Genomic DNA, 72,089 nt, shown 5'->3' on the forward strand with positions numbered 1-72,089 from the left:
ACAAAGATACCACACAGAGACACAAAATTAGGTTGATAGGACACACAATTACCTTTTAGGTGACACAAAATTACCCCAGTAATGCACAAAATTATCCAAAAGGGACACAAAATTACCTTAACATGACACAAAAATACCTCAATAAGATGCAAAGACTACAAAGAGACACAAAATGACCTCAGTAAGACCCAAAGTCATCTCAAAGAGGCACATAACTGCCTCAAAGAGATATTACATTGGCTAGAGACGCAGTTACCCCAAAGAGACACATGATTACCTCAATAAGACACAAAGTTACTTCAAAGAGACACACAATTAGCCCAAAGAGAGACAGAAGACACGCAAAACAACCACAAGGAAAAACAAAATGACCAACAAGAGACACAAAACAACCAAAAAAGACACAGATTTGCCCCAAAGAGACACAAAACCACCACAAAGCCTGTGTGTCTTCCTCTGAAGCGCCCAGGCTCCCACTGTCTCCTCATCCTCCCATGGCTAATGCCACAGACATCTGGTTACATAGTGTAACTTATGTGTGTGTCCCTGCTTGCGCATGTCCAAGCTCTGTGGCAGGGATGTGCACACACTTCCATAAGTACCCACACACCAGTGAAGTGTCATTTTGATACACATGCACACACTTTAATCCTCGACTCACTCACACCAGACACACACACACACACATTGCAGCCATTGACCTGGCTGTGCGATCAATTCTGCACACAAATGCTACACATGCAGCATGCACACACACTTACAAAGACACACACACACACACACACATACACACGCAGTGTTTGGGTCAAAGTTCTGATTAATCCCTGCTCTGGGACTAATTGCAGACCCAGCAGTATTTCCTGCTGATTTGTTATCTCTTTATTGTGCAAAGTCTGTTCTTTTACTCTGAAACAAGACTTCCCATGCCGAGAGAGGGAGAGAGCGATACAGTGAGAGTAATACCAATCAGGGGAAATCAGTTTGGAGTACATCCTCCCATCTTTCACTTCTGTCCCCTCCACTCCTGTCCTCTTATCTCTCCTTTTATTATCTTCACCCTGCACTCTCAAACTCTTTCTCATCCTGACTCCACTTTACCTGCAATTTCCTCTCCTTTCTCTCTTCCCCTGCCCAGCCCTGCCCTTTTCTCCTCTTGTCTCTTAACAGCAAGTGTGTTTCAAAGAGTTAAGTGTGTTCATGAATCCTCCTCGATTCAAATGTTGCTGTCTGTTTGGTTTCTGTTCGAGTTTTTGAGGAGTCACCTGACATGGTGTGATACAAAGATGAATGGTTCACATAAACTACACGTGTTTGTTGCAACTGTTGAACGCCTCATTCTAAGAGTATGGGCATTGAGACCTTGTCACACTGGGCTATTTTCTCATGCAATTACTCAGCATGCATATAAACTTTATATACTACTTATACATAAATATCTCTTGAAAACTGTTGCTTTTATCATGATTACTTTAACACAGAACCTGATTATTATGCAGCAAAAACAATACATAATTTTCTGAGCTTTTGCAACACAAATAAAGGCATCAACCAGTTATGCTGCATCTTTAGCTATGAGAATTATGAAACAAAAGAACAACATGGAGGCTCTGTAGTCCAAATCAGGAGGGCAGACGTTTTTACTCCTTTGAGCTTTGACAAGGGCAGCATATATCAGATCTGCTCCTTCCCTTCCTACCTTTCACTGTAAAAGGGCTAGACATAAACACTGCGTAACTGTTTGCTGGAGGGGACTCAAATTTACTTGGAGGATTTCAACAAAAAGGAAACTCAATAAAAAGGCTTACAGTAGCTTAGGCTGAACAACAACCAGACAGAATGCCAGATGCTGCTGTTGGTCAGTAGGATCCCGAAAGTTGCCCAAAATTTGCAACACTGCCGCCAAATCTTTCTGCATCAAATATTTTACTGAAGTGTTGAAACTGTTGCAAATTTGCATCCCTGCTGATATGAATAGTTTTGATGCAAAATATTGGCAGGCAAGTTATTTGCATTCTCATGTCGTTCATTCATTGCACCCCGGGTGTCTAAAGGTTCTTAGTCTGTAGCCCTTTTTAAACAGGTGTTGTGCAAATTTGCAGGAAAGCCCAATCAGTCTTTTTTTCAGCATTGGCAGTATAAAAACAAAATCAGGGAGTGCAGCAAAATGCCGCCTGTCTACTTTTGTTTATACAGAATGCGCCTTTTTCGGGGCAATGTTTGGTGTGAGCAAGTAACAAAACGTGTAGCTCAGCGTGTGACATAAACAGTGACGTGGGAGGGAAGCCACGGCTGGTCAGTCCTTCTGCGATTCTCTTGTAAGTCGGCCCGTTCTTCACCGTCCCCGTCATCTGACGGTTAATGGCCTCTTCGTTTGCGAGGACAAGGAGGGCGCGCAATTCCTTGTCTCCCCAGTTGCTCATCTTTACAGTGTCTGTCAGGTTTGCGTTTCCCTCTTGCTACTAGCTGCTCGCTAATTCCTGCTATCAGCTGTTTCCTGTTTATCCACCGCCAGTGGCTCGCACGTGCGGCGTCATCAACAGCTCCTCCCACAAGTCTTCAACAGCCCCTCCCGTGGCGGAAGAGCGTCTCATTCTTTTTAAACCAAAAAGGTTCCGCCAATATGTCTACCCTACGAGGCGGAAAATTGGGCTCCTCGGATCAACTCGGCAATCCGGCTCTGTGTGTCTAAACGCTCACAGCTTGCCGGCAAAACAGTCCAACATTTGCCGAAAATCTGGCAGTGTAAAAGGGGCCTGTAACACCCTCTGCTGCACTGTGAAGGCCAATCATCACATCAGCCTTGCTTCTGAGTGGTCAGTCCAGTGATATGGTAGTCAGTAACAATGAAGTGTTGTTGTTGTGAACGGACAACCAGGAAGTGCACCAGGCTTTAAAGCCAGTTCTCATACTGGCCAAACAGTGTTATTACAACACACGATGACCTGCAGCCCAAAAAAGAAAAGAGAGACATCTGTAAACATCACAGCTCATCAAAGAGTCATCAAAGTGAGTCATTTCACTATCGGGATTTTATCCATTTGGTCCGATAACAATTGGAAAGTCTAGAAGAGCTGCACATTTGAATCATTTTGTCCCCACTCAAGTTAATGAGGCACTGAATTGGAATTACCCGTCTCTGCTGGCACAAGTCTCTAGTGCGCCTGCTCTAGTGTGGAAGCAGTGTCGCTGATAATTTTGTAGGTGGAAGTTTGACCATTTTGGCTTAGCGTGCCACTGAGCAACTTTCAGAGGATTGTATCACTGTATCGAGCTCTCTGTATACATGTGAGGCTGATGAAGTGTGGAGAACAGCAGGGTGAGGCTTAAGAAAGTTATTCGTCTCCATCCTGTTATTTCTTGAATTCAGTCATATGGAGGATACATAGGTTAACTAGTCTAGCTTAGCATATTAGCAGTCACCACTTTCATCCTCCGCCTCTACAACACACAACCACAAAGACAACAAGACAAAATAGCTCTCTGTTGCACAGGATCCCTGGCCAGCCTAGAAAGTTAACTTTTTTCTTTCATCTTCAAAGTTTCTGTACTTTCAGTGCTCTGCTTTTCTAAGGCAGCATAGATTTTACATGGATCCTTCTAATTGATCTGTTGTGCTTAGTCTAGACGTAAATGCGGTCGGGTATTGAGTTATTTGCATGCTGAGGTACAAGGCAGGATTTATGCCACTGCACTTTTTAAGGTGCAAGTTTATTTTATTTTCCTCTGACATTTTAGATGCCCCAGTTCAGAATATGATCAAAATAGCTCTGGGACAAAGGCCAAAAGAGACCGGAAAATAACACATCCGGGATGTCTCTTCAGCCGTTTGTGCTGACAAAGAAAACTCCTGGCATGTTTCAAAACTTGGACAAGCTGGAAGTTTCCTCAAGTCTCGCTGCTAGAAAAGGAAGCCTTTGTTTAGAGACAAGTCAGGGGAGTATTCTGCTCTGGGATGTTTTGGTTTCAATTTTCAAAAAAAAAATACACTGGGACATACAAACAGTAAGTCTGACAAAGACAAAGTTCCTCATGCCCCAAATGTACACCTGCTTTGACTTCTTTTCATCTGCAAGGTGCTGTCATTGTTAAAATGTTCATATCGTCAGGAAATATTCACTCAATTCTGAAGTAGCTGTATTTGTGGATTGAAAATGCATCTTTAATTATCAATAAATTTTCTCAAGCAAGTGATATTACAAGTTAATGAAAATAGGACTTGCTGGTGACAGCTGCAATCTGTTGAAGACAGATTGGAAAATCACACAGGAGCAGTTCTGAAGTTGTTTCCTGTTGTATCTCACGCAGATTGCACAGTTTCAACTACACAGTTATAGATTGCTCAACACCTAGTTAGAATTAGTTATCCATAAACGTAACACTTATTGAGTGGAAAAAGTTGCACTTTGTGTCCCTGTTAAAAAGAAGAGTCCAACTTTTTTCTGTCAATAGTTTTCAAGGCCAGCAGGAATCCTGTATAACTTTTTCCTGCAACACTGGAACTCCTTAAGCGAGAGCCAACCTGACACCTGCCTCTTTTTTTTTTTAGCATCAAACGCTCTCCCACCTGTACACTTGAAAGGTGGCTGTTTAAAATGAAGTTGTTTCATCCTTCATAGAAAAAAGAAACTGTGGACAGCTGGACTTCGTGTCACAATAGATATCAATAGTGACAAGTTTTCAAAAAGTTTAAAGAAGTATCAAAAACTTCCTCAGAAACCTTTCAAACCAAACTTGCAGCTCAATCCACTTGTTTTGTGCATCATTATGTGTATTACAGTCACATGGGGTCAATATGGAACACATGGACAATCCAGTACAGGGCCAATTTTTCCACCCTATTTACTACCCACATGGCCCCACATGCACATGTTGGCTGGGTTGACATCATACTGTTACTTGCTTGCTTGCATCGAGGCCGATGATGATGCCCACTTCTGTCTTTAATGGTGGGTTTTTTGGTGGCTGTATAGTCCTATCCTGGATCCACAGGTCCTGTTGCAGGTGGGGCAGGTGTGTGTAGTAGTGGTGTTACTGGCAATCATTGGTGTGTTGTTTCTCCTGTGTCTTCTTTGCTACTTGGGTCCCGTCTAGGCACAGCTGCCACCAGGTGTTTCGGTCAGCAACCATGCTCTCCAAAACCCCAGGCTTGATGTTGCACTTGTTAAGTGCTGTTTTCAGCTGGTCTTTATACCGCTTCTTCTGCTCTCCCGCAGAGCATTGGCCTTGGTGTAGCTGGCCATAGAGCACTCTGTGCGGCAGTCAGTTGTGGGGCATCCTTAGAATATGCCCCAGCCATCGTAGCTGGCGATGAGTGATGGTGGCTTCAATGCTTTTGCAGCCTGTTCTCCTGAGGATCTCAGTGTGAGGCACTCTGTTACACCAGGTGACCCCCGAGATGCGCTGAAGGCAGCGGATGTTAAACTGCTCCTGGGACTTCACGTGGCGACTGTAGGTGACCCGCGCTTCACAACTGTAGAGAAGGGTAGTGATACAAACAGCTTGATAGACAGATACTTTTGTGTGGAGATGTAGATTCTTGTTTTGAAAGACCGAGCGCCTGAGTCTTCCAAAGGCAACAGATGCAGGTTGGATTCTGTTCTGGACCTCACTGTCAATGCTACTGTCTTCACAAAAGATGCTTCCCAGGTATCTGAATGATGGTACGACAGACAGTGAAAGCAAAATTATTATCGACTCTGCAGTGGTTCCAAAAAACAGGAGCAGCTTCAGTAGTGTGGAATAAACTGTGGCGTCCTGAATGTTTTACGAACAGCTCCAGACTTCTCAGACTCTTTTAGTGGGTTACCTCTCTGAGGGAACTCAGTCAGCGGCTCCTCTGGCAGCAGCACAGCATCTCTTCCTCTCCTTTCTTGCCATACGCACACAAGAGCCGATGTCATCAAGTGATTTTGTTATAAAGCTTTGGTAATGTATCCCCACATGATGCTTGGGGCTCAACAAAAACTACTAAAAAACTAAATGTGCAATAGCTATCAAAGCATAACAGCTTGTCAAAGGTTATCGCCCACCCCTATGTGGTAACATCCGAAAGAACACGTCACAAACATTGCATGCATGATGCTATAGTGATGTACGCAATCTGGAAATCTATCGATAAAAAATAAATGAATAAATAAATAAAAAAATTTTTTCTTCCTTTACCTCTGGAGGCACTGCTGCTAGTTTTTCGAAAGTGCAGGGGCCTCGGAGATCGCTCAACCCCTTCACTTCCGGCGGTGCCCCCAGGGAATCGCCTTGTTGTTTACAAATACTACCAGGTAGAAAACCAGCACAGTTTAGCTATATATATATGTGTGTATATATATATATATATATATATATATATATATCACATTTTTCACGTCACTATATCACTGTTTAGACTAATCTGATGTTTGTAAAGTCTGGGCTAACCGTTAGCTGTTAGTTAGCGGTGTCTGTAGTAACTCAGTAACTCAAACGGTCCGTGAAAAAAAATTTTTTTCCAGCGGATATCTTGGTTACAACATGATTGAGCTAGCAAAGCAGTTTTGTGTTGCTATGTGTGGTATTTATTCAGTTTTGGGAAATCACGATGTCAAGAAAGCATCAGTGGCTGCAGCTGACAGGGACAGCTAACAGCCTAACAGCAGCAGCAAAACTAACATCAGGACGTCATCTGTTAAAAGCCTCCTGTTGTCGGATACGTCCACTTGTACTTTAAATATATTTGAATGTTAAATTTCACACTCGGCATCGACACTACATTAATGGCATCTGATGAAAGAAAGTTTGAATGAAACACCTTCACTCACCTTAAGCAAATCATGTAGATTATGCACCAGCTTCACCTTGTACGATGAGAAGAGTTGCAATTACATGTCATTTACAATCAAATGATTATTTGGTTGCAGGACGAGGAAACAGAAATCAAATCCTACATTTGCATCACTGAGAAAGTAAACGTTCTCCATCATGTAAATATGGTTCACACTATTTAACACTCATTCATTATACAAACATATTTTAGGCTGGGAATGTAAATTATTAAAAAAAGGGGGGAGGGAAGTGATGTCATGACAGAAACAGTCACCTATAAACCAAAACCTCACCCTTACCTTCTCCTCTTCTTTACTCCCACCTTAAACCTCCTCCGTTTTTGGTCCCCACTTGTAACTTTCATCCATTGTCTCCTCCTCTCTCTGTCTCTTTCTCTCTGGGTCAGACAAAGCCTAATTGGTGTTCGGCTGTATCAGCAACTCAGCAGCAGACTGTTCGACCCGCCCTGAGCCCCGCTGGAACCAACCTACCAATTAACTTCTTATTATCCTGACAAAGGGATGCTTCTTCTTCAGATCTGTGTGTATGTGTATGAATGGGACCGAGAAACAGAGAGGAAGAGGGAGAGGCATTAGGGGAGAATGTGTGTGTTTTTATGTCTGGGAACAAATGGATAGCTTTGTGTGTGTGTGTGTGTGTATATGGGTTTGTGTAGAAGATGGAAAAACGGATTATTACTGCTTACTACCTTATGTGAATACACATATGTGTGTATATATAGGTTGCAGTGGAAATGTCTGTCTGATAAATATGAAGAATACACACATACAGTGGATTTCTTAGTCACTGTTATCATCACTGATCATCTAAAAGACAAACAGAAGAAGAAGCAGGGGGCAGAGTCGGCTCCATTCACAGCAGGAAAAAAAATGGGATGAAATTGGGAAAAAAAAAATGATATTCCTGTTTTTGCCACGTCTATGAAGGTAAATTTCCTCTCTGATGGAAGCAGGAGGTTGGTGATAATGTTTATCCGTGTGTGTATGTCACTGAGAGAGCGTGTATTTCCATGGAAGGATGGATAAGAGAGTATTTATGCAGACATGAGAAGGTATATGTCATGTATGAGCCTTGCGGCGGGGTTTCTGTGTGTGTGTGTGTGTGTGTGTGTGTGTGTGTGTGTGTGTGTGTTTATAACCCAGCCTGTCCACAGAAGCTGTCAGATCTTCTCTCTGAGGTCAGACCCTTTTATCTCTATTTTCTTCTCTCTCCTCCCTCCCACTCCCCCCCCCTCCCTTGTTCCTCTGAAGGAAGCAATGCAGTTTAATTAGCGTTTTCCAGTGTAGGTAACGTGATTGTAATGTTAATCAGTTCTACAAGTTATATTTATTATCCACTGTGCGTGTGATGTCCACTTTCCACCACAGTAATGTTTTTATTATTTTTTTTCCCATTATATTTCAATGACGCTGGCTTAAGAACAGAAGCACCTCTCCGTGCAGTGCGATACAGCGCCGCAAATTCCATCCACAAATGATCATAAAGTTAAATCAACACCTCTCCAGAGCAGTTAAAAAACTGAACACTAAGCTTAATGAATATTGCAAGACTGCATTAGTTGTAGGTGAACCTCATAAAGCGGCAACTAAGAGCATACTGAAGAATAAATCAGGTAAACTAATTTAGTTTAAGTGCCAGTTAAGTTCGAATTACAGCAAATTTGGATCCATATATCCATCATGCGGGACCAGCGGTGGCCAAAGTGCCGAAAATGTCCGCTGGTGTGGACTGCAGAGATACTGCCTCTGCAGTTTGTTCCAACTTGTTTCATCTAGTGTCAACTCCACCACCAATACAGATTTCTTGCCATGTTCTTGGGACACTATTGGAGCACGGCCCCAGCTGGCACTAGACATCAGTAAGACATAAAAAAGACAGATTCTTACGTAGAACAGACATTACATCAGATTTTAGGATATTTTGAATTGAAATTGAATTTCAGGTTGTGTGGACATTAACATTATGATGTTTTGCGGATGTTGGGTTCTGGTCTCCATGGTCTTACAATAAATGTTGTTATTCAACATCAAGATGACGTTTGCATGAGACATTTGGAAGATGGTGGATTATGGTTACTTCACAAGACAACTTAAAACCAACAAAATATCAATGTCATCAGTCCTCAGTTTTCTACATTAGGGCTGCACAATTAATCATACAGTTATAATCACAATATGTCATAAGTGCAATATCCAGATCACAGGAGCTGCATTTCTTGATAAAGATAAAATATGTCACAACATACTAAATGAAGCACTGAGGCACTACGCCCCTGCCTACAAATCATTTTGCACACGTAAGGGAACATGCCTTTTTTTTTTTTTTTTTTTTTTTTTTATACCCTGGCAAAAATCACATTATCATCTTTTTTTGGTGTGTGAAAATAAAATTCAAAAATTACCATTCCCATTGTGACTCATATCGCAATCGCAATATCTGTCGAAATGATCGCGATGTGATTTTTTTGCATATTGTGCAGCGTGCAGCACGGCAGTGTGGTGGTTAGCACTGTCGCCTCACAGCAAGAGGGTTCATGGTTCAGTCCCAGGAGGGAGTCCTTCTGTGCAGAGTTTGCATGTTCTCCCTGTGTCAGCGTGGGTTTCCTCCAGGTACTCCAGCTTCCTCCCACAGTCCAAAGACATGCAGGTTAATTGGTGACTCTAAATTGTCCGTAGGTGTGAATGTGAGTGTGTTAGCTTCAAAATTGATTTTAAGATTCTTTTATTAGTTTTTAAAGTTCTTAATGGTCTTGGTCCTTCTTATTTACCAGATTTGCTTTTAACCTATCAGCCCTCTAGGACCCCAAGGTCCTCTGGTAGTAGACTGTTAATTATTCCAGAAGTTAGAACTAAAACCCACAGTGAGGTGTCCTTTTCTTATTACAGCCCACGTCTGCGGAACAGCCTGCCAGAGGATCTGAGGGCAGCCGAGAGTGTGGATATTTTTAAAGACAAACTCAACACCTACCTATTTAGTGATTTTTACTGATCTATTTATTCTTATTTATTTACTTATTTCTCATCTATTTATTGAACTTTTTTAGACATTTTATCATTGTCATATATTTTAAATCCTCTATTTATTTCTTATTGATAACTTTTAGTCATATCTTATATGCTTTAAAGTTATGTATTTAGCAGTTTATTCCGGTTTATCTATATACTTTTATTTATGTATTTTTATATATATTCATTTATTTTATTTTCATTTTTTATTGATATTTATATATTTTATTGCTATTTCTGTTTATTCTTATTTTATCTATATTTTTAAACACTTATTTTAAGGTTTTGTCTTTTTATTCTGTGAAGCACTTTGTGTTACAATTTCTTGTATGAAAATGTGCTATATAAATAAAGTCTGATTGATTGTTTGTTTGTTTGATTGATTGATTGATTGATTGATTGATTGTTTGAGCGTGAATGGTTGTCTGTCTCTATGTGTCAGCCCTGTGATAGTCTGGTGACCTGTCCAGGGTGTACCCTGCCTCTCACCCAGTGTCACCTGAGATCCAGCCTGCCACGACCCTCAAGAGGATAAGCAGTTACGAGAATGGATGGATGGATATTGTGCAGACCGATTCTATGTCAAATTGATGTTGGCATGAGACATGAAATTCTGCTAACCAAACATCAACGTCTAACACAGGCTGTTCTCACATTTTTTTAATGTTTTCCTATGAAAAGCAATGCACGTAAACTTGTACATATCCCATATAGGCTGCAATCACGTGACCAATGCCAGTAAACAAGGAAGCTATCCCGAGCGCTTGTAAGGAAGCAGGTTGGGGTGCTGGATGGGTCACAAAAAAATGGACTTTCACCCGGAACCATGTGAACTTTCAGTTGTTTTAAGGGGGAACTGCCCATTGGTTCGACAGCCCATTGTTCCGACCATATTAAACCCATTGTTCCGAAGTCCTGTTGTTCCGAAATCATCATGATGCCCTGTGGTTAAGGTCTGGTTAGGTTTAGGCACAAAAACCACTTGGTTAGGGTCAGGAAAAGATCATGGTGTGGGTTAAAATCAAAAAGAAAGTGACAAACACATAAGCTGTGAGCCTGCTTCGCCTCAAGCCTTTCCCAGCTGACCCAGAGCCGGTCGCGACGCACCATCAAGGCAGAAATACGCCCGCCGGGAGCCGTTCAGCACCGCGGACCGTCGGACTAATGGGATGTCGGACCAATGGGATGTCGGACCAATGGGTTGTCGGACCAATGACATGGACCCATTTTAAGGTACGTCCTCACTATGTTTCTTTTCCTAAACCTTACTTCAGTAACTTTACATTAATGTGTAACTGTATGTTAAGAACGTACCATCATTTGTGGGGCACAAATTTGTAGGATATCATACAAACTACTCTATGAGAATATGTTGTGTAACGATGTTGGTTGCCAGTTGTGTCCAGACCATACTCTTTTAATTTACAGAGACCGTACAACTGAAACAAAGTCCCACCAAGAGAAAGTACATTATGTGACAGTGAAAGAGAAACCTTGAGCAGAGCCAGACTCCATAGTGGGCAGCTATCTGCTTTGGCCAGTTGGAATATTTGGGATTCTGATAATTTGCTTCAGTTTTGAACACCACTTTCTGACATGCTGTCATTGAATTGATGGGCCCTATGTCAAAAACTAACCTGCCTGTGTAGAAGCATTGAACAAACCTGAACCTGACCACATCTGCTGTATCTACACCTCTGGGCTACTCATTAAAAACCCAGCAGCCTGTGTGCATCCTCTGTCAATTAAACATCTAGCAGACTTTGCAAACTTGCTCAGAGTATTGAACATCTAGTAGACTTATAGTATCTTTGATTAATTTTTCAACATCCTGGAGATTCTGTATTCCTTGTTACAGCAGCCCAGAGCATCGAGGCCTTCAGTAAATAAAGCAATGACAGTGGCTGATATTCTTAGTATTTGCCGCTGAAATGATTTTTAATGCTGTCTGGATGAGGTACACGTCTCTTTGGTGGCTTCTGCTGTGTCCATCAGTTCTCCAAGTTTTGCTCCTTCTCAATTTTTGTGGCGTCTTTATGCTCAATTTCTTTTTTATACCCCCTTATTTCCCTCTCTTCTCCTCTTGCGTCATCTGTCCTGTTTCAGTCTGCCATTCTCTTTACCTTGATGAACTCTTCTTTGCTGTCTATCCATCTTCTTTGGTCTTTATTCTCCCATTTCTTCTTTCTCATTTTTGCCGTCTCTGCTTTATTGTCTTTTCTGCTCTATCCTACGTCTTCTCCCGTTTTTCCTTCCGCACCGCGTCTCCCTCTTTCCGTCTTTCCTTTCACATTTCTGTCTCTCTATTCGTCTCTGACCTCAGCATGTCCATCTCCATTAGTTTTCTTCCAGCCCTTCCTTCTCCATCTCATACACTTCGCCTCATCTTTTTGTTTCCTTCGGAGCCGACCTGACAGCTTAGTTCTTCAGTGCCTCAATCTTTACCCTCTCAGCTCATATCAGACTCTCTTCGCTCTTTCTTGCCTTGTTTTTTCCTTTCTTTTCAATCCTCTGTCCTCAGTGCTCCTCTATCATACCACCTTCTTCAATTTATCAGAAAGTGCTTGGTTCAAACAGTCTATCTATACAAATAACACCTCTTTGCTACAACTTTGGCTTTCAAGTGTTTAACAGTACACATCCAGGATGGCCTTTGTAAGTTGATTGATGTGGCATTCCCTGTTATCACGAAGTATTCTGTGATCACTCGTTCTTAGATTATCTTCTGAAAAGGCCATAACAAAGCAACATGACACTGATGGATTTTCTGACATGTTTGCAGCCTTTATTAATGCTGCCAGAGCGCTGAGAGGAGCACTTAAATAGACAAAAAAGTAGGATAAAGGTGATGTTAGGATGGGATGACTGGAGGCCAGATGCCTCTTCTTGTCACAAACAAATTTAAAAGCCTTTATTGAATGGCTCATCTCTGCGGACAAACCTTTTTGGCAATTATTATCGTGCAGAGTTGAATTGGGCTGTGAGCCAGGCAGCACCAGCAGCCCGAGCCTCTGACTTCTCTCTTAATTGTATTTGCTAAACAGCTGATTCTGGCTAATAGCGTTCTGCTCTGAAGTAATCTATAATGTCCTCTGCATATATAGGAAGATGTTTTGCTGATCTAAATGCAGTTCTCAACTCCAGCAGGAGACAGAAGAGTTGTGGTGATGCCCTCAGGCAGACAGGAGAGTACTAATCTCAGCCATGGGTTTCCTCTCTGAAGATTTTCCTTGATGTATTGGTATCTGAGTGTGTGAGCAGATGCTGGATGTAAAGAATGCTACAGCAGGTATTGTGAAAATGACAGACATGCTGCACTGCATGTCAAATGCGTTAAAGTGAGGTTGATGCATATTTATCCAGCAAAGCAGTTTTTGATGCTAGTGGGCAAAAACATCAAACCACACAACAAAAGGCGTCATATAATACCAAGGCTTTGCTTCATATCAGAGATCTGTATCTTTAATCTTAAAGGAAGCAGACCTGAGTTGCTGAACATCTGGATCTGGGTGTATTTTTATTCTAAACTCCTTTAGAGCTTATGTTTATCTATTCGTATAAGCAAATCAAAATAATTCTTTCACCCTGCCTCATTACGAAGGTGTCGGCCACAGCGTGAAATTGAATATCTATTAGGGGTGTAACAATCCATTGATCTAGATTGATACATCGATTCAACGATCAACAGTATCATCGATACAGGGTGAAAACATGGATTTATATCATCATCTTTAGATTACGCTTTTATTTTGAAAGCCTGTCACCATCAAACACCGACAGACAGATGTCAAGCAGCCAAGAGAAAGATGATGAGGATCATGCTATTTTCTCAACAGTGTTGAAATACTGTCTATTTCGGAGAAGAGGTTCAACAGACAGAGCACATGCCTTATATAAACAATGCTGTTATGAGATAAGACATGATGTAACGCACTTGAAAAGACACAACGCATGTAGCAAGCGTAAAATGACATGCAGCCCCGTTGTGTTCAAAACTGATGCTGAGAGGAATCCTGGAGCGTCATATATTTTGGCGTATAGGGCAACTGACCAGCTGTCTGTATCTGACAAGCTGTGACTGAGAATGTGTCAGTCATTTGCAGCATTTTCGGACAGAGGATCAGTTTGAAATACCGAAAGTAGTAATGAAACATTCAGGAGCAGCCACAGTGAGCTGTTAGATGGAGAGCTGCAGGCGACAGGCTGCACACCCCCAACTTAGCAAGGTAACCAACTCCTCTCACTGTGCCCTGCTGTGTGCACGGTGTGCAGTGTAAAACCACATCACGGTTGCTTGCAGAATGCTGGCGAAAGGCCAAGTTTGCCTGGCTTCTTCATTGAAATGACATTAGTTTGTTTTGCTTCTCCCAGAACTCTACAGAAACTCGTGTCACCAAATCAACAAGGACTGAAATTTAAAGATTGCCCCTTTATAACTGAAGTAGGCTGTAATTGTTACATGCTGCCCACCTATTGATTTTGATGTGTATTTCATGTGCTGTTGACTGATGTATGTGTCTTGATGAATCTGGTCGGCCTGATTGAGGAGAAAGCCCAATGAGGAGGAGGCAGGGCTTTCTTTGGCTCACGCAGCAGTGTGATGGTGACTGATGTGATTTAGACTTTTACCTTTGTTATGTTCCTGTTTTGCGGTGGGTCTTAAAGTCCTATTACCATGGCTTATTTCTGTTAGGTTTGGTTGTTATGGTGGTTTAGGGTATGGGACAGACCCCAGATCCTGAACGTCTTCCTTTGGCCCTTTTGTTTGAGAACTTTGGTTATTTTGGTTTGTTTGGTGGTCACCCTTATTGTTTATTGTTGTGTCAATCTATCACTTTCATGTTGACATCAGCTCACGTGACTATTTGTATGTGAAAGGGACAGCCTGTGGTGACAAACCCACAGGAAATTCTTGCACGACTCCACAGTTTCAGCCTCGGCTCATGGAGATTTATAATTGGAACTTTCAGCTCATTAATTTGGTTCTCCAGCCTGCAATTTTACTGTTTTGATTCACTGTCAACACTTTATTCAGCAACAGCGGGCAGCTGTTTTCAGCAAAAAAAAAAAAAAAACCCAAAAAACCCTTTATGCTACCTGCCCAGCACCAAACATCACACAGACAAAGTTAGCATTTCGTGAGTAAGGAGCCATATATTTCCCTCAGGAGTTTAAAGCAAGAAAAGTGCAGTGACTGCATTTGCCGAGTGGCCTGAAATGACTCGGAGTGAATACTAATGTTGCTTCATGTGCTCTTAATCATGGATGAATTACTGAATGGGCCAGGCACTTGCCCAGGAGTCCAAAGTATCAGAGGCCCTTCTGGCCTTCATCTGCAAAATGTCACTGCAGGAAGAGACTGTAAATTACCACAAAAAGACACAAAAGGACTAAGGATGGGTATTTAAGATTAAGCTTTTATCGATACTACTATTTTAATTGATTCTCCTTAACTGTTCAGTACTTTATCGATACTCTTATTGATTGTTTTTCATTTCTAAGTAACTGCTTCTTAGAGAATAAATTAACTTAAAAAGAATAAATTCAGAACAGGATTATTAGATATTTTAAATACAACTAGTTGTTGTTTCTAGAGCAGCAACAGTAATTTTTACAACCATAAAGTCATTATATAAATAATATTCCTGATATCACAATACTGAGTTAAGTCTATAGTTTCTTTTCAGTCACTGCAGGTCATTCGTCCTGCTCCCTCTCTGCTTGTGTGATTTCCTGAGTGCAGGTAACATTAGAGCTGACAGAAAAAGAAGGGGCTGCTTTTTTTGTCAGCCAGCATCTTAGTTTAAAAGGAATTTACCCAATTTTAAGGTGAGTGGCAAACTGAGCTTAACGCTTAGACTACACACAGACAGTTTTTTGTAACAATTCGTTACTAGCTGAACTAGCGTGCTGTCTTTGTGTAAAACATATAGCGCTGTTTTCGTGTTTTTGCTTGCAGAACACATGTATTGATGAAGTACTGGCTTTTTACCCCTGAAGGTTTCATTGCACTTACAGTCATGAGCATAGATTCGTAACGTCAGGATGATTCCCTAGCTGGTCATCATTATAGTTTAACGGTGCTCGGAGGGGTCAGGGCGAAACGCAGTGGGACAAGAACAACAATAAAGGCAGTGAAAGTCCGAGTAGGGTGGGTGTGATTGGTGGTGGATGGGTCCAACAAACAATCTTTCATATGGGAGTGGTGTGTGTGTGTGTGTGTGTGTGTGTGTGTGTGTGTGTGTGTGTGTGTGTGTGTGTGAGTGTGTGTGTATGTGGAGGAGGTTAGCTCCAACACAGAGTGCAGGTGAGAGGCTGCAGGATGATAATGAATTAAACCAAAATGTTAAAAAGTAACGCTAAAAGAACGGATAACATCGACTCTATCAATACTACCGTCTTTAATAATTTGGCCCTGGGGCTCTTTTTAATACCAAGTTTGGGTACCAATCCCTAAAAAAAGACCCAAAAAGCTGAAAAGGATCTGCAGAGGGAAACAAAGTAACTACAAAAATGGGCAAAACAATCACAAAGACCCAGGAAACCAAAAAAGGAGAGATACATAATGACTGAAGAGGGACACAGAACAACAAAGAATAAAGAGGCAAAGGCCCCAACCACACAGAAATTGTTTTAGCAGCTGGAGGCACTTTTTGTAAATGTTTTTAATGAGAATGAATGAATGCTGGCGGTTTTTGCGTTGCTACGGGCCTCGTGTTTCTGCACTCAAGGCGCCTGTTGTTTTTGCCAGAGCACTCTGAACTCCTCGAGTTGAAAAAACTTCGACTCAGAGCGGAAAGTGCTTCAAGCTACCTGTTTTTACGTCATCTTTTTTCCCATTGTCCAATTTGATTTGAAAGGCGGGCCTTCTGTGGTGGTGACAACAAGTTTACAATTGGTAAACAATGGAGGAGAAACTGGTGGTAGCTGTTGCTGGATACCCAGAGCTATACAGCCCAACAGCAGGTTGTCAAACTGCCCCCGAGTCATCCTAAAATATGCCTGAAGCTCCTGGACCAACTGGTGGTACTCCCTGTGATCCACTCAGTAGTGGCGTTCAATTAAAAAAAAGCAGTGCAACGCGTCTAATTGTTTGCAACCTGCAAAATGCTTTCTGTGTGATCGGGGCCTCAATCACCACAAAGCCTGTGTGTCTTGCTCCTTTGTAGGAAAGGTGGTGGGGCCCACTGCATATCAGCGCCCAGGGGCCTGGGGACAGGGTATTAAATAAAAGTAGAAAGTCAAAAAGTCAAAAAAAATAAGGTAGGTTTAAAAATAGCACACCCTGACCCACAAACATTTTTGCAGTAGACAGAAAAGTCTGGAGCAGTTTCACAACAAACTGTTCTATGAGGAAACGGATGTCCTTGTGCAGGTGGCACAGAGGTGAGCCGAATACAAACACCCATAATCCTCAACATAAAACTTGGTGATGTGAGGTTCAAAGTGACCCACCAAACTCAGCCACATGCATTCATTTCACTTCGACAATACTTTCACTGCTACGTGTGGATACTATGAAAATAACCAATAGAAAAGTTAGTCTGGCAAAAGCAAATGACATACAATGAAACTCCAATGTACAAACAGTCTTAGCATGATGATAATGTTTTAATCTAAAGATATGATAAATATAATCTCATTATCATATAACACTGACGCTTGAATGAAAGGAAGCTTGAGGAGGAGGATGGACTGTCACCTCTTAGCAAAGAGGTTCTGGTTCTTTTTGTGTGGAGTCTGCATGAATCTCTCCACGTCTGCGTGGGTTTCCTCCAAGTGCTCCAGTTTCAAACAGTTCAAAGAAATGCAACTTTGGTGGACTGGAGACTGCCTGAAGGTGTGAATGTGAATGTGATTGGTTGTCTGGATGTATTAGCTCTGTGATGCACTGGCAACCCGCCGAAAAATAGGCTCCAGCCACTCATAACCCTCGAGCACATGTGGGTTGGAAAACAGATTTTTTTTTTTTTTGCGAATTAAAATTCCTACAAACATGATTCATACAACGTTTTACAACACCATCTTTCCAAGCAGGGATGAGTTACAGGAATGTTAACTGTCCCACAATTGAGAACAGGAAGATGTTTGACAGGTGCTCCCTTTTGTGTATTTCAAAACACAGTCAGGCTTATTGGCCAAGGAATGAGGCCCATGTACAAGGAATTTGAATCAAACTCAATATATGAACACAGTTTACAGTGTGTATCATACAAAGCAGTATGTAGGATTCACAGAGGCATTTAGCAGTACAAATTGCAGATTGCAACCAGGTGAAACTTCCCCCATGTGCTAAGCATAAACTCCAAGTTAGAATTCCTTGTGTGTTCATTATCCAGGAGGTTTTTACCAGAGGGGAAAAGGTCTTTTCCTCTCCGGAGTGGACCCTGTGATTTAAACCAGCGAAAACACTTCACCAGCCAGAGTATTATTTTTAGGTTGCCAGCCACCGCAGGCATTTTTTTAAAATCCATATTGTGTGACCTTTCAAGACCCACAGCATAATTTGTTCTATGAATATGTAAACAGTATATGCATGTAACTAAAGAAGAGACCTTCTGTTTTTACACACAAAATATTTTTCTCCTATTTCATTTATTTTTTTATTAACACTTGTTGCATTTTACGTTTACATTTTTGTTTTCTTCTAATTTCCTTACGTCAGTTTCTTTCATTCATTCATTCATTCATTCATCTAACTGCTTCATCCTCTTGAGGGTCGCGGGGGGGGGGCTGGAGCCTATCCCAGCTGACATCGGGCGAGAGGCAGGGTACACCCTGGACAGGTCGCCAGACTATCACAGGGCTGACACATAGAGACAAACAACCATTCACGCTCACATTCACACCTACGGACAATTTAGAGTTATCAATTAACCTAGTCCCCAATCTGCATGTCTTTGGACTGTGGGAGGAAGCCAGAGTGCCCGGAGAGAACCCACGCTGACATGGGGAGAACATGCAAACTCCGCACAGAAGGGCTCCCACGCCCGGGATCGAACCGGCAACCCTCTTGCTGTGAGGCGAGAGTGCTAACCACCACACCACCGTGCCGCCCCCTTACGTCAGTTTGAATTGTATAAATCGGATTCAGAATGTTGATCAAAACAGAAATTGTCAGAAATTTGTCATTAGCCCCTTTTCCACCACAGGAACTTTTATCAGTTACCCAGAATTTTGGAAAACCTCCGTGCGTTTCCACTGAAATTACCCAGGTTTCCCACAACCCCAGGTTTACCCTGGAAAAAGTACCTAGTAGGGGGGTAGGACTTTTCAGATTACCCGGAATTCTTGTGGGGCACGGCGGTGTGCCAAAGAACACAGATCAGTGGAACACACACTTGTAGCGTTCCGCACTTCCTGGTACGGGCAAACGCTGCAAGCTTTATTTCATTTCTACAAGCTTCACTTTGTTTCTGTTTTGATTAAGGATGGGTACTGAAACCCAGTACTAAATTAGCCCCGGAGCTAAATTATTAAAGACTGTAGTATTGATCAGCGCTAACGGTATCGGTTCTTATATTCCAGCGCTGATCTCCTCTACACACATCTACACACACGCCGACGCGACACGGTAACCGGTGAACAGCCATGCAGCCGTGGTGGAAACAAAGTGAAGACAACTTGAAAATGACTCGAGTTGACGGCAGCTACACTCGTTACTGTAAGTGACATTAAACCTTAGCGAATAAGAAGCCAGTACTTTATCAACACATGTGTTCAGTAAGCATGAACATGTAAACATGTAGACAGCGATATTCAATATGCTCCGTCCACAGTCTCTCATCCACCGTCACTAATGTTATGTCTTACACAAGGACAGCACGCTAGTTCACCTGATCGTGAATTGTTACTAATAAGCTCAAATGACAGCTGTCTGCATGTAGACTAACTTAGTTTGACACTTATCTTAAAATACTTTTAAACTTAGCTGCTGGCTGAGACAAACAGCCTCAGCTCTCTCCACCAGCATGTAAATAAAATGATCACAACACTAAGACATCTGGAAAAGTGTAAAACCACATCAGTGGAGCAGTGATTACTTCTTGTTCTGTCTCAGCCTTCCATCAGCAGAGTGATCATACCAACAACGACAACACTTTCACAGTCAGCAGTTGAGTTCATCTCCACTGGTTGTCCGCACCTTGCAGGCTCACAAAAGGGGCGTGTCTGTGACAACCAATCACATCTGTTAAAAGAGTGTGTTACACCTAGCAGAGTTGCTTTGAGGACGTCCCTAAATCACTCCTAAGCTAGGACTCCTTACTAAAAACTTTTAGGCTAAGTTAGAAGCTCTCCAAGAGTGTTCTCAGAATCTTTGTGAATACAGCCCCAGATGTTCAGGAGGTTTTTACAGGGAGCTAAATTATCTGAAAAGATCTTTTTCTCTCCAAAACAAACACACTGGGTGATTTAAACTGGTAAAAACACTGAATAAAGCTGTCTCACATTACAAATCAGTGTTTCTCCAACGCTGCTAGGCCAGCACCTGCTAATGTGTGCTTACCTTTTCTCTCTAATAGCTTAAGGGGATAGTGCACCCAAAAATGAAAATTCAGCCATTATCTACTCACCCATATGCCGACGGAGGCCCTGGTGAAGTTTTAGAGTCCTCACATACCTTGCGGAGATCGGCGGGGGGAGCGGACAGTACACCTAATGGCAGACGGCGCCCCAGACTAACGTCCAAGAACACAAAATTGAATCCACAGAGTATCTCCATACTGCTCATCTGTAGTGATCCAAGTGTGCTGCAGCCCCGACATAAAAAGTTGTTTCGAAAAACGTCATATGAACTCTGTTTTTAGCCTCACTGTAGCCTGTAGCTCTGACTGCTTCTCTGTGCTTCGTGCTCACGTGTGCGTGCCTGCGCGAGACCAGCGAAAGTATGAGCTTTGCTCACCTGTGTTTACATCACGTGACACGTGCACCGCAGGGAGGGACAACGGTAACCACAGAGCTAAAAGATAATTTGCACTTCGGTCTTTTAGCAAAGGACAGCCCAACATGTCTGAAGACTTTGAAATTGAGGAGGAACAGCATTTCTTTGTTGAGCCGTATTTGTTTGAGCCCGAGTATACAGACGGAACTCAGGCTACTGGACGAAGCAGCCGCCGCAGCTCATGAGCCTACGCCAGGGCCACACCGCCTGCGGAAGCGCCGCGAATAGCCTCAAAGCGCCGAGAAGAGAAGGCAGTTTCCTTTCGGCGCCCATGTTAACCGACTGTGTCGTCCACACTGGCCGCGCCGCACTGGGAAGCTCCGCGGCAGGCTCACGATTTGCAGCGATCAGTTTGCCGTCTGGTCTATTTTCTGTGCGAGCCGTGAGCGAATCTGACAAGCCAGGCAGTGAAAAACAAGAGCTGGGAGCAGAATCGCTTGTCGACAGCATGGAGAAATGCGTGTCTGATGTGAACGGAGGTGCTCCGGCGCGCGCGAGAATTTCGGTGCGCTGCGCTTCCGCGGGCAGTGTGGCCCTGGCGTAAAACCCTCAGCCAGCCGCAGAATATCGGAGTTGAGCACTGGAAACCTGGTGGTGTAGTTGTTTCAAATGCAAAGCAATGCCAACGGATGAGGAAAGTCTTTGCTGCTCAGACTGGGAATTGGTGATGCCTGCACTTGAGAATCTGGACATCAGTACTGACGAGACTGCTGCTCTTCAGAGATCACTGATCACCCTGAGCGCGCACACACGCTGAGCACGGAGCACAGAGAAGCAGTCAGAGCTACAGGCTACAGTGAGGCTAAAAAAAAAAAAGTTCATATGACGTTTTTCCAAACAACTTTTTATGTCGGGGCTGCAGCACACTTGGATCTCTACGGATGAGCATGTTGGAGATAATTTGTGGATTCAATTTTGTGTTCTTGGATGTTAGTCTGGGGCGCCGTCTGCCATTAGGTGTGCTAGCCGCTCCCCCCGCCAATCTCCGCAAGGGATGTGAGGACTCTAAAACTTCAAAAGGACCTCCGTTGGCATATGGGTGAGTAGATAATGGCTGAATTTTCATTTTTGGGTGCGCTATCCCTTTAAGACCAAGACATTCAGCAGGTCTTTACAGGGAGCTAAATTATAGGTAGAGATATCTTCCTCTCCAAAACAAACACACTGGGTGATTTAAACTGGTAAAAACACAGAATAAAGCAGTGCCATGTTAAATAAACCAGTTTTGCTCATTGTGGAGGAGTTGTTTAAAGCAGTGGCTGACACGTAACCCCAAAAAGGCCTCAACTAGAGCTAGTTTATTCATTCAGGGCTACTGTAGAAACATGGGGGAGCAACATGTGGGTCTCCATGGAAGAGGACCTGCTTCCTGTGTAGATATAAAAACCAGACAGCTCTTATTTTCAGGTGATTATAAACTAAAGAAAACATACTTATTATATTATTTTCATTTCTTCCAATATATCCCCCTAAATCCTACAAACTGGACCTTTAAACTATTAAAACACATCATTTAGTGGTAAGGTGGATGTCAGGTGTTACAGGGTTATACTGCATGGATTGTTCCTGACATTTATCAAGGAGGAGGGGGCGTGGTGTTTGAGGATGACAGTATATCTACTGATTACTGGGTGTCTGGTAGGCTAATAATGGGAGTGGTCACCTGAGTGAGCATCCACTGTGGCTAAATAGTGATGGATGAATAGGTAATAAAATCCTGAATCAATTATTAATGGGCTCCCTCGTTATAAATCACCTATGACGCCGTGTGTGTGTGTGTGTGTGTGTGTGTGTGTGTGTGTGCGGGTGTGTGTGTGTGCGGGTGTGTGTGTGTGTGTGTGTGTGTGTGTGTGTGCGCGCAGACTACGGGAGGGTTCTCTTCATCAATAATGAACATTCAATTCTCACCTCGACCGGGATTTCACATCTTTCAAACACAAGGGAGGTGTGTGTGTGTGTGTGTGTGTGTGTGTGTGCAATAGAGAAGGAATGGGATAGAGAAAATGTGTTAAAATGAAATCAGTCTTGGTCAGGGTTATTATCCATTTATGCATGCGCGTGCATGTGCAGATCGTGCACGAGGCTCTAACTATGCGTCACTCTGAGTACTGCATTATTCAGACAGCAGCTAAGAGGCGGGCTGAGCTGTTACCTACATCGAGCACTTACGATTATGTTTGGATTTGCGTCAGAATGATGGATTCCCGAATGAAGAAGCGTCTTCTCCTCGTTTCAACTTGTTTCCCCTGCCTGCGGAGGGAAACGAACACCGCTGCCTGCCACGCTGGGAGCCCATTATGGAATCAACCACTGCTGTTTACAGCCTGCCAGGGGATCCAAGAACATATCTATTATGTCATTTTCTTACATAAAAATGTCTCTTTTCCTCTTTCTTTGTGCATTACTGTTTGATCCTTCCTTTCCTCCTACCTGCTACTTTCTATTATCATCTTTCTTTGTCTTTTGTTGTCTCTGTCTTGTTATTGTCTTGGCAGTCTGTCTCCATGTCTGTCAAGAGCAGTGTAGTTTACTGCTGCTATGTTTCTGCTGACTTGTTAATATATATTATGTACTGTAGCTAAAACAATTAGTGGATTAATTGATTAGTTGTTTATCTTAATTTATTAAGTACAGATATGTGGGTTCAGCTCACTTAAATGGAGGATGAGATCCTGTTTTGTTTTTTGTTTCTTTTTTTATTTAATATCTTTGTTTAGGAATGTTTAAAGGTATACAATGCAGGATTTTGTATATGTTTAGACTCCTACAGAGGAAATCCCTCTCAATCATCATCATCATCATCATCATCATCATCACTCTGCCGCACCTCTGACCTCTGCCTGTATTTTCTTATTTTCTGTTTTCGGGCAATGCATAAGGGTTTGTATGATATCCTTTGAGTTAGTGTCCAACAAATGAGGTTAAGTTAAACTTTGAATGGGCATATCTCATGCCCCGTATGTTGTAGAGACATGAAATTTTGCACAGAGATGCCTCTCCTCATGAGGAACAAGTTTGCCTCAAGAACCCATAACTTCCGCTTATATAGATTTTCCGCCATTTTGAATTTTTTGAAAAACACTTCAAATGGATCTCTTCCTAGGAAGTTTGAGCGATCTGCATGAAACTGGGTGAACATAATCTAGGGACCAATATCTAAAGTTCCCTCTTGGCAAAAGTTGGAAAACTTCCTAAAACTGAGCTTCTATAAGGCAATGAATATTGCGGAGGGCGTGGCTCATCACATAAAGGTGTAGAACATCTCAAGGGTTTCACCCATCACCACGCAACTTTGTAGGCATATGACCACACATAATCTGAGGGGACCCCTCCATTATTGACCCCATCAAACAAAATGGGGGCGCTAGAGAGCTCATTTCTTATCTAGGCCTAACCACCATATGGATTTTTACTAAACTTGGTAGATATGTAGAACAGGACGCCTCAAGGTGACTGGAGAAATTTAACTCTAATTGGCAACTGGGTGGCGCTATAACAACAGAAAAATGCTTCAAAATGGCTAAAATGCGACCGATCGCTGTGGCTCCCCCTGTGGACCAATGTTGTTGGTTTTTTTTTTTTTAATTTTTGGTATGACTAAGTCATGGTATGGTATGCTGTACATAATCACGGAAACTGTCAGTGTGTCATTCTGTCAGTCAGTCATTCTGTCTGTCCCACGTTTTTCTACTCACTGACGTGGTCAATCTATGTGAAACTGCACATAGGCATTGAGGATTGGCATAGGTAGAAGGTGACAAAGCTACCAATGGGTATGGACTAGTATCTAGTTAATGATAACGTGAGATATGTATGAATTCGGGTGCATTACTTTTCGTAACAATTCATTAGGACAGCCTGGTTCACAGTGCTTATGGGCGTGTACCTCCACAAAGCTTGGGTGAGATTGAGGCTTTATCAAAAGGTAGCCAGCAGCTGCCAGACCGTAAGCAGCAGGCATCCAACAGACACAGCGCTGAAAACAGTGCAAATATATTCCAATCAGGAGAGACTTGTTTTTTATAGTGAAAAGAATAGTTATTTACATAAAAATGAAAAATGTGAAGTCTTTGGTGATTAGACCCCGAAGAGATGGTAATACTGAAGGAGGGTGATGAATCCATTGTCAAATAGGGGACCCCCTGGGGTCTAGACGCTGATGATGGTAGAGGTGGTGAAGACGAGATGAGAGGAAGATAAAGAAGTGCTGATGATCTGGATGAGTAGAGGGATGAGCCATTGTTGAGCTTTTCCTGGACTCTGGATATGGAGGCTAGAGGTGAACGGGGTGGATGAGGGCGCGACAATACAGCCTAAAATGACAGCTGACAGCAGCAGAGGAGAGAGCAGATTTAAAAATTTGCAGTCGCATCCTAGACTCACAAGTCAGTCTTTAGACGCTTTGCTTAACTAAAGACTGATGTCTTTCTCCCTGATTTTGTGTTTAGATGGCAGATACAATTTCACAGTTTGAAAAAACTCCCACGTTGCAGAACCAATAGTAAATCCACAGGGCGGTCCTTCGGTGACTCGCTGAACTCTTGTGCTCGTAAACACAGTCGGACCAAGTTTTAAACAAAGTCGCTGTAAGTCCTTCATTTCCACAATCTTGTGGACTGAGCACACGTTTGATAAAACAGAGTTAAATCTCTCGGCATCCATTTTCAAGCTCTCTGTGTGTTTGTGTCCTTGCAGACGAGAAAAGGGGGAGCGCACATTTCCGAGAAGGCGTGTCCTTTTCAAAAATGCAAGAGGCGTTGCTTTGTTGCCGGCCGTTTTCTCCGGTGTGTTAAACACACTTTAGAAAGGAGTGTCCCCAGACTATCAGAAGGCGGAGATCTCTGATTGTCTGGTGGTGAGACTAGTAGAATCCTGATTGGCTGATAGGGGTGGCGAAGTTTGATTGGATAATTAGAAGAGTGATTATCCATAATCAGCTGATTAGAGGAAACAGTGGCAGTTGGAGGGAGAGGATTGTAAATGGATGAGCACAAAGAAAGTCTTCCTGATTGAACTTAAGCTGACCTTCATTAAGGAGAAACACTGAACGAGCGTGAATCTGGGGTCGGCTTTTACTTTGCTTTTGCAGCATGTTTACAAAACAGTATCAACAGTATTGCAAACAAACAATTTTAATATTTCTGTTGTTTCTGTTAAAGAAACATGGTGATGGCATACCTTCAAATAACTCAGTTCACTTGGTTTCACACGGTTCCAAAACTGCCTCCCAACAAAGACTTTTGGTCTTTATACTACTTCCTTCTTCACTCCCATCAGCCCATTGGTCAGTGATTGCAACCTTCCCGATTACATGGGATATACATGAAGTACTGGTACATGATTGCGTGGGTTATATGAATTGTGGTGCATTTGTTTTCATTGGTATACATAGGAATGGTGTGTGAGAACAGCCTGTCTTTTTTCACCACAGCCAACTGTCCAGTCAGTCCTTTTCACCATGAATCCTGCTCCACATCACCATCCAGATCTTAGTGTCTTTTTCATTCTACCAACGCCAGTGTCTAGACTCTATCAGAAAGATATGACTGTGTGTTTCATTGTCTGACTGCCACTTAAAAATGATGACGATCATTTCAAGATGTAATTGCCAAAAACTCACCGTATCTCTTCAACGTTACCTTCACACAATATCAAATAAATGAATGAATTTCTTAACTGGTTTTGTAACTCTCTCCCAACAATCTCAATAGTCTCTGATAAAAATGTAGCCAAACAGTGTTTTCTTGACAATAATAGCACTTTCAGCTGACAATACTCGTCATATTTTAAGTTGGATCTGACATGCCAGGGTCATTTTAATCTCCTCCAGGCTGAGACTTGGTGTTTTGCACCTCTCCTGACTTTTGCACTGGGAAGCAGCATCATGATATATTACAACAGATGATTGATGATCTCTGTGGGGAAACTAGATTCTTGCAGCAGTAAAAGCAAAGTGATTCAGTGTGGGACACAAAATAAGCACACAAATGAAATAAGTCATAAAAATGGAACATGGTGCCAAGAAAAATAGGAATGAGAGAAAATAATGGAAAACAGTCAAGAAGATGTTGCAACTGGTGTAACAATATTACAAAAGTTTTTATCAGTGTCCTTTTATTATTATTTTTTTTTTTTTTTGAGATGCTGTTTGGTACCCTGTCAGGTGTTGGGATTACTGTTTTCCTCAAGTATACATTCAATATCTGTAACCGCTTATCCTCTTGAGGGTCGCGCGGGGTGGGGGGGGGGGTGGGGGCTGACACATAAGCCCCTTTTACACTGCCAGACTTTCCACGAATGTTGGGCCGTTTTGCCAGCAAGCTGCGAGCATTTAGATATCCAGAGCTGGATTGGCGAGTTGATCCAATTTTCCGCCTCGTAGGGTAGACATATTGGTGGAACCCTTTTAGTATAAACAGACCTTCCGCAACAGGAGGGGCTGTTGATGACTTGTGGGAGGAGCTGTTGATGACGCCGCACGTGCGAGCCACTGGTGGTGGATAAAGAGAAAACAGCTGATAGCAGGAATTAGCGAGCAGCTAGTAGCAAGAGGGAAACACAAACCTGACAGACACTGTAAAGATGAGCAACTAAGGAGACAAGGAATTGCGTGCCCTCCTTGTCCTCGCAAACGAAGAGGCCATTAACTGTCAGATGACGGGGACGGTGAAGAACGGGCCGACTTACGAGAGAATCGCCGAAGGACTGACCAACCACGGCTTCCCTCCACGTCACTGTTTACGTCACACGCTGAGCTACTTGTTTTGTTACTTGCTCACGCCCCCCCATTGCCCCGAAAAAGGCACATTCTGTATCAACAAAAGTAGCTAAGCGGCATTTTGCCGCACTCCCTGATTTTGTTTTTATACTGCCAATGCTGAAAAAAGACTGATGGGGCTTTCCTGCAAATTTGCACAACTCCTGTTTAAAAAGGGCTACAGAGAGACAGACAACCATTCACACCTACAGCCAATTTCAAGTCACCAGTTAACCTGCATGTCTTTGGACTGTGGGAGGAAGCTGGAGTGCCCGGAGAGAACCCACGCTGACATGGGAAGAACATGCAAACTCTGCACAGGGATCGAACCAGGAACCCTCTTGCTGTAAGGCGGCAGTGCTAACCACTACATCACTGTGCCGCCCCTGTACTCAATTGAATTATTTTAAAACATCTTCAGAAGTGTTCTGTGTATGCCATCACTGCCCTGCATTATAATAGACGTGACAAACATTGGCTACATTTACGTGCACACTAATATTCCACTATTATTCTGAATATAACAGTATTCTGAATTTGATACAGGTCATGTAAACAGATTTTTCCATTTGAATATTCTGAACTGAGTATTTTCCCAACAAGACATGGAATAGGCTGATGTTATTCAGGTTTTAGGAGCATTCTGTGGACACGTACACAGCGCATTCAGGATATACATCTAAATTGTGTTTTTTACAGCAATTTGAGACACACGCCTCTTGCCGCTTTGTGGGTAGATGTTAGCCCACAAAAAAAGCCAAAATTTCTGGTGAGAAGGAGAAACACACCTACTGTTACACATTATGAAAGACTCGGATATCAACAAGGTTTTGGATATGCGCAAATATTGGAGGTGGATAAAGGAATGAAAGTAGGAGGCTGTGTTCAAGTTGACAACCAGTGGAAAACTTAATCCTATTTTGATGCATAGAAACAAAGAGGCACAATCAGCTTCAGCCCTTCCACTCCTTAGTGTCCCGTTTGTTTTCGGTCTGTCTCTGTGTGTTTGCTGGGTGTGGCCTCCTGGTTCCCTTCTCCTGCCAATCTTGAGTGCCAGCAACTGCTGAACCGACACACCTGAACCTCATCGACAATCAAGCCACTGCAGCATAAAACCTCAGCTCAGACATCCAGACTCTGCCAGATCGTTCAGTCTCCTCTGCAGTACAGATGTCAGGGTCACAGTTTTTGACACTTTAGGTTTTTGTCCTTTTTGGACCTCAGTTTGCACTTTGATCCATGTCTTAGGTTCACCACACGAGCCTCTACTATAACCAGCCATGTCCAGCTTCGGCCTCGTCCTCTGCCTTCAGGTTTGGACTGCTCTGTCTTCAGCCCCTCAACCTGCTCTGCTTCACCATTCCCAGACCACCTCAGCCATCATTTCACTCAAGCCGTCAACCCCTGATTTTCAGTCTAGAATAAACTGCCTTTAACCATTCCCAGTTTTCCTCTTGTGTTTGCATTTGGGCCATATGTTCAAAGGCTACAACAGATCATGTAATGTTAGGACACATTAATCTGAGTTTGCACGGCTGCATGTAAATGGGAATATGATTGTAGTATTCATTTTCATGACCCATGTCAACAGCTAAGAAGGAATATTGTCTTTTTTGGAATAGGCGCAAAAAACAGAATATTTTGTGCCTGTAAACATGTCAATGTACAGACACAAAACAGACATACAGATAAAGATAACAAAGCTGTAAACAAAGGTGCAAAGAGCGCCGGAATAATTATAGAATGATTAATGTAACAGGTTGCTTACAACATGAAGTAGGTGGATATGACAGTATAGTGCATGCTTGGATTATGTTATGACAGATATTAATATGTTTACAGTGAAACTCTTGAAATCTATAATTTACTGGTAAGGTGGTGTTCGATGTTACAGGGTTACTCTGCAGAGATTGTTCCAGCTGAGCATTTATCAAAGAGAAGGGGGCGTTGTGCATGAGGATGACAGTGTATCTACTGATTACTGGGTGTGTGGTACATTAATAACGGGACTGGCCAGGAAGTTGGTTGAAGGAATAAAAGAGGGTGTCTGTGTTTGCATGTTTGAACAAGCCTGCCACCAGCAGGAAACTATTTTGATGCTAAGTAGCAAAATGACATGCGGATCTAGTCGCTCCACTTTTCCACAGAATGTGTTAGGGTTTCAGCTTTGACTCTCCCTTGTGTTTCCTGTTTCCTCTTCCTAGTGTGTCATGTCTGTTTTCAGTCAGTAGCTGAATCCAAATGTCTGCACTTCACCACACTTGCAGACTAGCAGACTTTGAGGGTGCATTCCCAGGAAGTCTGGGGGTGCTTAGGGCTGTCCAAAGCTAAAATTCATCCAGCCCACAAGGGGCCTCAAGCGGACTTCCAGAGAGTCAGCTTGGGGTGCAGACTTCACTGATTTAATAACCCACAATTCATTGTCACACAGACATGATATTGTTTATTTCATTCATTCATTCATCTTCTAACCGCTTCATCCTCTTGAGGGTCGTGGGGGGGCTGGAGCCTATCCCAGCTAACATTGGGCGAGGGGCAGGGTACACCCTGGACAGGTCGCCAGACTATCACAGGGCTGACACATAGAGACAAACAACCATTCACACTCACATTCACACCTACGGACAATTTAGAGTTATCAATTAGCCTAGTCCCCAATCTGCAAAAAAAAAATTGATAGTTAAGCCTTTTAAAATGTTACTTGAATTGTGTAGGTCAGAAATAATATTGAACCACATCATAATACAGAGATATGTCTAAGTCTATTCTGTAGAAGGAATAGAAATGCATTTTATTATCCGGCCTGTCAGGCTGTGCAGAGAAAAAAAATTGGCTGAAAAACAACAAAAGAAGGTCTTTTTATGTAAGTAATGCCCAGTTTATTGAGTTATAACCCGGTCCTTATTTACAAACATTTCTGCTTTTGAACATGTGTAGCCTTTATGTTATATAGATATGTGTTAATACATTTTTGTTCAGTCACAGAAAAGGCCATCCATGGGATTTCTATCTTGTTATCTGCAGGAACTGATATGTAGGCACTGTTCATAAACTTACATGACAATTATGAATATGACAGCAGCGATTGTTGAAGCTGTCTATCAGCCGTTTGCAGCCTGCCCTCGCAGACTTTATGTGATGACAATAAATACGTCACACAACATACTACTGAAGTCCACGAGGGCTCAGTCTGCAAGGCCAGAGGGTGGACATTTGGATTAAGCCTTCCTCTATGAGCCTGTTTACACGTACACGGTGATTTTGATAAACGCAGACATCTTCCCTCGTTTTGTGCCCTTCGTTTACACGCAAATGGAGAATTCTCCTCTGAAAACGAGTCTTTCTAAAAACTCCGGCCAGAGTGGAGATTTTGGAAAACTCCGGTTGCGCGTTTGCATGTAAACTGAGATAAACGGAGATGAATGGAGTTATAGGCAGCCGCCGTCACAGTATGTGCCGGAACTTGCGCCTGTGTCAAAAGTGCGACCTATGTTGCTATGGTGACAATGGATACATGGAAGGCTTGAGCTTCTCGTTACACTGCCACCTACAGGTTTGGCATGCTTTTGTGTATATATACACGGGTAAGTGTAAACGAAGATCTTTTTGAAAACGGAGACGGTGAAATGTCCGTTTATAAAAATAGCCGGCAACGTGTAAACGGCCTCTGAGTGTTTGCTGGGTGTGGCCTTCTGGTTCCCTCCTCCTGCCAATCCTCCTGAGTGCTAGCAGCTGCTGAACCTGCACACCTGAACCTCATCAACAATCAAGCCACTGCAGTATAAAACTCCAGCTCAGATATCCTCACTTTGTACCACAGAGGAGACTGAGCGATCTGGCAGAGAACTTGGCAAACTTCTATTTTTTTTTTTTTTTGTACCTTTAGACATCAATTCACACTCTGTTGTGTGTCTCCATAACCCACCATGTTCAGCCTCATTCTTGTCTTCTGCCTCCAGATTCCGACTGCTCTGCCTTGAGCTAAACTGCATTTAAACAGGAATATTACGGGAGTATTTTTTTCATCAGCCATGTAAACAGCTTAGTAGGAATATTATCTTTTTCAGAATAAGAGCAAAAACCAGAATATTTTGCGCATGTAAACACAGCCAGTGGAGGAGGAGGAGGAGGAGGAGGAGGAGGAGGAGGAGATATGATATATGATTTTGAGCATTGTATTTAAACCACTGATAGTGTGGCTGAAAGATTTGCATTTCCTGATTGATGCAGTGTGGCTCCCTGCGCTATCTGGCCCCCTTTCCTGCTGATGCTCACCTAATTGTGCTGTTGCACTCCTGTGTCTAAGATAAGGAACATTTGCTATATGCAACTTGAAAGATCAAGTTCAGTTCACACACGGCTCAGACTATCAGAAGACCTCTGTCTTTGCTTTTTTTGATTCATGTTTAATGCAGATTCCCTTGATCATATGTCACATGCAAAATGTGTTTTTTTTATCTCCAAATTGCTCCCCCTCTTTCTTTTTACTTCAATAAACACCACACACATATACTGGATTAATAAATACAGGGGACCATGTTTTTAGAACCAGTCCTTTATGGCACCTAAATATTTCCACCTCATTAAAACAACCCAATTAAGCAGCGTTTACAGTGGCAGCATGTGGTACCAGCATCTCATGCTTTGCACCCTATAGTCACTGGAGAAAGCTAACATACCCTAACCTCATAGCATCCACCATTAGCCAGCACATTAGCCATTAACCCCATGCTGATGTAAATAGCTGAAGGATTACAGCCTGCAGAATTCAGTGGCAATAATGGCGCTTGAAAAATAATCAAGAGATAAACTTTATCTGCTGAATGTAGTTTGATTCAGTAGACAACACTGCTCTAATAAACGCGGAGATATGACTGCTCAGAACATGCCACTGTATAGGCGCAGCTGCAGTGTGGAATATTAAACAGCATGCTCATTTATTAATGGATTTCAGCACGTCTGCAGAACATACAAAGGCATCCCAAGATGCCACCATGACAGGAAGGAAGAACAGTTTGTTTGTATTTTTCAGATGGAATATTGCAAGATTGCATCAGTGTTGCGAGAGCTGTTTTAAAGGAAATCCAGTGTTTCCTCACAAAGACGCTGTGTGTGTGACGGCTGCACTTCTTTTAAGAGGAGAGGGAAAAAAAATGACGGCAGAAGGGGCAATTTCAGTCAGTCACTAAAATGATCAGCCCAACAGTTTTCGTTATCCTGTGATATAAAGCTTTACAGGTCTGATTTGCTGGTAAGCAAACTCTGATGGTAATGAGGAAGTTCCTGCAATACTCACACTGATTTACCTATGCATTGAAAATAATCCTTGAGGACTTTCTCAACTGTATATATTATATTACTCGGTGGTGTAACAGTATTTGGCTAATGAAGAGGAGAACAATCCCTCTGAGACACCTTTTTTTTTTTTTTTTTTAAACACACAAGCCTAATTGGCCATTTATCCAAAGTTCAGAGCCCTTTGTGTTGTCTTATAAACTTTCTTTAGAGCTCAGTCACCTAAAAAAAAAATCCACAAGGAATGTTCTTCCAATATAATATTGACTGATATCAAATTCTATGTTTTGGTAAATAATTCATAATTTTACAAGAGAATAAGTAGGATCATCTATTCACGGGCTGAACTTTTCTAAAACTGTGAGAATGATTCACTTGATGCTTGAAATCATTAATTTCCAGGTATATATAACTGTTTTCAATGAAACAGGGATTTAACGGCACCAATGAAGTTAAATTCAGAACTCTTAATAGCATAGAAAAGACATTTCTTGCACTCCACCCCCACTGTGTAGCAAAAATGCCTAAAATGACAAACCCAAATTAAAATGACAGTAGCTTCTGAACTGCTCTGACTACATGCATGCATGAGGTGTTGCCTGAAAGAAAACTCTCTGAGGTTTCTTGTGAAAGTGTCAGAAACACTCTAGGTGATACAGAGACAGAGTAATGGGTCTCTGAAGTCAGTAAAAAGTTAAAGATTTTGTCTAAAATAAAATAAAAAATGTTTTTCAGGATGAATAACTGTCTGTGGCTTCATCTGAGCAGGTAAATGACACTATGGGGTTGTAGGCACACTATCAATGAACATTTGTTTCAAATTTGAAGAAGACTGCTCAAAGTATGACCATTCTACAGTGTTTTTTTTCCATGAAAAGATCCAGGTGGAGCTCCAAAAGACAAGTCGGTCACTTGGCCTCAAAACAGTACTGTCAGTGATCAAACAACACTCAGCCATCTTCTGACATTGTACCTTATTGAAATCAGGCGTGACTGTGATAGCTGATGTTGTTTTTGACACGGAAACACCATAAAATATCACCAAATAAAGCCATATGAAACGTGAAAGTTATGATCCCACTTCCTAGACAGTGTATCTCAGCCAAAAATAGTGGTAGGAGTGAGACTCTTTATAAACCAGCTACGTGCCTGCTAACAGCTCCACATAAGATCACAAGTAATCCTGTAACTTTTCCCGTTGAGAAATGGCATGACATGACTTGGCGATTTTGGACTACGTGTGTTTGGGCTGCTCTGGTGCGAAATCCACAAGAAAAACTGTCATTTTTGAAAAGTCGAGAGCTTCCTGAATCCAGCAATACCAAACATCACATCGTTTGATTATGTAGTGCGCCTGGGAGATACCATTTAACAGAAGAGGAGGGGAGCAAGGATGTTGGTGTCCTGGCGGAGTTAGAGAGGTTACTTCTGATTTCATAAAGTTAGATGATGGCGTAATATCATCCACAACATCAACATCAATAAACTAACTGAGCTCAATAATTGTCTTCACAGCGCTCAACCAGCATTATGTCTCCTCATCTTGGCCCATTGGCCCCCTCGGTTACATCATGTTATAAATCTTAAATCTTGGAATTGAAGTTTGACAAACAAAATAATCAAGTAGTAAAATTAAGTTTCACACAGCTGCGTACCATCCCTAAACTCAGATCCATTCTCTGTACTTCTGAACTGGAGAAAATCATCCACGCCTTCACTTCCTCCCGCCTCGACTATTGCAACTCATTATATTTCGGTATTACTCAGTCTTGTTTATCCCATTTTCAACTAGTCCAAAATGTAGCAGCAAGAGTTTTAACAAGGTCAAAAAAGAAGGAGCACATTATACCCATTCTGGCCTCCCTACACTGTCTGCTTGTTAGCTACAGAATACATTTCAAGACTCTGATGTTTGTCTATAAAGTGTTAAATGGCCCAGCTCCGTCTTTCATCATAGAGCTCCTTTTCCTCATGTCACACTGTGAGAGAACTGAGATCGTCTGACCAAAGTCTGTCTGTCCAGAGATCCAAGACTAAGTGTTGTGGGGACAGGGCTTTCTGTATCGCTGCCCCAAAACTCGAATTCTCTTCCTCCCATGGTCTGATTGTCTCCCACCACTGCATTCTTCAAGATTCCTCTTAAAACACACTTTTGATCATTAGTCTTTCATTGTGCATAATGTGATTGTCTTTGTTGCTTTGTGTGTGTGACTGTTCCACATTTTTCTCCTCACTGACTTGGTCAATCCATGTGAAATTTGGCACAGTGGTAGAGGGTCATGGGAGGATGCCAATGAAGCAATATTACATCAATTGGCCAAAGGGGGGCGCTATAGCAACTGATAGAAATTGCAATCTTTGAACAGGCATATCTCATGCCCCGTATGTCGTAGAGACATGAAACTTTGCACAGAGATGCCTCTCCTCATGAGGAACACATTTGCTTCAAGAATCCATAACTTCCGCTTATATAGATTTTCCACCATTTTGAATTTTTGGAAAAACACCTCAAATCGATCTCTTCCTAGGAAGTTTGAGCAATCTGCATGAAACTGGGTGAACATAATCTAGGGACCAATATCTAAAGTTCCCTCTTGGCAAAAGTTGGAAAACTTATTAAAACTGAGCTTCTATAAGGCAATGACTTTAACTATCTGCCTTTCAACATGCTACCTCAACTACTCAACTATGTACAGTTTTAGCCCACTTACTATCCCACTATTGGCAATGGTACTACTGTACTTTCAATAAAGCAATCGTAGTATCTAATTCACAAACACTCTGTCTGAATACATTGCTCTTCTTAATGGGTTCAGTTGACTATTTAATCTGCAATTTTCTATGACCTGTATCCCAAACACACACCATGTGAAACTGTACGTGGGCAACTGTGCACTCAATGGGTATGGACTAGTTATAATTATTTTATTGCTATTATTTGATTTTTGTGTTTCTCTTCTTTCTTTAGCTTTTGTTTTTCTCAGTGTTTGTTGTAAGAGTACTTTGGATCAACTCTGTTTGTGTTTAAAGTTTGTGTTCATTTTATTTAATAGGTAGTTTACAAGAAAACCCAAACCCTGGATTTCTGTGTTTCTTCACTGTGTATGTGCGTAGTGCAGACCTGCTGAGAAGTGCACACACCTCTCTGGGGTGTGTTATACAAAAAAAGAGAGCGTTAGACATTTTAATTATTTCTGAGGAGAACTGCTGTCAGTGATAGATGTTAACCTTCACTATCCGGCTCACCAGTGATGATAGACGACCTATACTTCTTATTAAATAAAGCTAAGACTTTACAATTTGTGAGTAGGTGCTGACGAAGGAGTGAGGAACAACCTGATAATTAATAAATCCCTTATGAGAAGTGCCTGGAAAAACTCAGAATGGAGGCATATGTCATAGATAACGATGAGTTACAGAACAGACTGGGACATACTATATTAATGAATCACAGGTACTGATTAATTCATAAATATCTGTGAATATGAATAACACTTTCATTTCTGATTTACTACGAAGCAGCCACTCAGCAGGACAAACATGACAATTCATTAATTAAACATTACTTAATCATTAGTTAACCTTTTTGTGCCCTCTAAAGTAAAGTGGTACGTCATACTGAGTAGCTATATAGTAGTCTATCAATATTTATGAGTATCTGCCCTTTGCTTACCTCTTTGTGCCCCTACAATGAAGGATTTAGCTCATTTATGCTGGCATATTGTAATACTTATTATTATTATTATTATTTATGATCAGTTTTTAAACAATCACTAAAGCGTATAGTGATACCAGTAGGATCAGCAACTGTCTTCATCCTTGATTTCACCAACCTCAAATCCTACGTGGCATCAGCTCAGCAACGCCAGTGGCTCACAATTGGAAACTAATGATGAAACCTACATTTTACCAAAATGCACATTTTTTTTTTAATTTAAGAACAATTTGGATATACTCACACCTTCTATGCTGCTGCTGTCGGAGCTGTAGCTGGGCAGCAGCTGCAGCAGTCTGCTGTCAGTCATTCTGAAAGCACCTCCGCCTGAAATAGTAACAGCTTTCGTTTTTTGAAAAAGTTCCACATCACATTTTCTCTGGAGGAGAAGAGAGTTTTTCCTTGTGTGCAGCCTATGCGTGATGTCTGTATGTGACATGGTGACATTTACTGTAGTAATATTTCCACTAGCTTGCACCATATTGCTCTATTCCCAGAAGACTTCTTAAAAATAATACACAGGCAGGTATTACATATTGTCAGAGGAGCTCTATACTATATTCAGAGTGTATCTATAGCACTTTTAGATAGGAATTGTGCAAATTTGCAGGAAAGCCCAATCAGTCTTCTTTCAGCATTGGCAGTATAAAAACAAAATCGGGGAGTGCAGCAAAATGCCGCCTGCCTACTTTTGTTTATACAGAATGCGCCTTTTTCGGGGCAATGGGGGGCGTGAGCAAGTAACAAAACATGTAGCTCAGCGTGTGACGTAAACAGTGACGTGGGAGGGAAGCCACAGCTGGTCTGTCCTTCGGCGATTCTCTTGAAAGTCGGCCCGTCCTTCACCGTCCCCGTCATCTGACGGTTGATGGCGTGGAGGAGGGCGTGCTATTCCTCGTCTCCTTAGTTGCTCATCTTTACAGTGTCTGTCAGGTTTGTGTTTCCCTCTTGCTACTAGTTGCTAATTCCTGCTATCAGCTGTTTCCTGTTTATCCAGTGGCTCGCACGTGCGGCGTCATCAACAGCTCCTCCCACAAGTCATCAACAGCCCCTCCTGTAGCAGAAGGCCACCTCCGTCTTTTTAAACTAAGATAAGGTAAGATACACCTTTTATTGATCCCATAAGGGTACTAACTACTAGGGTGTTAATGTGCACATTTTTGGCCAAGACACAGGCAAGGTGAGGTGACGCAACAGTCAGCTTTCATTGCTGCCAGAAGCTGACATGGTGTCTCAGAACGACAACAACCAACACACCTGTGGTACCTTGCACGTCATATCTGGACATGGAAAGTCCTTGACTAAATGTAGATAACAAGGTTAAAGTGTGAATGTGTTGCCTTGACAGAGTATTTTATACTCCTGTTTAAAAGGGGCTTTTGTAAATTTCATGAAAAACAAGCCTAGACCTCTCTACCTCACTAACTCAGACTTGTCTCGGAGCCCTGTTTCTGATGCGTTGTCTCGTCCTCACATCTGTATTTGAGATGGGTCCATGTCATTGGTTCGACAGCCCATTGGTTCGACATCCCATTAGTCCGACTGTCTGCGGTGCTGAACGGCTCGTGGCGGGCGTATGGTGCGCCGCGACCGGCTTGATGCAGAGCAGGCTCACGGCTTATGTGTTTGTCACTTTCTTTTTCATTTTAACCCACACCATGATCTTTTCCTAACCTAACCAAGTGGTTTTTGTGCCTAAACCTAACCAGACCTTAACCACAGGGCATCATGATGATTTCGGAACGGACTTCAGAACAATGAGTTTAATATGGGTGGAACAATGGGATGTCGAACCAATGGGCAGTTCCCTTTGAGATCATTGTCTCTGTATGAAGAGTCTATCGATCTCTCTGTGAAGAAAGAGAGTCGTGTGATAGGAGGCCATGAAAGTGTCTCTCGATTCACTCTTGTAAAGTAATGAGACACACATAGCAGAGAAGGACGCACACATTACATGGAAACTAATCAGGGTACAAGTCTGAGATGCGTGGGCAGTGTTTGTGCGTGTGTTTGGGTGTGTCTAAACGACAGCTCCTGGCTACTGCAGAGGCTTAAGTATAATCTATGCTGAAAAAAGAATTGGTCATGTGGAGATAATGGGCTTTCCACCTGGCCATTGCGCGGTAACGGTTACTAAAGGTATACCTTTGTGTTGGTTGGCCTGCTGTTTTTAATTGCATGCATGTAAGGTTCGGATGAGAGTGTGTTAGTGTTTTTATGTACGTGGCTCAGAGTGTGGGACGTCAGCCAGCTTTTCTGAGTCTCTGTACATACCGGATTGCAGGAATGAATGCATGCATATGTTTAAACGTGCAAATGTGTGATTTTTCTGTGTGTGGGCACCAACGTGTGTATGTGTGATCATATGTGAGTAGGCGTGTACATGCGGAAGAAAGGTAATTGCTTCTTGCTTAATTCCTCCCTCCATCCATCCATATAGGACTCAATCCAACAAAGGAAGAAGGGCAGCTGGTGCGAAGAGTCGTTTGTCAGCCATGTTGAAACGTTCCTAATTGGATTTCCTTGGCAGCAGTCTTGGATGGCAGGGAGGGGAGCTGGAGAGAGTGAAAGAAAAATGAGTAAATGTAGTCTCCTTGAGATGGACTTTTTCCACCCCTAGTTTGATTTAGCTCCACTTAAATTTATAAAGGCCACAAACAAAAAGTCATTGTGTGATATATTTCATCTGTGTGAACATCATATGTAGGCTGTTCATGTTTGTCGATGATTGAGCGTTCTTTTTTTTCTTTTTGTATTTAAAACTTGATTGAGCATGTTCTTTTGGATGATACTTGCTCGTCACGTTCACCACAAATGATTCTCCATCATGGTCATCAGGACCCAGAGCTTTCATTCCACCCATCTAATCAGAGACTGATTGCACTTTGGACACCAGGTGAATGCGGTTAAGTATCTCGTATTACAGAATAACAGCTGTTATCTAGCCTTTGATGACCTGAATGTGGAATCACTGCTAAAAAGCCAGTTTGTGTGACCTTTTTCTTTTACTGCAGCAGTTTGTATCACCATTTGAGCTTCATGGCTTTGGGCACTTGGGACTATTTTGAGCCTGGGCCGTAAAATTTAATTGACACATCTTTATTAAGGGATTAACAGTGGTTACATGTGCATGGTCCGTTGAACGTACACTGAAGGCCATGGTGTGGCTGGTGCCATTATAGCTAACAAAGGCATCTGCTTAAGGCATCGCCTACTGTGGGGGCGCCAGAATGCCCACCATCCCAACCAAATGGTGGAGTGGAGTGTATATGGAGAGTATCAGAGTAACAGAATATTTAAAGATAAAAGCCTTACAAAGAAAGTAGAAAAAGAAAAAAAGAAGACAAAATTTGCACATATTAACACATTCTCACTCTGACCTTGTCACATATCAACATTTGGTCATGTACTTCACACATCCAGGCATGACGTACCCTAGGTGCGTTGGTTGTTGATGTTCTGGGATGTCGTGTCAAGTTCTGCCTGTTACATGCATTGTCAAAACACACGTCGTTTTCACAGGAAATTTACCAGCTACATGCAGACTCTTTACTACGTCGATACAACACCATGAATCAACATTTTCTTTCCTTCAACAACTAACCCAGGTGGTCAGATTTCGGCAACAAAAGCACGAGGTTGGGTTTAGAAAATAGAACAGGGTTTGGCTTTATTATCTTCAGGGACGCAAACACCCCTCTCCTGGGTGAAAGTCCATGTTTGTTGGACCAGTCCACCACTTCTCCCGCCCGCCCCACTTGGACCTTCGGCTTCTTAATTTTCGTCTTGTCCTGCTGTATTTCCACCTGACGCCGCCGAGTGCCGTTAAACTATAACTGCGACCAGCCCCATATCATGCCGACATGAAAGGACGGCTTTGCTCATCGGTGTCTGAGGCTGCGTGTCATTGCCCAAGCATCAAATTTCCATGACTTCGGAGTGAGATTGGGTTGCACAAATGGTTATATTTCATTGTTTTTTAGCTAAGCTTGTTTAGATTTCTCATGTTTTGGCTAAACTTTTGGTGAGCTGTCATGCAATCATCTTGCTTGTAAAACTCAGAATGTTGCCATTGTCTCCTCAGCGTCCTTGTACATGTGTTTGACAATCTTGTGTTGTATTTTGTCAGCATTAAAATCTAAGTTAGTGGTGTAGTGAGAAGGAATCTCAAAAATAAGATTTACCAATGTAAATCGGTTGTGTGTTTAATTTTTTTTTCTTGAAGTATTCATAATTAAATAAAATTTCTGATTCAAAGTTTCAACTAAAATCCACTAAGTAGTTATTTTAGCCTGCTCGAGATAAATTTAGGTTTTAATGCATTGTGTGAGGTTATTTTTTGTTCAGAAGCAATTGTTATGATAAATGAATATTGTCTATCACATTTCGAGTAAAATAAATAAATAAATAAAACTAAACATTCCACAGAAATCCGCAGATTTTAATTGTGATCACCACTGAAAACAATTAAAAAATCCGCAGATTCCATTTGGGTCTGGTGTTAGTATGTATTTTTACATCTTCACTGACCAGTGGATACTAGGTCAAGGCCCCTGAGGATCATGTTCTGCTATGACAGCTGTCATGGCATCAGAAGTGCGAGGCACTGAGGAATGGACAAGTTAGACTAATTTTAGTTGGCCCAAGGCCAAGTTAAATTAGGCAGAGCACCATTTTAGGTAACAGTATACTTGCCACCAGCATCCTATATAAGCTGTGTCTCTCTCTGTACACTTCATCACATAGCTTCTGCATGTAGCCATTGTTGAGATCCAAGCTTGTAATAAAACATGCATTAAGAAAGAAGTCCATGATTGGCCTCATCCTTGAGTTCTCCAGATCATCACAGAGACACCTACTCTCAGTCTGGTTATAAGTCTAAAGCCCACTGTAGCCATGCTAGCAGCTCAGTAAGGCTCTACTCAAGTACAATGATGCTTTGAGCTAACTTCAGTTTGCTAACATACAAGAAAGACAATGTTAACATGCTGATGTTCTGCAGGTTCAATGCTTACCATGTTCACCAACTTAGTTTACTTTGTTAGAATGCTAACATTTGCTAATTTGCCCTAAACTGAAAGAATAACTAAGGCTAATGGTACTGTCATCATTAGCATATGTTTGGTTCAAAGCAAAGTACTGGACACATTAGAAGGTGATGATAATGATGGCGATGAATAAAAAACTCACCAAAGTTATCACAGATCTTCTCGAAGGTGACATGTATAAAACTCAAAATCCCATTCTGAATTTGATGTGGTCATTTTTTTTTATAACAACCATGCAGCTGAATGTTGGTTTGCTTTTCCCCCTCTCTTCGCCTCTTTTCTGTCCCTCTTCTTTTCCTTCTTGGCCTTTTTATGCCACCTCTCTGTGACTCTTTTTTTCCTCCTTTCTTTTACATTCTTTTTTTTATGGCTTCTTTTTCCGGTCCATCTCAGATTCGTCTTTCTCCATTCCATTTATTCCTCTCTCCCGCTGGACTCATGTCACAGGAGGAAACCTTTGGCCTTCCCTCTGGCTTTTACTTGTTCACATCTCATTTTTTTCCTTTCTGATCCTGAATGTCCTCGGCTTGTCACTCCCTGTGTACATGTTTCTTTTTCCCCTTCTCCCAAAAGGCTTCTCTGTCCGTCTCCCTTTTTGATATCCTAAACTCTTTTCCTTGTGTCATTCTTGTTGTCTTTTATTTGTTTGTATTTCTGTCTTCTTTTCTATCCTTCTTTTCTATCCTCATCTACAAAACACACCCTCCCAATTTGTCCATCTGTTTAAGCTGCACAATCTTCCCAGCTATCCCTTTGCATTGTCTATGCTGCTGCCCTGCATCAGTACTGCTGCCTGCTCTTTCAGCCCCACCTCCACCCCAGCATCCACCTGCAGGCTCGGGCTGAGGGGGAATGTTTAACCTTATGGGCCCTAGGCGTTTTTGGGGTATTTTTACTGCCTTTACTTTTAAGCTCATATCACAGTCATTATAAAGGCTACATACACATGCTATATCTTGTTTTTGTCAGGACAATCTGGGCTAACCAGATTTGCCATCATTTCATGTCCTCCTATGTGCCTGTATTTTATATTAATTTTTATATCAATGAAAAAAACAAATCCGTGTTACTAAATTCTTACATTTTTACATGTATCTCACCATAGCAAGTTGTAAGTTGACATATTCTGCCATATATGAAGAGGGGAGACTGTCTGGAATCTGGCAATATAAGAACCATGATGGTGGGACATTCTGTCACTTCACAGCTGTCCAAAACATGTGGTTTGTGCCAGGCGGACATGATTGCCAGTATTTTTTCATTATTGCAAGAAATTGCATTGATTCATTCAAAAGTCAAAAATGTGTTTGTCTGATAGAAACATGCAATATTTACATCTAAGATCATAGAAAAATAGTCAACCAAGTGCAGTGATGTCCTCCAAGATAATATTTGCCACTTTGTTTGCAGTAAACAAAGTTTGTTGTTGTTTTTCAGTTTCAGTTATATATTGGGGGGGCATTTTGGGCATTGGTGGGGGGGGACACATGTCCCCCTCAATGTATATGGTGACTACGGCCCTGTCATGCATGCATAATTAGGCTACAGTTGTCTGGGTGCGCAAAGGTGAAGTGACTGGTCTTGTCATACAAAGTTTGATGGAGTGTCAACTGGACAATATGATTAGAGGAGTATTACCCAAAGAGTTTGGTAGAAGGCTCTGCCTGTGCAAATAGGACTAAGGTTACAATACTGTAACCTTCGTTCTTGCATTTTCAGATTGGGTTTTGGAGTTTTCCTGTTGCCCTGTAGGACTGCATGGCAATGAACAACAAGTACCAAAGAAACCCATTGTTTTCGCCACAGTATGATCTCTTGCTCTTTCTCTCTCTCAGTAGGCCTCATAAAATCCTCAAATGTTTTATTTATCTATTTATTTATTTTCCTTTTGCGATTCCGATCAATGCCAAGGCCAAAGCCAAAGGGCAGACAGCACAAGTCCAAACAAACAAGACAATCCAAAACAGACAGGCAGCCAGACAGATTAACAGCGTCGGCATAATTAGCTCCTAGAGCTGTGTGCGTTGTTTTATTATGCCTGCCAGTGGTCAGGAATGCACACAGTGAGCTGCAGAGAGAAAGGTATTCCGGTAAAATGGCTCGGCTTGGCACTCATCTGCCTTCTCTGGGTATTACCGTTATTGCTGTCTGAGCGGCTGTTGAGAATCACTGAGTTTCTTTGGTTGCAGGGAAGATTCTCATGATCTCTCTGGGTGGTTTCACGGCTGAAGTTTCACAGAACAGACAGAATACTTGAAATGTCAATTTAATAATACAAATAAAATCTGAATACTGTTTTAATGTCTTTGTAATATGTTTGAGAGTGTTCTAAAATAGAGGATTCTACAGTAATCTCTCTTTAAAACTTAATACAAACAGGTTATAACTAAAGTTGGCCATCTTCAGGCAACCATACCACCTACATTAAGATAACAGTGAATTAATTTTAACAAAATATTGATTACTATAAGACATGATTTACCAATAACTCTGATTTTTTTTTTTTTCTAAATGAAGTCTGATAATTAAATGTGATTCACACAGCTCACTTTGGTGTTACTGCTTAGTAATGATTTGTGGCATGCATACATGATATGACTCTGTATTCATGCTGTATGTGACTTTTTTTAGGCAAGCGTTTTCTCCTGACAGAGCTTGAAGAACCTGCTGGAAACCCTAAAAAATCTACGGCATTAATATGCGGTGTCTTTGTGTGTGTGTGTGTGTGTGTGTGTGTGCACTCATGACAACACCAATTTCCCACTGGCTTCATTTTTTCCATTTGTTTAACCCTGTTGATGTGTTTTGAAGAGCTCCAAATACAGGAAATAACAAAGAGAATATCACATCCTTGAGGGAAACAAAAACACTTTTGTGTGTGTGTGTGTGTGTGTGTGTGTGTGTATGTGAAGTATATGGCTTTTAGAGTAAAAGCTATCATGAAATATTAAATATTGAAATATTGTTTCAAATAGAAAATGCTCTTGTCATCTGTGTGATTAATGCTTCTCTTTATAAAATAAGTACATGATAATGCAACACGCTGCTCTGTTTAGCATCGTGCTCTTTGCTCACAATATCACACAGTCCTTTGTTGCAGTAATAAGTGGCTCACTGCACACTTATTACTGCACATAAATCACCGGACACAAGGTAAACTAATTGAAATATTCCACATGAATGGTCCAACATGTCTGTAGTAATTAATTTTTGAGGAAACGATAAAGTTTGTTCTAAATCACCATGTCAGTTAAACACAGTTCAAACTGCTTTACCAGCCCACAGAAAAAAAGTTGACATTATACGTTTTTGCAAACCACAAATACATTATGTTTGCACATTTCATACATATAATATCAACATGAATGGCATGCCACCCAGGCCAGACACCTGCCAAGCTGTAGACCACTGCAGACTGCTGTTTGAGAGTAACAAACAACAAAACTGGTGACTTTTTAGGCACCAAATGTGGGTGTTTTGTAGCGACTTGTCACTGTTTTTCCAGCGACTTTTTAGGTACCAAACATGTGTTTTGTAGAGACCTCTTGTTGTTTTTCCAGTAGCTTTTTATGCATCAAATGTATGTTTTGTAGCAATCCATTGCTGTTTTCCCGCTGTTTTTCAGGCACTAAGTGTGGGCATTTAGTAGCAACTCACTACTGTCTTTCCAGCAACTTTTCAGGTGCTAGATGTGGATTTTTTGTAGTGACATGTCACTTTTTTTCCAGTGGCTTTTTAGGTGCCAAACCTAAGTGTTTTGTAGAGACCTCTTGTTGTTTTTCCAGTAGCTTTTTATGCATCAAATTTATGTTTTGTAGCAATCCATTTCTGTTTTTCCAGCTGTTTTTCATGCACTAAATGTGGGTGTTTTGTAGTGACCAGTTGTTGTTTTTCCAGTGTTTTTCCAGGCACTAAGTGTGGGCATTTAGTAGCAACTCATTACTGTCTTTCCAGCTGCTTTTTAGGCATCAAATGTGGGTGTTTGTAGTGACCACTCATTGTTTTTCCAGCAACTTTTCAGGTGCTAAATGTGGGTGTTTTGTAGCGACTTGTCACTGTTTTTCCAGTGGCTTTTTAGGCACCAAACATGTGTTTTGTAGCAACCCATTTCTGTTTTTCCAGCTGCTTTTCAGGGACCAAATGTGGGTGTTTGTAGTGACCATTTGTTGTTTTTCCAGCGGCTTTCTAGGCACTAAATGTAGGCATTTTGTAGCAACTCATCATCATCATCATCATCATCCATCACAGTTCACAGACTGACTTCTTTTTTGAGTAGATAGACAGCACAAATCTTTTAGCTTGAGATAAAACAATACCCTCATAAGAAGCTCCAAGGCCAACAGTCCAGTTTGTCCTACAACTGTCCATGGACCTTTCCTGTTATTGTTGCTATTGTTCCATGTTCATGGTCTGCAAGGTAATGTTTTATCCATGCTGACAGTGGTGGTGCCTTCCATGTTGTAGCAGTAGCTGACTATCCTGACAGACAAATGAACATAGACAGGTACAGTCCAGGGGAAAGGATGAAAGATGAAAACAAAGCATAGAGACAGAGCCAATAAATGTGTTTTTTTGTGTCGAATAAAATCACTATGTTGCTGGACGCAGCTCGAACAAATGTGAATGAAGTGTCTGAGATATAGAGGTTATTAGAATTGCAGTGTAAGGAATTAACATAAAAAGGCGTGCGGTGTGAATACAGATGAAACTCTCAGGAGATCTGCGCGCCATGCAAAGCTCCCACTCATATAAATAATCACAGTCTGAAATCAAAAGCCCAGCTCTGAAACAGATTATTTATTTGACTGTCAGGTCTCATGTGGGTGGATGGAGTTTATGGAAATATGCAATGCCAAAGTTAACATTGTCAGTGAGATACATATATTAATACTAAAACATAAAATAGCTGATGTAGTCGACTTCCATGGAAAATAATGCCAAAAGCTCCATTGCACATGATTGCATGTGACTCCTTTGCTCTCTCTACTACAGATATTTTGGAAAAATACAGACTTTTGCATGTTACAATCAAATACAGTTTTTTATTTATTTATTTTCTAAAATCAAAAACAATATTTTTCTTTCCAGTCTTCGTACATAGTCTATGAGCTAACCTTTGACAGCAAAGTTGTTTTGAATTTAAGAGGGGTCGATCACTAAAGTAACAACAGGCTGCATACATTCTTAATCTACTTTGTTGTTGAGGTCTTTTGGAACTAACAAACACAAAGAATGATTTAAGAAGTTTAAGGCAAACTGCTCTCGCCGACTATAGAAGGCAGCTCTTTTATTATTTGACTGTAAAAGTCAATAGTAAATGAAATTTACACATTGAGTGCAGTCAAGTTGCAGAAAGAGAATGGTGCAATAGATTGCACTCATATTGCCACCACCACACCCTGGGAACACGAAGCTTGAGACCTTTTTAATTAGCAGTCTCAGTGTGACAGAAATATTGTCAGTGCATCTCATATCAACTTTCTTACCCTTAGTCGCAGAAAATATTTCTCACTGCTGTCTGTCTGAATCCGTCATGTGTGTTAAAAAATGTGTTATTAAAAATTTTCAGCAGCTAATTTATTAATCCCAACACTGAATTTTATTGGATATCATCCTATCAGAGCATGGTAATATCATACTTCATGAAACATTTACAGGTACAATCTTTGATAGCTGGACTGTACACGGATAAGACAGATAGACTTTATTGTCCCAAAGAAAATTTGTCCTGGACACATGCAGTATCTGCTGTTAAAAGACACAAAAGTTGACACATACAGTTCCTCCATACAATCCACAAACAGAGCTGTCACTATTCACAGTCTCACACACTCAGTATCTAGTTAAGCTAGAGTTAGCTTCCCATTTAAGGCTTTAATGGACAGGGGGACAAAAGAGTTCTTAAAGCGGTTTAGCCTGCACTGGGGAACTCTAAAGCGTCTGCCTGAGGGGAGAAGTTGGTACTCATGATGGAGGACATGGGTGGGGTCTGTGATAATTTTCAGCGCCTGTCTGATTATGGTTTGCTCAAAGATAGACTGGAGTGTGGCATGCTGCCTGACTCCCATGATCTTCATGGCTCTCTGGATAAGCCTGGTAATCTGGGCCTTCACTTGTGCGCTGAGGTTGCCAAACCAGGCTGATATGCTATACTGCAGGATGCTCTCAACAACGGCATTGCAGGAGAGGAGCAACACTTTCTGGTTTACTCCAAAGACCCTCAGCCTGCGAAGGAAGTGTAGGCGCTGTTGAACCCTAGCGCACACATTATCAACCTGAACACTCCAAGTTAGTTTATGGTCAGTGTGTGTGCCCAGGTATTTATATGATTCACCCCGGGCTATGTTTTGGTCATGGATAACCACTGGTGAATGGTCTTCAATAGATTTGGGGTCGACTATCATCATCTCTGTTTTATTGATGTTTATAATGAGGAAATGTTCATCGCACCACCGGACAAAATTCTGGGTCTCATGTCTGTACACAGCTGTGTCACGTGTCAGACATGAGACCCAGGATGGCTGTATCATCAGAAAATTTTACAATGTAATTGTCAGTGGTGCTGCTTGTGCGTTTATCGGTGTACAAGGTGAACAGGACTGGTTAACTAACACACCCCTGGGGTGCACCAGGATCTCTGTTTACAGAGGAAATGTGCTTTCAAAGACCTGAACCAAAGAGAATAGCAGCCTCTTTGCTTCAATCTGATCATGGTAGCAGGTAATTGGCAAAATACCAGTGTTGGAGTGTAACTAAATACATTTACTCAAGTTCTGTACTGAAGTACAAATTTGAGGTACTTGTACTTTACTGAGTCTTTTTCTTTTCATGCCACTTTATACTCCACTTTATTTCAGAGAGGAACATTGTACTTTATATTTTATCTACTTTATCTGAAATCTTTCGTCAGTAGTTACTGTATGAATTGATTTTTGCATAAAAAACATAAGAAGACTTTACAGAATATGATGTTTTGTTATTGTTAACTACCCAACAGTTTATACAAGTACAGTCAATTAATCAATTAGTCAATTGACAGAAAAATAATTGGCAACTGTTTTGACACACATTTAAGTTGGGCTGCCCCCTAATAGTTGACCAAACGTTAGTCGACCAGAAAGGTCATTGGACGGCAAGATTTTATGGTCACTAAGTCGCAGAAAACAAACAAAACATGAATCTCCAATAGGAACTGTTTTATAAATAATTTTTAGTGTTTTGGGCGTGTTGTTTTTATTTTTAGATTCCCTGCATTGGGAACTTTTACTTTAAACACTTGGATTATATGTTCCTGATTATACTTACTTACTTTTACTTCAGTAACATTAATGCAGGACTTTTACTTGTAGCATATTATATTATAGATATTTCCACTGTCGTATTAGTGCTTTCACTTAAATAAAGGAACTTAATACTTCCTCCACCACTGCAAAATATACACGGACTATTGAGGCCAATAAAATTGAAAATTATGGTACATAAAAAAAATGTGTGGTGAAAACATTACATTTACACAATTTAACTATTTTCTTAATTTGATTCCTAATTTGCTAGCATCACCTGATCCCCTCAGTGGTTTGTACTCTTCATGCAAAATGTCAGCATTCCTTAAAAACAAAATCATTAATTAAAAACACAGTACTTAAGACAAAAATAATCATCTGCAGACATATTGTACATACAAATGTTTTTGTATGCCTGAGGTTTGCTTCATCAGAGACAGTCAAGAGAAGTAGCTTAGAGTCAATTTTCAACATTACCAACATAATGTGTTTTCAGAGTCCACCATATGTATATGTGTCTGCTGTCTATGACCGATTTAAATGGTTTAACAGCTGCATGCACAGTTGTCGATAAGTGAATTACACAGCCAGTAGTCATGGTAATTATGGACTCAGACATGAAAAGGAACAGACATGAAAAGGAACACACATCTTCTGAACACTTAAAATGCAATGCAAAGGGCTCAGTCAGTTTCCGCGTGTTAAGTCCAGAAAATCTTAAGGTGCTTTTGAAGATGAAAACAATGGCGGAAGAAAGGAAAAGTTCAGGCACTGAGGAGAAAAAGCATATCAAAAGCCATCAAGCAGTCAAGCACTTTATTGTTAAAAGTTCCAACCAGTTCTTACCTCAAAGGGCCTCTGAGGTTGAGATCCTTCATGTGTTATTTGGAAAGTCATGACCAAACGTTGATATGTGACGAGGTTGGAGTGAGAATGTGTTGCTTAAAGCCGCCAAAAAAGCCGCTGGAAAAGCAGCAACAGGGTGTTAAAAAACACCAACTTTAAATGGCACAAAATCGGCAATAGGTCGCTAAAAGGCGCCAATGTTCACTGGCACAAAAGCTGCTGAAAAAGCAATAAGAGGTTGCTAAAAAACAACCCAGGTTGTTTTTTTGTCTCTGACAGTTGTCTTCAGTGTGTGCATTTAGTGTACCTTCCATCTGAAAGCAAAAACATCAAGCTTGGATTACTTTAAATAAATGCTCAAAGTTTGCCTTGAGAGAAAACCTTTCCTTTATATAGCTACATGTATTTTTCTATGGCTCAGTCAGTTGACTCAAACCATGTGGCTGTCCACTCAGTTAGTCTTTCCAACCCTATTGAGTGAGTCTATGCCTTTGTAGTTGAAACCCTTCTCAAAGCAATCATGTTATACTTGTGTATAATTGGTTTGGATTTTTTTGACTGGGACAATGCAAATCAATAAACATTTTAATGTACCAAAGTTTTCCAGAAAGCCTAATTGATATTTACAGCCCTTATTTAGATATATTTTGTTTCTCAGAGTATAAATACACACAAAAATGGGAAAAGAATAAACAAGAACACAAGATGAATAGTCTGAATAGTATCTGTGAAAGGACAACCAGATGTACAACAGCCACACATAGACACAGACATAACAGGAAGATGAGAAGTAACCAGCTGTCCCTGTCCTCAGGACCGGAGCTTGCTGGTCATCTATTCAGGAAATGATTCACACGTGTGATGTAGAGAGAACCTGATTAGCTACCAGAATAGGAAAGGATCCAAAACGTATTGATCAAGGATAGAGAATTACTGAGGATGGATGCATTTGTGTTCTTGATCCAGTTCAGGAAAATTGCACTTGAAAAGCTTTTTACCTAATGTCTTTACTGTCTGTTTCCATCTTGGCAATCTTGTAAGGTTTGTAGAGTAGATCTGTGACCAGCTGGTGAAACTGCAGGTAGTGTGAGAAATAAGCAGAAGGACGTCCGCCATTACTGTGTGCATAGACATGTTTCTCATAGTGTATAGAGCCTGCTTTCACATGTTAACTGCTGCACATCTGAACTAAATGAGTCCTAGTGAGCCGCAAGTCACTGCTCATGTCCTCATCTTATCTGCGCACAGAAACGTGACTCGCGTCATTAATGACCCCTTGAGTGCATAATTCCCATCAAGCCAATTTCCTGTTGGCCTCTCCATGGATGATTATCGTCTGTCTGGCAACTGCTCTTGAATCAGAGCTGAGCTAATGGCATGTTGTTGGGCTGAGTGCGGGGAGAGAGAGATAGCCACTTGAGTCTTGGCTAAGCATAGTGGGATTTTTACAATGCGAGGCAGACGCTGCTGTCATTTGCCATCCCAGTCTTTTGACACATGTCCTTGTAATCCTGTGGAATAACAGGGATTTAAGAGGGTTATAATACAGAGTAGAGTTTGATTGGTTTGGGTTTAGGCCTCGGTCATAGCGGCGTGCACACAGAGGCATACACACATGTATACTCACAAGCCTGTAAACAACACAGTCAGTGCAGAATAAAGACAGAAGAACTGAGCCTTAACACAATACAAACCTTAGACATAGATGAATTGTTTCACTCTAAAAGTGCTACATGTTTGAAGCTTACTATTTGTAGAGGAAAAAGTACAACTTTTTACTTTAAAGCCAGTTTACAGTAACCAAAAAAATAAAAAATCACACACAGCCATGTCAGAAAGTAAAAGAAGCTGGAACGATGTTTATCACACATGCTGTTGGCCACAACTCCTCAAAGAAATTGAGTCATGTCGACATATGTTGCTGTCTTCTGGGAGGGAAAAAAAAGGTTCAGACACTTTAAGTCATCAAGATAACTGCTGTTACCTGTTGGAGTCAAGCCTGTAAATAAAGATCTCTGAGTAATGTTGTTTGAAGTGATAGGAGAAATCTTAACCCAGCCAAGTGAAATCCCTCACATCCAGAACATTAGCATGTCTCTGAGTGCTACTTGGAAGGGTGAAAATCCTCCTTCCTTGGAAAAGTGACTGCTTTAGGTTAGACAGCTGGCCAGGTGAGAGCTGAGCCATTTGATCTCAGGTATGAATAATGCACTGAGACAGCCTCAGCAAGTTAAGGTAGAATATATTTTTAAAAGAGAATATCATATATATGTATTTTTCATGGTTTTACTAATGACTGTCAAAGTAATGGACATAGCTACCGTGATGTCACCGATCGGTTTGGGACTCCTGTTATGAAGCCTTGAATTCTGCATTTCGGCCATGGTCAGCTTGTGCTTTTGGGGCCAGAAGTGACTGTATTTGGGGAGAGGCTGTCGTTGTGGAGGAGCTAGAGGTGGATCTGACTGAGAAGCCGAGGGCACTATTGGCAGACAGCCTGTAACTCAAGGAAGCTCCGGCCTTAATTATGCTTCAATTAAAGCCTTAACAAACTGTACATGGGTGAGTTATGAAAATATAATTCACCCTCCATACAGTTGTCATGAGGAGGAAAGTAGCTGTAGACAGCAAACATTGAACATAGTGTTAGTTCAGGCAGGACACGATGTCAAGCTCAGCTCACATCCCAGCTACACCAGCTGATCTTGTTCTGTACGTCATCTATTGCACGTCTGTCTGTCCTGGAAGAGGGATCCCTCCTCAGTTGCTCTTCCTGAGGTTTCTACCGTTTTTTTCCTCCGTTAAAGTCCATTCTCACTGAGGGCGAATATCTGCGCAGATTATTCTCGCGGAAAAATATAAAAGTTGATTTCATGGGTTCTTATGGAAGTTTGCACGCCGGGGCGAAACTTTCGTGCGGTGAAAAAAGTTTCTGCTGCTACTCTCGTCCATGTTCACCCACACCCGTTCACGCAGCATGGACTTGGAACACAACAACGCGACATTCCGCACCACGTTCGTGCCGTGCCTGTGTGTATGGTTTGAGCGCGGAAAAGCGCTTGCATATTCCGCAAATCCATCCTGCATTTCAGCATCGCGGCAGTGAGAATGAACCTTTAAAGGGGTTTTTTGGGGAGTTTTTCCTTATGTGCTGTGAGTGTCCTAAGGACAGAGGCATGTCGTATGCTGTAAAGCCCTGTGAGGCAAATTGTGATTTGTGATATTGGGCTTTATAAATAAAATTGATTGATTGATTGATTGATCTCAAACAGCCCGATTAACTGATGGAGCAGCTGATTGATGGAAGGGGAGTCAGCTGATAGACCACATGATTCCTTCGTAAGCAACCGATTGGTGAATCTCATTCGGAGCACCCTTTTTAAACTGCTCTGGCCTGCCTACTGTTGCTGCTTCCTCTGCAACCTGCCTCCTTCTTTTCATGTCTGACTTATCAATGTCATTTTTGGGTTTTTTTGCTGCTGCTCTCCCTGCCTTAGGCTTTACATGTAGGCGCATGGAAGGGCAGGGAGGTGTGTGCTCTCTGCCTTAAGGCTCTTCATGTTGGTGTGTGGAAGAAGCTTTCTGTGTAGGCCTAGGAAAGGGGGAGAGGCCTATTTATTTTTACTGTGTTACAACCCAGTATGAGTCTAGGGGTAAGGGAAGCAACATAAAACCAGACAATGAAAGTACATTGAATAAGGCAAGCTGCTGTTTATTCATACACAGTATAAAGTAACAATACAAGCTACGCTTTTATAGAAAGCGGCACACAAAAAGAAAACACGATCCCAGGCTCTGCAATACAACCCGGAAACTGGGCCTCAGGAGAGGAGCCTCAGCGGAGAATTACATTTATAGTATAACAAACACTGGGAAGGGCTGCGGGTGACGGCAAATCATAAAACAATTAAAACAAAACTCTGACCTGTCGCCAAAAAAATAAACACCCCAGCTAACTAACAGTGGCGGAAGGCCACCCAGATAAACAAAACCAAAACATCTCTGACAGGTAAGTCACAGAGCAGACAGGCAAACAAACAACACTCGAACCGACACCCATAAATCTAGTGAACTATACAGGAAACAATCTACATGTGTGTGCAAAAGGATATGTGGCTAGGCTACGAAGCTAAGTCCTAAAGCCCTCAGATTCCCCAGATACTCACAACAGCTAACAGATTACAGCAATCGAAAACACAAACGGAGTGAGGCGGACTGCTCAGATTAAATCACAGCCGCCATTGCTGTTGACTCTGTGCAGCTTTTAAAGGTTCGGACGAGAGGCTTGGCCGGAACCGATGACGACAGCGAGGGGGCCACTGAACAGCAGCAGAGGAGGGCGGGCTGGAGGCATGGTTCACCGGGGATTCCCTCCAGAAAAGCAGACAATTAGACACATACGTAACTGATTGACAGGTGCTGGCTGAATAACCCCCACAATGACGTGCACAGCACATTAAACACAGAAAATAAATGTACTAAGGTCCGGAGACCGTAACAACTGTCATTCAACGTATCTGCATACGACAGTGCGTATGATATTTAACACATCGGCACCCCACAAATGACGTTACATACTTAACGTAAAATTACAGAGGTTGGTTTAGGCAAGTAAAGTTACGTAGGGTAGGTTCAGGAAAAGAAACATGGTGACAATGACCTTAAAATAACTCAAAGTTCACTTGGTTTCAAACCGTTCCGAACACCGGTCTCTAGGGGCAAAGTCTTTTGTTGTTGACCCATCCACCACCCCAACCTGTGTGATTACATGGACTACTTCCTTCTTTTCCCCTATTGGCACACTGATCAGTCGATTGCAGCCTTATATGTGGCTATACACAAAATACTGGCTCATAATAACGTGTGTTATATACGAATTGCGGTGCATTACTTGTCGTAGGTATACTCAGGAACAGTGCATAACAATAGCCTGAGTGAGTGAACGCCAAGAAAACATCCATTCTCTCCAGACAATCCTGTCTTGTGAATAATTCTAAACATGAAGCGTGTTTGGAAAGTAAGACAACTGCTGAGGATCTATGGGATTCAGCCTGTGAATAAAGACGTGCCATAGCATAGAAGACCACAGGCAGAGGGGTTACCACAGCAAACCACAGAGAAGTTTGGATTACAATACAGAAAAGGGAGTGAGGCTTCATTCTCTGCTCACAATGACATCACTCCTCTATATCTTCACATAGTGAATAGTGATTGCTGCCATATTAATGCTCTGAATGTCACAATGACATTTAAGTCTTTGTGAAGCAGAGACTTAAATTGTGTTTTAATATTGGATATCATTTCAGTTCATATCGTAAGGATGAAGCATTTGCAGATATAAAGCGATACTGACATGCTATCTTAAGTCGTACGATTACTATCATATCAGGGTGACATTACTAGGATGGGTGAGTAGTAAGCAGCAATGTAAAGCAATAGTAAGACCATCGCCTCTTATGTAAATGTATAAATATAATTGAAAAACATAATTTGTTCAGTTAGTATGCAACACAACTGCAGTTTGTATTTCCTGAAATGTATAGGCGCTGTCAAAAGCACACATCAAATTATTGTAGCTATAGGCTACGAGATATTAAAGTATATGAAACAAACAGTGCAGCGTGTAAGGGTCACTTCAGGGAGCACCTTGCTTCTGACAGCTGCCAGAAAATCCTGAGGGCTTTTTTTTTTTTTAATTAACTCAACATGCACTTCATACCATATTTGTTACTGCCTTCATGCTTCTCCGCAGCCAGAGACTCTCCACTCCACTATTGGTACGGTACACTCCTGAAGTAATAGTTGCTCAGTTGCTCACGCATGTGCTGCTGATCAGGAGGCATGACTTTTTCATTAAAAATATTCACTTCTGCTGGGTATCATCTGACAATGAAAAGGCAGAAGGGGCTGCCCTCACATGGAAGACATGAGATGAGAAAAACTTAATTAATCCCAGAGTGAGCATCTGACTGTCCCACATAGCAACCATAAACTAATGGCCATTAATTAAAAAAAGAATAAATGTATGAGAATAAATGTTTGAAAGATATGCAGCGGTCGAGGGATGGCCGCTACTGCATTAAAACTGAAATGAACCCACAGGATGTGCTAATGTATTGTAATGTATTATTGCTTTTATATCCTGATGAGCTTTGAGGTTGGCGTCACCCAACCCAACTGTGCAAACAGTGCTTGGTACCAAAAAGATGCTTCAAGGCCTAAATGAGTCAGAACAGCTGTTTGCTAACTGGGTAGCATGCAAACATATGGAGGTACTTTTGCATGGTTTTAAACAAGGTCTACTTTGTAATTTTACATCACAGATCACCCAGTTGTGAGAGGAAAATGTATGTTTGTATGTTTCTGCAAAGCACGAATAAGTTGCATGCATTTCATGTATCGTATATACGTATATGCATCAATGTAACGTTTCTAAAGATGAGCTGACTCTGTCATTGCTGCAGACACTGTAGGCGACTATTAAAGACCAACAAACAACAAAGGTGGATTTTTTTAAGCGAGAGCTTTTTAGCTACCTGTCACTGTGTTCTAACCAAGAATAGTGTCACAAGTAAACGGTTGTTTTTTGCTGAGACATTGCTGCATTTCCTACCAGGATAGTGCCAATAAAGTGGTTGTTTTTTACAAAAACATCACTGTTTCAGCCAGGATAGTTCCATGAGAAGCAGTAGTTTTTTACAAATAAAGCTGTTGGTTTTTACCGATATATTGCTGTGTTTCCAGCTGGGATATTGCCAAGGGAAGATGTAGTTTTTTTACGGGGATGTAACTATGTTTCCTGCCAGGATAGTGCCATGAATTGCAATTGTTTTTTATCGATAAAGCAGATAATATTTACTGAGGCATCACTGCGTTTCCTACCAGAATAGTGCCACAAAAAGTGATTGTTTTATACTAATAAAGAGGGTGGTTGTTACCGAAACCACTGAGTTCCTTGCCAGAATAGAGCCAAGAAAAGTGGTTGTTTTTAACAGAGAGTGCTGTGTCTCCTGCTGGGATAGTACAGTGTGAAGTGGTTGTTTTTCACCAAGACATTACTTAATTTCCTGTCTGGATAATGCCATAAAAGCAGTTGCTTTTTACCAAGACAATACTGCATTTCCTGCAGGACAGTACCATGAGAAGAAGTTGTTTTTTAGGTTAGTGTGGCTGTAGTCTGAGTGGTCGGAAGTTCGCTACACAGATCAGCCTCTCATTGGGCGGAACGAGCCACCCGCTGAAGTCCCGCCCTACCACCTCCGGTTGTGTAGCAGTTTTCAACACGTCCTTTACTAACTTTTGCGGTGTTTGATCTTGCGGGGATGTAGCTATTTTTTGCCATGGTTCGCGTCCTGTAGGCGATATTTTTGTGCTCGTGTTACAGCAAAACCTGTTTCCCCCCGGCAATATTTTTGCAAGCGCACCGTTGCTGTGGCACCACCCAGAATGATTGTGACTGGTTGAAAGAAATACAAGCAGCCAGGGCGTTTTTTTCTCCAATCTTAAAGTGAGAGTCGGCCCAGCCAGACCTTTCTTTTCTTGAGAAAGGTCTGGTGAGCGAGACTAAGGTGGCTGTGTTTCCTGCTGGGATAGTGCCACGAAAAGCAATTTAGTTTTGGCCAATAAAGCAGTTGATGTTTACTGACACATCACTGCGTTTCCTTCCAAAATATTGCCAAGAAAAGTGATTGTTTTATACTAATAAAGCAGCTGGTTTTTAGCAAGACCACTGCATTTCTAGTCAGAATAGAGCAAAGAAAAGTAGTTGTTTTTGACAGAGACATTGCTGCATTTCCTGCCAGGATATTGTCAAAAAAAGCAATTGCTTTTGAAAAGATAGAGCAGTTGTTTTTTACCAAGACATCACTGTGTTTCCAGCCTGGATAGTACCATAAAAGCAGTTGTTTTTTACCAAGACATTACTGCATTTCCTGCAGGACAGTACCATGAGGAGAAGTTGTTTTCTGGGTTAATGTGGCTGTGTTTCCTGTCTGGATAGTGCCATAAAAAGCAGTTGTTTAACAGATAAAGCAGTTTAAATTTACTGAGACATCACTGTGATTCCTACCAATGTAGTGCCACAAAAAGTGATTGTTTTATACTAATGAAGCAGCTGGTTTTTACAGAGACCACTGAGTTTCTAGCCAGAATAGAGCCAAGAAAGTAGTTGGTTTTGACAGAGACATTGCTGCATTTCCTGCCGAGATAGTGCCACAAGATTGCTTTTGAAAAGATAAAGCAGTTGTTTTTAACCGAGACATTGCTGTGTTTCCAACCTGGATAGTACCTTAAGAAGTGGTTGTTTTTTTACCCAGACATCACTACATTTCCTGTCTGGATAGTGCCATGAAAAGCAGTTGGGACAAGTGGGTATTTTAAGATCTTTTCCCAACTATGACAATCACCAAGTGGTTTTGTGCCTGAAACCAACCACATTAACCATAGTGCAAAACCTTTTTCAAACCTTGTTTAAACATTTCTGTTGTATAATAACATGGTGATTGTCACTGGTAGTGTTGGGTATGTAAAAAGTGTGGTCAAAACCTGAAAATACGAAAATACGCAGCTGCCTTTTTCATACACCTCATGGTTCATAGCCAGCAAGTTGTAGTACCAGGCTGAAACACAACACTGGAGATCCTGAGTGTTCCACTCATCCAAATCACCATGTAATGAAGCTTTGTGAAAAGGGCAGAAGGGTGGTCTAATCACACCAGCCAGAGGTCATTTATTTCCTTTTATCTCAAAATAATTGATGGTGACATCTTGCCCTGCCTCCTGTTCAGCTCCACAAGCTTTTCCAAGTGACTGCATTTTCATGAACATCAGCAGACTTTGGCAGTGCTATATGGAGTTTTTTGTGGATCAAACATTAGCATAATTATATTGGTGTGTTTTTAGTTGAAATCTGGGGCTTACAAAATTATCATTTTGTATGATGTGGTGGTGTTTTGATGGAGATGGCTGGCACAGAAATACCATAACCCATCACGGCAGCAACCTGGGTTTGATTTACCATCGTGATGCTCTCTGAAAGCTGCATTGCTGATTGGTTGACACATGCTGGAGGCCTGGGATAGCGAAACCTGTCATTCTCAGGTTAAAAAAATGAAAAATAAAATAAGTAGCTGGCGACTGTATGTTCATCTGCAGATTCACGTTTGCTGTATTCTAAGAGCACACAAGGGAGTTAGCATTAGCTATGACTAAATCACAAGCCTCAGAAGGTCCATGACTGAAGAACTGTGTAAAAACAGAAGCACATTGTTTGATGCAATGGAACTAAAACGCAGGTCCCATGGTGGAAGTTACTCCACATGTTCCAGTGTACACGTCCGGAAGCTCGGCTGTCTCTAAGAACTACAAGCTGCCTCTGGAATACTCTTTTGCCATTACTGCCCTCAGCGGAGCAAAGCGAGGGGTTACATATAGGAGTGGTGAACATGCTGTAATGGTTTCTGAAGCATGATGGCTTCCTCCGCGGTTGCAGAGGGGCTACAGTGCTACAAAACACGGATATCACATTATTGAGACAAGGGTCTGAGGAGGCCGGGCGGTTGTAAGTCCTCATCTGGGAAGAGGAGCTGGAGGAGGGACAAGCAGGGAGGGGGAGATGAGGGACAGAAGATGTGGGTAGCCAATCCATCAACAGGGGTTTTGTGTGAGTCTGTGCTTGAATGTGTGTGTGGATGTGCATCCTCTTAGGAGAGGAGAAGTCTGGGAATAACTCTGGTAGGATGAGACGGAGGAAGAGAGCGTAGGCGCAGAAGAGACAATTGGTAAACAGTGACAGCAACCATTTGTGTATGTCTCTGTAAGTGCGCACATGCACGCAAGAGTGTGTGTTCTTATGTGTGTTAGCGAAGCAGCTTATTCTCATTCTCAATGGAGAAACTCTGAGGGGAGATTGAGAGGTTGAGACAAGGCAAAGCAATGCAGGTGATGGAATATATATCTATATATGTGTGTGTGTGTGTGTGTGTGTGGGTGTGTGTGTATGAGTGAGTGAGTGTGCTAAGGAGGGGTAAAGTCTATCCTCACAGGGAAAAGAACTGCCAGCAGTGAGAAAAATGACAAGAGACACAGGAAAAAGTAGTAGGAATAGTTTAGCAAAAGGTGTATGGAAATCCAAAGTCAAGAATGTGTTTGTGTGAATATTTGCACCTGTGAGTGTTACGGAAGCAGCTCGGCGGTACATTAATCATATATGAAACACTTCCACAATTATACAGTGCCGCGTTGTAATTCTAATTATCCATTCGAGGATGGCGACGACTCACCAGTTCGCCGCAGGGCTGAAATCAAAGACGACACAGAGAGAGAGGCAAGAGGAAGACAAAGTAATGAGGGAGCCATGAAAAAAATAAAAGCCGGGCAAGAAGAAGAAGGCGAGGGAGAGAAAGAAAACAATGTGTTAGTTAAATGTTTAATTAACCAGAGACAAAAAAGCAGCACATAGGGCACTGCATTATGAAAGCCAGGATGAAAAAAAAGGGGAAGTGTTGAGAAACGGGGGGAAAATGACTGAGTGCGTTCACAACAAATACATGAAAGTGTAGAGGAAGTGAAGGCAGCAGGGAGGGCTTAAGTATTAACCTATTAATGCAGCAGGTTTGTCATGCTGTAAGCCTCTTAGGAGGACCTTTCCAAGCCAAGAGGCGGTGAGAATGTCAATTTAGGCACTTTCTCTGCTGGTAATTACGCTCTATCTCCGGGCTAATGGCTTATTTTGCATGCGGGGGGACAAGGAAAAGATATTTAAAAGTGAAGATATTCAAGCAGAGGACACACTGAGGAGAGAAAGGATTCTTACAGGCGGCGCAGACACAGTGGCTGTCTAATTGGTTGACAATGTAAAAGTGCAGGATATGACTAGATAAGCTACTGTCAAATTCTCTATATTATTCATAAGGACTACACTACACTTTCTGCAGCCCTTCTCAACTGTTTTTTTTTTTTTTTTTTGATGCTCAAACTGGCATATTGGAGCGAATGAAAGCACGGAACAGATCATTAAGGGTTCTGCTAAAGCAGATGTGCCTTTTGAAATTAAAAGTGCAGACAGATGTAACAGCTATGCAGTGTATTTTTAGGCTTCATTCGAATATTTTTGTAGCCTATACTTATCGAAAAAGCTGTTTCAGTGTGTGCAGTAATCTAAATGAGGGAAATGTTTTCACTGAGTACAGTAAAACCACATTTCTGGTGACCAATCCCTTCGAAAATGTCTCTGTAAACATATGCAAGGTTGAATACTGTCCACATTTGAACCCCAGTGCTGGATCTGGTACCTTGAATTTGGTACCAGTACCCAGGGTGACCTTTTTTGGGTACTTTCTGTTCATTCATTTTCCGTAACTGCTTATCCTGTTATAACAGGATGGAGCCTATCCCAGCTGACATTGGGCAAGAGGTGGGGTACACCCAAATAGGTCTCCAGACTATTGCAGGGCTGACACATAGAGACAGACAACCATTCACGCTACATTCACACCTACGGACACCTAGCATCACCAGTTAACCTGCATGTCTTTGGACTGTGGGAGGAAGCTGGAGTACCTGTTTTTCCTGTTTGCTGTCTCTCTATATTTATATTGTAAGGGACCCATAAAATGAAAAAAATGTGTGTGGTCTTTTTTAGGGCTTCCAGTTCCTCTACATGCTGTTGGGAATAGAATGATTTTATGCATTTTACTATCAGTTGTGTTTCACTATATAAGTTTTAGATGTGTGAACAATGAGAATACTAAGATGATTTCAGCTGATCTGAATGTGTTTGCTTTGCAGAAGCGGAGAAGTACAGGAGAGGAAGAGACATGAAATCTGAGGAGCACATACCGCAATGCTTAGATAATTAGTTTCATATATGGTAAAAATAATAGAAAGTGATGTACAGATAGTAAGGTACAGCACGTGTAGGGAGTTGTGTTGTTCTCTTGTCTTTCAAAACAGGAACCACGCCCCCACTGTCAGCGGGAAGGAGTCAGATTAACACGAGGCAGGGGCGTGGTGTGGTGAAGGAGGAAGTGGAACTGCCAATGAGAAGAGGACAACGCCTTGCGTGCACAATGACACTCTGTTACGCTCAAATATACTGGGTCAGGGAAAGGACAGGAGGTCAGACTTCGTGAACTGACACACCTTTGTTGTTCGTCAGGGACTTGAAGTTGAGACCCAGAGCTCTGTAATTTTATTCCTTTACTGCTTAATAAACTACATTAACTGAGACCGAATATCTTCTCCTATTGCTTCATTAAAGAACATGCAGGACTGAGCTCACACATAGCACATTGGAGAGTAGGATGAGCCCCAGTCCATCAATTGGTGACGTGATTTGAAGCCGGAGAAGTGACGGGATAAAAGACATTCAACAGCGGAGGACAGCAGTATTGTGACAACACCTGCGCGGCCTAAAAAGAAGGTAAGCAGACGCCTGTTTTATCAAAGTTCTGCAATTGGAAACACTAAAACTTGTGTTGTCATTGTACTAAAGTCTCCTAGTCTGAAATGTAAAGGAATAAAGTTAGAACAAAACACAAAAGTGAAAGCCCCGGGGCAGGGTGAAAGGCCCTGGAGCAAATCATAAATTTGACTCCTAAATACGAAACATAGTCAACACCTCGACAGGACAGGGTGAAAGGCCCTGGAGCAAATCATAAATTTGACTCCTAAACATGAAACATAGTCGGGTGAAAGGCCCTGGAGCAAATCATAAATTTGACTCCTAAACATGAAACATAGTCGGGTGAAAAACCCTGAGATTAGGTTTTCCATCTAATCTCTAAAAAAGAAAAAGACAAGTGTCCTGAGGTGGATAAGCTCGGGGGGGAACCCATAAGGTTGCCCCTTGGACAGCTGAGAATATAGTCTGAAGACACGGGTTGTCTGAGGTTGAAAGACCTTTGTGGTGCTACAACACAAAAAGAGGTTACAGAGTTTCTGCGGGCAGGAGCGTTTTCCATGTGATCCCTAACACTGAATACTATCGCTCATGTTGAGACATCTATTCAGTGGTCCAGAACCACCCTGATATTGGGAGTGTAAATAAATAAGTCTTTTAGGGGATATTGTTTTGTGGGTGGCTTACCGACAACCAGCTATCTTTACGGGCGGAAGAGTTGTGTAGAGTCTATTAGAGGTGACTCGAATTCCAACTCTTTTCGTGCCTGAGCGGTGGTCGCGTTCTGTGGGGAAGAAAAAGAGGAAGCTGTGTAATTTTGCCTTAAGATAGAAGCCAATTGTCGCCGAGCCATAGGCACCCCGCACCCTCCTAGGAGAGTGGTGTAGAAGCTTGGATGTGTCGGCCTGCAATTGGTGGAACTTAAGCAGCGAAATCACAGCGATAGAAAGGGGAAAATAAGTCCGCGCAGACTGCGCTGCAGAGCGGTCACGTGGCGCTGAGTATTGTGTGTATTGTTGTAATTGTGTGAAGTTTTTTTTTTTTTTTTTTTTTTAACATCGTGACGAGTAGTACCCTCTGAGTAAAATAAGTAAGGACAGAGGAGGGACAGAGAGACATCATGGACGGTGAATTTGACAGGGACTGTCGTGAGCAGGGTGGATGTCCTCCCATCCTAGTAAAAACACAGTACGGGGAGATTAGGAAACAGTTATTGTCAGGAGTAATAGATAAGCAGAGACAGGCTGTAGGAAAGGAGTTTGATGATTTATGGAAGGCATCACAGGCCCAAAATGAGCTTCCTCGGGATGAGGAGGCAGTAAATGTTACAAAGAAATTGCTGGCTGCAGGGTTAAAGGCGAGAGATGATTTGGAAGAACACGCTAAAAAGGAGAACGAACCTAAATTTATAAAGAGAAAATGGAAACATCAAAAAGAAATGAAGGAGCGCAAACGAGCTCTGCTCCATCAGATGGCAGTTACAGCCATGGCCTATTGGAAAAACACAGACAAAAGTCACAAAAAACAAAACAAAGATAAGCAACCTCTGTCTGCTCCTGCAAAGGATCCAGCCTCACCCCCACCAGAGCCCACCTCTAATAGGTTGTATCCTGAGATACCCCAAACACACACATTTGTTTCCTCAATGGCATGTCCTGTTAACCTTTGGGCAGAGATGTGTTATTAAAGTGTGGAGCCTCCATCCTGTGCAGCCCGGACGGACTGATAGTGACGTTCCCAAATGGATACACTGTGAACTGCTCATTGTCAACTGTACATTCATCTTCACAAATGTTGTTATCTGCAGACACATCCCCCACAGCTGAAGGACAGTGGGCAGATATCTACTGGGGCCTCCTCGAGCCAAACACCACAGCAACTCCTGGGATTTGCGCTCTCTATCAGTCATGGCGCCCTTGGGTTCAGTCATTAAATCCTTACACACCTCCTCCTGATCCCTTCCATGTAACACTTTATTATGATAGAAAAGGGGATGAGATGTATCAGCAGGCATTTTATAACGAAATTGAAGGTCACAGGTGGGATATACAGTCGTCCTGTATACTGGTGGGTAATGAGGAGTGGCTGCAGCTGTTGACCTCGCTTCAGAACAGCAACAGTGGTATAAGGGGAGGAAGAAGCCTCCCCTCACATATCTCTGGCAATCCATGCAAAACATCAGGCCAAAGACTTGGGCCCTATGTGTAAGAGGCTAATGCAACTCACTGATTGGATCCGCACTCAAATTCCTCAGGTGGATTTCTCACCCTCTGAGAAAGCATATCGCATCAGGCAGGAGCTACAGACAAGGCGATCCTGGAACACCGACAGATAGAGAGGTTTCATGGTAGGAAAAGACTGACCATCCAGACGCAGAACACATGTTACACACACTTCCTGACTCTCTCTGGTCTTCTGGGCCCACCGATGTGGGCTACTGTGCACAGGTCACCCCCATGACATTTGAGTTAAATGATTGGACACCGATTTGGCAGAATCAATATCGCCACAAGCCAGCGGCTGAGGCTGGTATTGCAGATACTATCGAGGGTCTGTTACAGGCTGGAGTGTTGGAGGCCTCAAACTCCAGCTGGAACACACCCATTCTTCCTGTAGAGAAACAGAATACAGGCAAATATCGCATGGCGCATGATCTCAGACGCATTAATGCAGTAATCTCACACCCACAGTACCAGTGCCAAACCCATACACCGCCATGTCTAGCTTGTCGCCAGAACATAAGTGGTTTTCCTGTATAGACCTTGCGAACGCCTTTTTCTGCCTACCTCTCGCGCAGCCCCTGCGCGACCATTTCACATTCACTCATCGTGGTAGACCGCTACGTTACACCCGCGGCGCACCGGGTTTTCTCCTGTCCCCTCGTCTTTTCCATCAGGTTCTCAAACAGCAGCTATTGTCACTACCAGAAGGGTTGTGGTAATCCAGTACGTTGATGATATCCTCTTGGCCGCACCCGATCCTCCACCTGCCTGGAGGCCACACGCTCTGTCTTACTACGCCTACACCACACAGGGTTCAAAGTCTCTAAAACCAAGCTACAATGCTGTAGGCAGCAGGTCTCGTTCCTGGGTCGCATAGTGTCGGCTAAGGGCACGGCCGTGTTCCCGTCACACAGAGAATCGATTCTGCATCACCCAAAACCACACCGTGAAAGACATGTTGTCATTTTTGGGCCTCACCGGGTACAGCAAGCACTATGTGGCCTCTTATGGCGAACTAACCCATCCTTTGCGTGCCATGGTTAACGACAGGGCATGCGCAATCTTACTGCTCCTGGTATGGACCACTGACGCTGAAACCTCATTTATCTCCCTCAAACAGGCTCTCTCTGATGCTACGGATCTAGCCATCCCCGACTACAAGCTACCATTTTTTCTTGATGTTTCCGATAAGACACACACCACCTCTGGTGTGCTTTTCCAGAAAAAGGGGAGGCAGACAGGTGCTGATGTATGTAAGCATATCCTTAGACCCAACCGAGGATAGACACCCACCGTGCACTCGACATGCAGCAGGAGTGGCAAAAATTTTGCAGAAAATAGCACACATAGTGATGGGACACGCACTGACTGTACTAACAACGCACAGCATAGTGGCATATGTAAACTCAGCGGCATTTACTATGACATCACTCAGACAGACGAGGCTGGAAAAGATCTTAAATGCACCACACATAACATTCACACATGAAGGTGTAAACATGGCAGATAACATGGGAGAGGCGAGCCACACAGATGTGAGGAAAAGGTGCAGAAAGACACCAGGGTGAGAGAAGATTTGCAGGCTAAGCCCTGACTAACGCAGAGGAAACGCTGTTCACAGACGGATGCTGTTTCAGGCATCCAACTGAGGGACTGAAAGCAGCATATGCAGTGGTGAGACAGACAGAAACAGGGTTTGAGGAAGTCCTCACGGAAAGGGTGACAGGAAAGAGTCCTCACAGTTGGCTGAGCTCCAGGCAATGATTGCAGCATTAGAATGGTCAGAAGGAAGAGAGTGAACATCTACACAGACTCTGCATATGTTGTAGGAGCAATCCATGTGGAGATGACACAGTGGATCAGATCGGGTTTTCTAACGGCAGCAAAAACCCCATTAAACACGAAAAGATATGAAGAGGCTACAGGAGGCTCTGATGAAGCCAGCACAGGTAGCAGTCATTAAGTGTAAGGGCCATGATAAAACAGGGACAGCTATCGCTAGAAATGAGGCTGCAGACATGGCAGCCAAGAGAAAGGCAGGATATAGTCCACAGTATATCATGCTACAAACAGAAAACAGTACATGATCTCCTGCCACCGTGTAATGTAAATATGTTAATAGCAGAGCAGCAGAAAGCTTCTCCACAGGAGCTTACAATCTGGAAAGAGAGAGGAGCAGTGAGAACAGAGGGTGTGTGGAGGTCTCCGGACGGAAGACCAGTGTTACCCCCAGGGCTGATGAGATCAGTCCTCCAGGAGGCTCACGGGGTGGCTCATTGTGGAAAGGTGCAAATGGTGCGAGGTCTCACTCATTGGTGGCACCCTTTTCTGCCAGCCATGATTGAGAATCACATCAGAGAATGTAAAATATGTACAGAATATAATGTCAGACCCACAGTGAAACCACACCAAGGGAAATTTCCTCTCCCCAAACTCCCAGGTCAAGAGGTCATTATTGACTACACAGATATGATAGAGAGAGTGGGAGGGCACAGGTATCTTCTGGTGGCGGTGGATGCATACACCGGCTGGCCAGAAGCCATACCTGCCAAATCAGAGGATGCAAAACAGTAATCAAATTTCTGATAAATCAATATATCCCCAGGCACGGGTTCCCCAAACGAATCAGATCTGATAACGGAACTCACTTTAAAAACAAAGACCTACAGCAGGTAGAGAAGGCATTGGGGCTAAAACACACATTTGGCACAGTCTATCATCCTCAGTCACAGGGCAAGGTGGAAAGGATGAACCAGTCTATTAAGGGAAAAATAGGCAAAATCTGTGCTCAGACTAAAATGAGCTGGGTAGATGCTCTACCCTAGCTCTAATGTCAATCAGGAGCTCGGTGAACGCATTGACAGGGTTCACGCCATATGAACTAAAACAGGACACCAGTTCCCGGGACAGTGAGCTGGTATCCAAACTAGAGAAGAAATAGAAAGCCCTATGCAATACAAACCATATTATGACCATCTAACAGCATTGGTGTCAGCTTTCTCCAAACATGTGACCACAGCTCGGGAGGAGCAGAAGGGAAAGACCCCCAACATCAGAGTGGGTCCTACTCAAGGTGATCAAAGCGAAGTGGTCAGAGCCTAGGTGGACTGGTCCCTACAAAGTCGTGGAACGGACGTCCCACGCCACAAACTACAGGGAAAAGGTGACACATGGTATCACTGGAGTCAGTGTGCAGTGGCAGAGACACCTGCCCGAACACTGGAGGACATAAGAGACACTAAAGCTTAAAAAAAAAAAAACACGCACAGCTTACTCACACCGACATTTATTCATTTAGCTTAGCATAAGTGCGGAAGAGATATCCTGTGATCAATGTGAAGGTTTGAAGCTCCTCTGGAGCAACACTTTGCCCAGAGTACGTTTGAGTAATATAAAGCCAGGATACAAGAAAGACTCGCTTGCAGAACATTTACACTCCATATTTACTCTTATATTTTACACGTTTATATTTACCTTTTTGCAAAAAAAAAAAAAAAAAAAGAAATTATTATTATAATTATTAGGATTAGAACCACGCCACCATAAGTGGTTTGTGTTGGGAGTTGTTGTGTTAACCTGTGTTATTGTTTTACCTCTGTTGTATTATGAGTCTTCCCTCAGAGACAAAGCCGTAGAACCACCACGAAACCGAACCAGGAGAGACACCCCAGGGAGTGGAACGTCAGACTCCTGCATAGAACCTCTCCACCGGGGTAGTAACTGATATGGGACAGATGCAAGCTGACTGGTGCCAGAGAACATTGAATGTGAGTACGTGGCAGAACGCCAGCAGCATGGTTCAGGCTAGAGGGGACCTGTTCTGGTACTGTGGAGATAAAACCCTCCACTTGTCCCTGCCATCCTCCTGGGTTGGTACGTGTGCACTGGTCCGACTGGCTGTACCCCTGATCTTGTTGGGGATGAGGGATACCCAGACCAACTCAGGTAGACAGAAAAGAAATGCATTTGATATGAGCCAGGGAACAACCACGTATATGGATGCCATAGGTGTTCCTCGCGGGGTCCCAGACCAGTACAAATTGGCTGACCAAGTGGCTGCTGGTTTTGAAAACATACCCATATTAGCTGCACTGTTTCCCATCACCCCTAACAAAAATGTGGACAGAATTAATTATGTGCATTACAATGTTCTTAGACTGGCCAACAGCACTAGGGACGCGGTTGGAGGACTCTCTGAACAACTGGCAGCTACCTCCCTGATGACAGTACAGAACCGAATGCGTTAGACATGCTTTTGGCGGAGAAAGGGTGTCTGCTCTATGTTCCAGGGCCTCTGCTGCACCTTCATCCCAAACAACACAGCTCCAGACGGGTCAGTAACTAAGGCGCTAGAAGGGCTGCGCACGCTCTCTGAGGAAATGCATGAACACTCAGGCATTGATAAACCCCTGGGTGGTATCTTCTAGAAGTGGTTCGGTAAGTGGAAAGATTTAGTGGTATCGGTATTCTTGTCTCTGGTGGGAATGCTCGCGGTGTTAGCATTATGTGGTTGTTGTTGTATCCCATGTATCCGGTCCCTCTGTGAAAGAATCATAGTGACAGCTGTGGAGAGAAAACATCCACAGCCCACACCATATCAGATGACTCAAATGGAGACGGCCACCCTGTTAGGAGAGCCGCCTACTGATTCAGATTCGGACTCAGCCTCAGGAGAAGACAAGGTGTGAGTGGTCTCATGTGTATGAGACCAAAAGGGGGAGTTATAACTTTTTGTTTCAAAAGAAACAAAAAGTGCAGTAATCACAAGACCTAAAAAGGGGGACCTGGATACGTTGGGACTGAAAAAAAGAAAAGTGGCCTCAGTCCTATGAGGCCAAAAGGGGACTGTTGGGAATAGAATGATTTTATGCATTTTACTATCAGTTGTGTTTCACTATATAAGTTTTAGATGTGTGAACAATGAGAATACTAAGATGATTTCAGCTGATCTGAATGTGTTTGCTTTGCAGAAGCGGAGAAGTACAGGAGAGGAAGAGACATGAAATCTGAGGAGCACATACGCAATGCTTAGATAATTAGTTTCATATATGGTAAAAATAATAGAAAGTGATGTACAGATAGTAAGGTACAGCACGTGTAGGGAGTTGTGTTGTTCTCTTGTCTTTCAAAACAGGAACCACGCCCCCACTGTCAGCGGGAAGGAGTCAGATTAACACGAGGCAGGGGCGTGGTGTGGTGAAGGAGGAAGTGGAACTGCCAATGAGAAGAGGACAACGCCTTGCGTGCACAATGACACTCTGTTACGCTCAAATATACTGGGTCAGGGAAAGGACAGGAGGTCAGACTTCGTGAACTGACACACCTTTGTTGTTCGTCAGGGACTTGAAGTTGAGACCCAGAGCTCTGTAATTTTATTCCTTTACTGCTTAATAAACTACATTAACTGAGACCGAATATCTTCTCCTATTGCTTCATTAAAGAACATGCAGGACTGAGCTCACACATAGCACATTGGAGAGTAGGATGAGCCCCCAGTCCATCAATGCACACTTCTATATTAACTTAATGTGAATATTTAATGGATCCAATGTATTTAATTGTGTACACAGTTTATTTATTGTGATTGTGTGACTTCTTTCAAAGAATTCTAAATAGCTCTTTAAATATTTTTCTTGGGAACATTTGTTGAAAATCTGCTGTTTATTTGTATTTATATGTTTATTGTTTTTCCCATCAACCTCCTCAGTTCCCTATTTTTTCTTTTCCCAACAACAGCCTTAGATTATATTGATGTGTATGTGTTCTTTGGGTTGCCTCACCTGAGCAGCATCCCTGGCTTGACTGGGGGGTGGGACCAATAACCTATATGAGCAAGGTGTGTTCTTTGTCTTTTATCCTGACGAAGATCTATGTTGATCAAAATGCTGATCCTTACAATAAACATGTGAGGAGCTATAACAGTGTGCGGACTTCACCTTTTTTAAAAGTCTGTTCGCTTGTTGGTCCCGCACCTGTGATACTTTGGATGTGCGTGCTCTACCCTACTTTGTGTACTTGGAGAAAACCCACGCTGACACTGGGAGAACATGTAAACTTCGCACAGAAGGGCTCCCCCAACCCAGGGTTCAAACCCCCCCACTGCACCACTGTAACACCCAAAATGTCTTTGGAAAAAAGTTTTTGTATACATATACTGTATAAAGTTGAATACTGTTCACATTTGAACTGATACCGGTACTGGTTCTGGTACCTCGAATTTGGTACCACTACCCAGCGGTACATTTTGTTTGGTACTTTCTGTGTGATGACAAAAATGTGGTACTCCGTGGTCAGCTTCTCAGCTTCAGGACACTTCTGCCTCCTGTCTGAAGTGAAGCCCAGCAGCTCCACGGCGCCAGCCTTGGAGCTCTGCTACTGGCTTCCAGGCTTCAGGGTACTTCATGGCACACTACCGAGTTCACTGCCTAACCCTGAACATGTAGAGACCTTTTTTGGCTACATCAATGACAACTTTATTCAATGCATTCTTCAAAATTGACTTGTATGGTTGTGAAAGAGGAAGTTATGGGTAATGACATATTAAAGGAAAAACCAACATAATGTGTCCTAGTAAGGTGTTGGGCCACCACATACCTCAGGGCAGTTTTAGTGCACTTGATCATTGACTCTACAAGTCTCTGGAGCCTTACTGGGGGTATGAGCACCATTCTTCCAAAGATATTCTCTCATTTGATGTTTATATGATGATGTTGGAGAGCACTTTCCAACACTTCGGTCCAAAATCTCCCACAGGTGTTACACTGGCAGTAGATGCTCACCTCCTTCTGCACATTGATACGGTTGGAGAGGTGTAGTGCCAAAGGAAATAGGTTTTTCATTAAACTACTCACAACAAGGTCTGTGGATTATCTTGTGTAACTGAGTCATGGTTTCTTGAAAGAGAGGTTAAAGTTTTCAGATATATTTTTTTGGCACTTTAAGCTCTACAAACTGAATGTCATGTAGTTCCATTTTGTGCGAGAGAAGGCAGACATCTCTACAGCTAATATTTGCAACACTCGGCAACCACAACACTCTAGACTGATAAATAGCACTACAGGGTAAGAGGGTTGGAGGCTGGACTGAACCCATCATAAAGTTACTACAGTTATTAACTACATAACAAATAAAGAAGGTCAGTCCATAAACAGTTTATACATTAGTTTGATCTGAGGTAATTTGGGGGTGCAAGAAGTTCCTGTTTACCTTAGTAGAGGAATAATAGATGCAGTTCAAAAGTCGAGTCTGTAATAGGCGGAGGTTGATAATTAACCTCAATGTCACACTTTGATCTACCTTCCTGCTTTCCGCATAATGCACTTACCCCAAAGAACACTGATGATAATGTACCGCTAAGTATAAAATCACATTTACATACTGTGTTTATTTGTTATGTAGTATTTGCATAATGTCCCCTCTGTAATGCAACATTAGCATTCTTCTTTAGTTGATACTATTTCTTGCATAACTGTTGCTCTTTAATGTGTTGCGCATTCACTGATGAGTTATGTCAAACAGCATCTAATATATTATATAAAATTAACCTTCTCTGATTGCCTGAGCGGGCCAAATAGCTTCAGTGCTTCGTGACACCGATTATCTAACTATCTAGAACTCAACTGAAAGAATAAACACCGTTCATGGTCAGTACATTGACCCTGGGGTCATGGGTTGCCCTGATAAACAGTATTGGTGCATTATTCCATCTTTCTCCCTTACTTCGCTCAATCTAGTTAGAAATCTTTCAGTAGGGACAA

This window comes from Epinephelus fuscoguttatus, linkage group LG3 (assembly GCF_011397635.1).
Source record: "Epinephelus fuscoguttatus linkage group LG3, E.fuscoguttatus.final_Chr_v1".
Classification (NCBI taxonomy): Eukaryota; Metazoa; Chordata; class Actinopteri; order Perciformes; family Serranidae; genus Epinephelus; species Epinephelus fuscoguttatus.